Consider the following 72089-nt stretch of genomic DNA (forward strand, 5'->3'; position numbering starts at 1 on the left):
CCTCAGCTCTCGCACTCGCCTCCCACTCCCCTTTATACACCATACTAGGTGCTACAGCCTTCTTCTTCTTTTCTGTTTAGTTTTTTTCTCTCTCCTTTTCTTGTCAAAGGAAGCATCTCCTCTCGCTCTTTGTCAGCTCTCTCCCAGCCTCTGCTTGCTCCAATCACATTCCCCTGCCCATGGTTGAATGGAGACTGAGCCCCTTACCCCTAGGGGGCGTCCATCCAGCTCGGGTTAGAGGTACAGTGGTGGGGTGGGGTGACTGAGCTGGCACCGATACCCAGGCTGCTACCCGTTCTGTGGTGACAGAGGACTTCAGTCTCTAGGACTGTCAATCCAACAACATTCACAAGCACTAAATTCACTTCAGTTTCTAGGCTGGGATTTCCCTTTGCCCCTTACCAAAACATTCCCCCAACCAGCATGTTGACCCAGAAAAGGGAGAAGTGCTGGAGATCTATGAAGCAGGCTAGGGACTTTTCTGTTGCTATTGCTTTTGTGTGGAAGGCGCCCAGGTGCTGCGGTGATGGGCTGCAGTATAAAACCCTAAGGCCTGGGCTACACTTAACATTGACCCATAGAACTATTTTGATTAGGGGTGCAAAGTGATTTTTTTTAACCAGAAATAGTTATTCTGGTATAAGCTGTGAATGTAGCTATACAAGAATAAAGGTGACTATACAAGTATAGCTTAGACCACTTCCTGAACAAGAACAAACTATTTCAGAAGCAGCATTTTTAGAGATGAAAGATGCTCCAGTGGTTAGCAAGCTTTTCTAGGACTTGGGAGAATGGGGTGGAAATGTCTGGTCTGCCACACAGTTCCTGTGTGACTTTAGCTACACCGCTCTGTGCCTCAGTTTCCCATCTGTAAAATAGGACTAATAACACTGCCCTACCTCACAGGGGTGTTGTGAGGCCACAAGCTGTGAGACGCTTAGATGCTAATGATAATGGGGGCCATATAAGTCCCTCAGATAGATCTTGGTAACATTGCCTTCATACCAGGGATTTGTTGTCACTTTAAATTGGCAAAATTTCCTAGTGTGAGCAAGACTTCAGACAAAACTAAATGAGTTAGGTACCTGAATCACAGTATATTTTGAGTTGGGTGCCTAACTTTCCTCGGCACCTCTGAAAAATCTTGAATGTCTCACAGATTTGCTAGGCGAACGCTCTTCAGTCTTTCTATTTTAAATAGGGAAAAGAAAACGCACAGGCTCTTTACACCCCAATCTTTTAATAGATCTGTTTAAAGGGGCCTTGACCATTCCATGCTTTAACTATTATTCTGAGCTGGATTAACCCTAATTCATTTTCAGGTATCTTTCTGGATATCTTACAAAAACTGAGAACTTAAAGTAAACGGGACAGGCCTAGAGATCCATTTTTAATATTTCTTTAAATGCATTTAATCGTCACAACATCTTGCTCTCTGAATGCTCTGGCAGAGAAAAGTGACTCTCAGTCTGTTTAACTGGGCACAAAAAGGATGTTGTTGACAAAAAAAGAATAATGCTGACTGTCAAAAAACCTTCCAGTGGTGCCTGATACATTTAAAGGAAGTCAGTATTGCAGAAAGAGACGAAAGGATATTAGGACAAGCTGTCTCGCATGCATTTCTGACCAATGCTCAGATACTATAGTGAGCTGGGCTACGTAAGCGCCAAGGCACTCCTCTTAATATGAGTATCTGCCTACATTTTAGGCCCAGATCTACCATTGTCCCACACACAGGCTCCAATTCAGGAAAGCATCGGCATCTATGGCTGCTTATAAGTCAACAAGACGTAAATCAACATGTTTAAGTTCTTTCTTGAATGGCGCGGGGGATCCCGATTTATTCACTTTCTATATCTGTGTATTGGAAGTCAAGTTATGGGAAAATGCACTGATATTAAAGAAAACCCAGCATTCTTTCACAGTGTCACTCCTCTGCCCTTTGTGTAAAGCTTTATTGGGGGTGAGGGGCTTCATATCTAGGCCTTCGCAGCCTGAGAAGACTGATGCAGCTCAGTCACAGCCTCTTACAGCTGCTCCAATTATTGCTATCATCAGTCACTTGCAGACTTGGAAATTCCTTGAAGTTCCACTTGAAGGGAGAGAGAGTCTGTGTAAGAGGAACTCACTGCAAATCACCATGCTGGACAGGTATCTAATAACAATATAATACCTACTCTTATATAGCACGTTTCATCCATGGATATTAAAGAGATTTACGAAGGAGGTAAGTATCATTATCCATATTTTACATGCGGGAAAACTGAGGCACAGAGGGGTGAGGTAGCTTGCCCAAGCTATAATACTGTATACGATTAAACTGTGAATTCAGGGACATATTATAGATTTTTATATGTATTATGTACACACACACACACACATATATGCACTATATATGGGTGCATGTATGTCTAGCCACACACAGAGTAAATATAGATATCAAAAGCCAACAATCCCATTACGGCATATATTTGGCCTTGACATTTGCTTTCCGTGATGAAGCAAAAGTATTCAACAATCTTTACACTGAAATTCCTGGCTGGCTGAAGAGCCATTTAAGAAGAGAATTTTAAACATGTCTGGGAAAATGCAAATATGCCACAGAGGATGGGGAAAAAAGAAACCCAACTAGAGCGTAGGTTGCAATGTTATAATCTCAGGCTGTCGTCAGTTTAACATTATCAAACCATTTGTTAATGCAGCAGCCTTAATTATTCTTATACTACAGCTTACACTGGAGAGCTTTAAGTGTTTTCATTTTTTCTCCTCCGCAAATGCAGGGCTGTCTGCGCCGCTGCTTCCTAGCACCCACCAGCAGCAGACTGAACATCGATTAATCTCGCTTGCTAGAAAGAGCTGAAACAGTTTCAGATACATTTTTTCCCTTGATATTTCTGATACTAGATAAAGCCCAGGTACATGGTATGGCGCCTTGGAGACTAGCAATTTTCCGAGGATTTCAGCTGAGCAACCTAGGTGGCACTGGGCCAAGGAGAAGGGCTTCCTGGCATCTCTACTGGACTCATTAGAAGTGCTTAGCACCTGCCCTAGGTGTCAATGGGAACTGCTGGATACTGAGTGCTTCTGAAAACCTGGCCCTGCTTATGTGCTGAGCGCTTGAAAATCTGGCCCTAGGAGCAGAGTACGTAGGATTCTTGGGAGGAGTTGGCGGTAGATGGGGCAGTGGTTTTGGCTGAAGGTGGTAGAGGGGGCCTTTTTTATCTGGAGGCAGAGGAAGATGCACCAGGGACGAAAGTAGAGTTGTTAATGAGGGAATCAGAGGAAAGGAGATGGTTTAGAGGTAAGTTACCAACTCATACAAGGGAGAAATAGGACAGATTCTCTAAAAACAGACCATCTTTCAGGTTGATCAGAGGACAAAGTAAAACAACAGGAAATGACTTATTCAACAGATCTACCTGATCCTTGAGATAGCCCCAGAATTACCCGAGCCAGCCTGACCCAGTTTTACTTGCTTCATGTCTGTGTTGACACAAATGCGGGGGATTTTTTTTTTTGCATTTCTAATTGCAAAAATGTATTTACATGAATAAAGCATAACCCATGGGGGGATATGACCTACTTTTCCTGAAAAGATGAAAAAAGTGTTCCCATTTTTATTATTTTTTATTTTATTTTATTTCAACTATTTTGAGTAAGGCAGAGATATTGAACCACATCAGTGGGAAATCCATCCCTGTCTGTCTGCTGTGGGGGTTTTTTTGGTTTTGTTTTGTGTTGTTTTAAATAATCACATGCTCATTGATGTGATTTTCAAATTTTGCATTTCCATGCTGGAGCCTTTAACCTTCAAATGCTACAGAATGGCTTTGACAGTACATAATTTATATGGAAATAAATGACTTGATGAAGGTTTCTCTGTATTTGTTCTGCACTAGCTGAGATCCTTTTCTATTTATCTACATTTTGAATAATAATAAATAATATATAATGCTATTGTCCGGAATAAACACGAGGCCATTTTTAAAATTCACAACCCCTCCAAAAAGGAGCATGTAGAACACCCAACAAGCAGAGTAATAAACCATGTCATTCCCTTTTAAAGTGTAAGCAAAAATCAGATTTCACTCCAGCTTGAGCATGTCTAGCTTTAAAGTAGTACATTTTTAAAAAACTTGATTTACTTAAATCAAATGTTAATTGCAGCTGCATGACATTCCATACTATGTGCTCTCTAATTGTGCTGTGCTTGACATGATATAACAGCAGAACATTAACGCTAGTTATGTATATATGGGGCCAGAGTCTGCCACTCATACTACACCATTTGTACTACCCATAGGGGTAGTACCATCAGGATCTTGGCAGTAGACTTGTGCATGATGATTTCAGAAAACAAGTCCCTATCCCAGCTATGAGAGGGCCCCACTTTTGCACCTGTTGAAGTTTTGCTATTGACTTTGAGTTAAAGTCAATCACACTCTGCCTTGAGTAAAGGGGCAGTGTGTTGATGCACAGCCCTAGGAGCAGACCAGGGGAAGAATTCTGCTGCTTAAAGTCACAGTCTCTTCATTCCTCATGCCTGCCTCCAGGTCTGCCATCAATCTATATTAGCAGCAAATTATTTACACCACCAGGCTGGCTTAGGCCATATCTACACTACAAATACCACAGTGGCACAGTTGCAGCTCCACGGCTGTAGCTGCGTAGTGTAGACACATCCTACGCTGGTGGAAGGTTTTGGTTTTTTTTCCCCATCAGTGTAGTTAATCCACCTCTCCAAGAGGTGGTAGCTAGGTCAACATAAGAATCCTTCTGTCAACCTATCCCAGGGATTAGGTTGACCTAATTATGTTGTACAGGGCATGAAATTTTTCACAGCCCTGAACAACATAGCTAGATCAATCTAGTTTTTAAAGGAAGCCCTGGTCTCAGTTCAGTTGCATGAGATGTTAGGGAGCAGATCTAAGGGTTCACTCACCTGCTGCCACTGCCCACCCTCTCCATGCACAAAGACTGCTCTCCTTTCCATGCTGTGACCCATCATGCTGATAGCCTACACATGGGAATAATGAGACACCCGGCATCCCTTACACCACTATATTCTGTGTTGGGGCAGGTCACAATCTTGTCCTTTAACAGGAGCAGGGTCAGGCCCTATTTGAACAATGCCATGAACCCTCCACTTTCATTGTGACTGCCAGAGCATTCGGCAGCTCAAAAAATTGGGCTCTTGATAGAGATCGTTGAAAAGCCATCAAATGGGAACCACTCTCTCATCTACACAGATATAAGCAGAGTCAGAATGAGCTCTACCCTGACATCTGGTGAAGAGGTGTGGAAAAGGACTTCAGGGGCTGATCTTGTTTGCATGTTCACACCCACCCTGACTAGCATGAAGGGACTGCTTGCCCAAATGGTCACTTTGGCTGCTGTGGGACCCCAGTCTCTTTGTTATCAGGGCAGGAGTAATAAAGTGTTGTTATTGTGGTTATGGAATCAAGGACAGTAGAACTGTACATGGCATTTTATGACAGAGGGACTCACCCTCAACAAAGTAGCACTCGCTAGGCAATGGACATGGGTTCCAAAGCCTAGTGAACTGAGAGAGGGTTGTGTGTTTTGGAGTATGGGACCCAAAAACAACATCAGTGTGTTCCTCCGCCCCCGTCTAATAACAGAGCTAATTTTAACTCCATTAGTAGTCTTGTCACAGGCTGATTCCTAGATCTAAGCATCCTACCTACTTTGGGTGAGTGGTTCTGAATGTGCCAGCAGTGGGGTGCCCCTTACTAGCAGCTGAAGTTACTAAGAGCTGAAATCACTGAGAGCTGTGCTAAGTTGCAGGGGGGCCTGAAGACATATTGGTGAGTGGCCAGCAGGCTGGCGGTGAAGACTGCAGCAGAACCCTGCAGAGAGGCATGGTAATCAGTCCTCAACTCGAGTATGCAAGATGCCCCTCATACTTTCCCCCACTTCCACCCAGGCTCAGAGGTAAACTCTGCAGATGAACTTCTGAACTCAAGGGGCTGCACTGACCAAGGACAGAAACTGTGGGAGGGATGACTTTTGGGTTGCTGGACTTAAGACTCTGAGGGGAAAAGAACACTGTCAAACTTACTTGGGGGTGGGTCTTTTGCTCATGGTTGGTGTTATGAATCCTGTTTGTGATGTTTCCCCAACACAATGGTGCATTGTTTCCCTCCTTTATTAAAAGGCTTTTGCTACCCACAGATTCTGTGCTTGCGAGAGTGAAAGTATTTCCTCTTAGAGGCACCCAGGGGGATGGTATGTAATTCTCCCAGGTCACCAGGTGGGGGCTCGAGCTGGTTTTGCATTGTGTTACTGAAACAGAACCCCTAGATACTGAACCCAGCCCTTGTTGCTGCCAACTCTAACAGGCAGAAGGATTACACCATAGTTGGGGCTAGTGACCAGGAGGTGAACTTGGTGAGCTGGTTTCGTTTAGCCCATTCCACAAGATGGCTGGGAGGCTCTGTAAAATAGATCTTGTGAATTAGTATGGTGTGACGTTTAATTAATGCTTTTGCTATAGCTCTTCTGTGCTGTTGCTTCAAAGCCTCTGAAAGCAATAGCCGAGGATGAATTAAACTGTGTGTCTGATCTCTGGTCCCCAGTTGACTGGGTGAGTTTTGTGATCTGCTTGTAAACACCAAGCCGCTTGTCTTTTTTGGCATATCTTTTGAAGCTCTTACTGAGCTGTTGATTGTCTAACAGTCATTACGCTTAGTGTGACAGCGACACATTGGGGTTTGGGAAATGCATACAAAAGCACTCTGATTATCACTAAGGATTTCAGGTCAGCTCACCCTTGCCAATAACTTCAGCCAAGGGGTGGAAATGAGCGGAAAAACCCAAGCGATCTTAAATATCTTAGGAGGAAGGAACCCCCTGCCTGGGACCCTGCAGAAACCACTTTACATGGACTCTGCAGATTTTGGAGCAGTGAAGATCTATTTGGTGCAACTGCATCCTCTGGCCAATCTTCAGTAGAATCTTCCCAGGAATTAATATTTAATATTAAAATTAAAATTAAACCCCTGGGATCCAGATGAGGATGGAAAAGCCAGGGCCTCAGGACTTCAAGGAAAGCGGGCAATCCAGGGAGTATGAAGTTCCTGGGCCTCTCTAGACATCCTGTTTAGTGGTCAGAGCATGGGACTGGGAGTTGGGACTTCTGAATTGCAGTCTTACCTCTGACATTGACTTACTGAGTGACCTTGGGCAAATCACTTCACCTCTTTGTACCTCAATTTATCCATCTATAACAGTGAGATAATACCTTTTATCTCACAGGGGAGATGTAAAAGTTGTACAGATGTGTGGATAGGAAAATTTGCCACTCCAGCACACCCCTTGTAGCTAGATGTGGTGCTGCAACAACTTTGCCTCAGTTTCCACAGTATTTGGCCTACTTCAACTGCAGGAGTGACTAGGCCCTCCAGCCAAACTACTTTACTACTTCAGGGCCTTAAAGTTTGTTGTTTAACTAAAGTCCAATAGAAATATGAAAACAACCAAACTTTCAACCCAGCTAGGCTCAGCAGGCTGTCTCAGCTACTCTGGTCTCTCCCCACACCTTACGCAGCTCCCATGCCTCAAACAATACCACAGACCCTCTGCTCCCCTGACTCAGGGGTTCAGGCAGGCTGCAGCTCAGTGTTCTGTTCCCAGTCCTCCCCAGACAGCCTGTTTGCTTTACTTCCTCTGCCTCCAACTGCAGGCCTTCCCCCCTTGAAAACACTCCTGTCAAACTTAGCAACCAGTACAGATGCAGCAGGGTGTGACAGGCTGCTGGATAACCCTTTCTAGACAGGGGTTACGGGACCACGACAAGGGCAGTGCTTCCTATCTGTCTGCTTCTTATATTTCTTAAAGCAATTTCCTCAATTAAGCTACGAGAGGAAACGTGGTTTTTTTCCACTCTATCCCCTTCTCACCAGTGTTTAAGGATCAGTCTTTGATGATGCTTATTGGAGGAAGATTAAACCAGCATTAAGGTCCACATTCTGCCTCAGTTGCACTAGTGCCAAATACCGAAGTCAATAGATTTACAATCAATTTGTGTAAAGTAAATGAGCAGAATCTGGCCCACGAAATTGAGGTGACAACTCAGTGGCACCTCCGCCACTGATATCCTTGTTCGAGTGGGTTAATATCATTTTAGTCATATTTTAATTTCTCAGCTGTGAGAAACATACCTATCTTCCCTATAAAAGGAAAATCGACAAGCTCATCTCCAGATAAACTGAATTTGATTGCAGTACTTTTGCACAGTGGTTGCTATTACATAAATGACGTCCTTCTCCTGTCTCCATGGAACATTTTTTTCCTCTGAAACTGCTGGGGAAGTTGGCATTTGTTACTGTACAAACCAACCAGCAACACCTCCAGGTTAATTTTTCAAAAGACAGATGTCTCCTTATAAAGATGCATCAAAGCTGCAAAGAAACTCATGGTCATGGATTGGTACTGCACTTATTTTTTGTAATCTTCAGTTCAACTGTTACAGAGAGGCCCGAGCTGAACAAAGCATTGAAGCATGTTTTTAAGCCCATCCATATTCAGCAAAATATTTAAATGTGCTGAACTTTATACACTTGCTTAAGGGCTCATCTGGACTGAAAAGTTATATCTGCATAGCTATGCTTCTCGGGAGAGTGAAAAATGTACACCCTTGAGAGACGTAAGTAAGTCGACCTAACCCCGGTGTAGACAGCACTTCGTCGATGGAAGAATTCTTTCATCAACCTAGCTACTGTCTTTTGGGGAGGTACCTTTCAGGGAGGTATATTATCTGCAGTGATGGAAGAACTCCTTCTAGCGCTGTAGTGGGACTGGCTACACTGAAGCGCTACAACAGCGAAGTTTAGTCTAAGTCCCACTGAAGTCAATGGGACTGAAACACATGGTTAGGTTCTTTGCTGATTAGGACTGAAACACTGAATTAAGGGCCTTAGACTATGTCGACACACAAACTTGCACCAGTTTAAATAAATTTATTGTGCTTTTGAGCCATTTATTTCAGTTTAGTTTAAATCTGTTCTTAATTAACTTAAGATAAACTGAAATTAGTCTGGTTTAAACTGAAATGAGTGTCCATGCTGCTTTTTGCATTGGTTTTAACTAAATCCGTTTAAAACATTACACTGGTGCAACCCTGAATGCAGACAAGTCACAAAAGACCATTCCTCCCCTCCTACCCCATTCAAAGGATGGATTCCCTTTTTTAAAAATGCATGTGAGGTGCACTGCCCTGAATTAAAGATTCAAAGCAGTCGCCTATCAGCGCAGCTGCAAGATTTCTTAGCGGATGATGTTGGTACTGATGGATTATCAGGGAATAACCTGGAATGCTGCACTGTCTGTTTTCAAAACAATACTTATCATAGGTGAATTATTCATACATGTACGTTCTCTTGAACACAATAAAACAGAGAGGCTGGCAATGTGTAGGGATTTTTTAGATTATTTTGTTTCACATGCAGAATGGTGCCTAAACGTCAGTACAATACAAATCGCACAAAGTTTGAAAACTCCCCATTGGACCAAATGTATTATTTATTTAACATGTACCACCAGAAAATTACTCTGGCAACACTATCATCCTGCTTTTAATCTTTTAATTGAAATGCAGCTTCCATCTATTAAGAATAAAAAGTCTTCCCTGTCTTGGGAAGTTTAATAAAACAAAGAGAATTGGTCACAGACTTAGCAAGGCTGTAATAGCATGAAAAACAGAAACAGTGTTTGGCTGGAGCTTTGAATTAAACTGTTAGCAAGGATCCAGGGCTATATCCTGGCCTTAATTAAACTGATGTAAATCTGGAGTCACTCTGTTCCCATTAGTGAAATTACTGCAGATTTATGCCAGTTGAAATGAAAGCAGATTTGGGCTTTTTATGCCTTCTGTGAGTTTCACTGGATTCAAATGTCTGGCGCAAACCCATGTGAGTTACCCCCTTTAGCAATGCATACTCAGACGCTGAAATCATTGTGATTTAGACATGCATTTAAGTACTTTGCTGAATCAGGGCCTTTGCTAATACAAAGGTGACTGGAATCAACAGAAGGGCTCCTACTGACTTCAAGGAGGTTTGGATTGGGATCTCTCTCTGAAGTGGAATCCAGTACAACCGTTGGAGGCCCTAGCAGATAACTCCAGTGAGTTATCTGACGAACGCAGGGGTGGACTCATGGCATGTTCCTCTGGATGTTCTATTTTTATGGTTCATTGCGGGGTGTGTGTGGGAAGAGTAGATGCTGCAATTAGGAGTTAGTGCTGTATATAGCTCTGTGAGCTTTCCTAACTCTGCAGGGGGCTATGTGCCTGTGTGGCAGACATTACAAAAACAACACTGCTACATCTGAGTTCTGTAACCAAGAGAGAAGAGTGGCTGCACCTCACCATGGGGAATGTTGCTTTGTGATCTATTGGTACCGTACGCCTGAATCCGATTCTGCTGTCATTGAAGTCAAGTATTAAGGAAAGCCCAGATGAATAAAAAGAAACTACAAGTGTGCATAGGAAAAATGGCCCCAGAATTAAAATGTATTTAAGTCTGCTGCCGTCTGAATGGAGTATGTCCATTTACACACATTGCGGTACCCCAGAGGTGAACAATCAGCTTCCCTAATAAGAGTGGCACAAAGAGCTATTCTGTTTCATATGACTTCAGCATACACAGTCCAGATTCAGCTCAGCCAATTTGCAGAAAGACAAATTCAAGAAATACTCTTCAAAGAGCTTGTACTATTCACAGAGACATGAAACAACAGAAAAAATAAACCCCAGACGACAAATGATGCTGCAATACAATCTGAAAAAGGCCCAATATCCCTATTACAGGACCAGAGAGAGAGAAAAAAAGGGTGTCTCTTATTTATTGTACCTGTGAATTGTGAATCCTTCACAGACTGTGAATCTGAAACTTTCATCTCACATCTGTTATTGGGATAGAAAAAAACCCAGAGCAAGAACTTATTACCAGAAGGTTTTCTGAAAATGACACTTCTTGCTTGTTTAGGAAGAAACGTCACACCATGGAGATATGGCTTCTTCTAAATAGCTAATAAACTAGCAACAGAGGGAAGTAAGACATTTATATCCTTCTTAGTTTAAACTGAAACATCACAGAGCCCATCTGAGCCATGGACACTGTGCAAGATTAATACACAAGCTAGATAAACAGCCTTAATACAGTTAAAATATAGATGTACAAGAACTCAGCCATAACACTTTATAACATAGGTCATATAACAAAACATAACAGGATCTGATTCTCCATTCTGCTACATTGAACTTAGTCCTTAAAAAATGCAGGTGATGCTTGTTTGCTGGGAGGGTAGGGTGGGGGGTGGGAACAAGCAGAAGAAAAGGCAGAGGTTCCATCAGCCTCTTGATCAAAGGATCGTTTGGCCTTTTGTCACACAGGTCAGCAATTAGGGTCTTGTTAGATCCCCACCAGCTCCTGAATGCCCCAGGATCAGCAATGGCCAGGACTTGCATTGGCACCTCTCCTCTCAGATGTGGACCTGCCTACAATCATCTGTGACTAGGGTGACTCTCCATCCCGAATTGGGCAGGACAGCCCCGAAATGCAGAGTTCAAGTCCTGGTCCCGGGCTGAATGACTCCAGAGCAAATGCTGTCCTGGAGTCCCTGTGGCACTCGTCCATGGCTGCCTTAGGCTCAGGGAGGTGCCTTAGCTTAGCCTTAGCCCCCACCGTCCTGCCATGAGGCCCCACCTCCTGCTCCTTCTGTCCCCATGAGGCTCCGGCCCTTGGCCAGGCCAGAAGCTGGAGCTGAGCAGTAGCAAGAGGCTCCTGGGCTGCTGTGGGGAGCCCCAGATCCACCTGCCCTGGGTGGTGCACCCTGTGGAGTGGGGACTTGGGACGGGGGCTGCTCTCGTTCCCCCAGCCCTCCGCTCAGGGCAGGTGGAGGGTCTGGGATTCATCATCAGCCAACACAACCAGCACAGCTTCTGTACCTCATCCAGGCCTGAATCCAGACTGACTGGGGTCAAGGTAAATTGAGGTAACACCAGAGTTGCCTCACCACCTTTGCCATAATAGAGCAGTTAAAGATGTCCGAGTTCATGAAGGGGAGGGAGAAGGGTCCCAGTTTAGCCTGGATCTCAGGCAACTTTGCTTCAATCTCCAGCTCCCCCACTCACAGCCCTCCCCCCGCATGTGACCTGGGACAAGTCACTAAGTCTTTCTGTGCCTCGATTCTCCATCTGTAAAATGGGGCATTGGGAGGATAACTACATGAATGGTTGGGAGGTGCTCAGATACTGCAGTGATACAAGTATCAGAGCTAGAATGCAGCAGATCTTAGCAGAGCTGCCGCTGGTTCAGCTACTCTTGGGTTCCCCTGTATCTTATGTAGTAAAGGTAGGGCTAGTAAATCAGAATAGCTCCTAGCAGCCTGATCCAGCCAGGTGCTGAGGACTCTTAGCTCCCCTCAACCTCAATGGTAGCTGAGGAGGCCCAGCCAGATCGGCTCCTTCATGTACATTTTATGCTACTTATATCCGATAAATCAAGCTTAGCTGGCAGCATCTAATGAGCCTCTTCCGTTCAGAGCTGAATCTCATTATTTTATAAGGCTTCCAGGGTATTCCCAGCTAATTTACAAACAGAGAAATTAAACCATCCCCTATTCCTCTGTTTCCATGACATCTAAGTTTGATCTCCATGTAACCTGACAGCCTGGAAATAATTATGCAATAAGGCATGACCAGTGATGTATTTCTTTGGTGGGCTGGGGGAAGGCCTGGGGCGGATCACGAGATGAGAAGCTGAAAGGGCCTCATTTCTCCACTCACCTTGCAGTAATCTTACAGAAAGGTGCTGCCTGTCACTTCTGTGAGTATACAAATGGGATTATGATAAAGGGTGGGGAGAAGGAAACACCTCGTCTTCACCTGAGGGGTATTCTCGAATGACATCACTGTTGTTCAGTCCCAAAGGTCCATCTTGTGACCAGAGTCCAGGCTCACTCACCTCCCACATGCTATTTCTTCACTTATCATGTGTTCCTCATTAGCCGCCCAATGTCATGGACTCCACCTCTGTCTCCCAAACTGCTGAAATTTATTTGGGTGTGTTGAGTGGGAGGCTGGTGGCAAAAGAAAGAAAAAAACGCTATCGTCTGATGCAGGATTTAACAGCTCTGGAGAGCACAGGGAACTTTATGGAAATCAGGCACCAGTTAGATTTTTCACCCTTACTGCTAGTTTAGCTAGCAAGCCAAAGTGCCTGAATGTTTAGGAAAATGTTCATTTTATACACGTACACAGTGCATACACGCACAGACACATGGCTCCCATACAAAGTCTTCACAACCCTGGGTCTCATTATACAGGAGCTTGGTAATCTTGTCAGTACCATAATCCAGCATGACAAGGATGTCAAGCAAAAATACCATTGAATTGGTAAGCACCACCCTTTCCTGCAACACGCAAGGCAGCTAAAGATGCAATACTACCCAGACATAGTGACACTATTTTGTCAGTAACTGTATGTTTATACAGGCTTTCAGCCTTGTGTGCACGGAGCGGTAGAATAAGGCAGATCTCTCCAGCTCATCAGTGAATAAAAGTAATTATCTTTCTAATTTGCCTCCAGACTCTTGCTAAACACAATGGTCTGACTGGGGGGGCGGGGGGGGGGGCTTGTAAAAGGTGTGAGGCTCGGTATGTGATCTGCAAGGGCAGAGTAAAACACAATTCAGTGTTTAAACACTGCAAGGAAAGATCCATGCAGCTCCTCTTGAGCTCCACTATGTTAACTTTACTCTAGGCCAGCATAAAGGAACGCGTCCCATGTTGTTTTTAGTGGATTACACCTTCAGGACTCCAATGTATGTGAGATCAGGACCATGGACACAGCCCTCCTGAGTGGCCATCATTCTTCTGAGTAGCAAGGATGATTTCTGCATCATGCAAAACCCCAGGTTTCCTTTCCTCTCAAACTGATTGACCAGGAGTATACAATAACCACAGCAGTAGAGGATGCAAAGGTAACAGCTTTTCAGCCATCATCACCGAGACAGCACCATTATCAAATGGAGAATAACAATTATTCTAGACAGATTGAAAGCAACCAGATCTGTGTACCACATGTTGATGGGGGCTTGTGATAAATGAAGGTGTGGGGGGTGAGAGGCTCCCTTTTATGAACACCCAGCCAGCCAGTTAGCTGTAAAATCCCTCTTGGTGTCTGTTCTCTGCTTGCTTTACCTGTAAAGAGTTAACAAGCCCATAAGTATAAGGGAAGGAGTGGCATCTGACCAAAAGAACCCATGGGAAGGCTAGAACTTTTAAAATTGGGAAAGAAACTTTCCCTTTGTCTGTTGTTCTCCGGAGAAGGAGACAGAGCAGTAATGCTATGAGCAGGAATGCTGTGTAAAGTTTGAACCAGATATGAAAAGCACCAGATCATACCTATAACTACTTTTAACAACAAGTAAATTAGGAATGTTTAGGAAGACGCAATTAGGTTTATTCTGTTAATTTTTAAGGCTTATGGACTCCTCTGTGCTAACCCCAGATGCTTTTGTTTGCTTGTAACCTCTATTTTGAGTGCTTAATTTTTGGAATTGCTCTTTTAAAATCTAGCAAAAGCCAAGTTCCAGATGTATTTTCTTCCTTTTTGTTTTTAATAAAATTTACCTTTTTAAAGAACAGGCTTGGATTTTTGGTGTCCTAACAAGTTTGTGCATGTTGTTTGATTAGGTGGTAGCAACAGCTAATTTCCTTTGTTTTCTTTTTCAGCTCGTCTCTGGGGGTCGGGGCAAAAGGCTTGAGGGTACCCCACAGGGAGGAATTCCCAAGTGCTCCTTCCTGGGTCCAAGGGTTTTTTTTTGTTTGCATTTGGGTGGTGGCAGTATTTACCAGGCCAAGATCAGAAAAAAACTGTAACCTTGGGAGTTTGATTCAAGGCTGGAGTGGCCAGTATTAATTTTTAAAATCCTTGCGGGCCCTCACCTTCTGCACTCGGAGTAATAGAGAGGAGATTCAGCCTTGACAGGGCTGGCTGTTGTTGACATGATGGGACACTGGTTGAAAAGCTTTTTGCCTGGCACATTAAGGCTTGTTCTTGCATATGTTCCATGGGAGGCAGGGAGGTGTCTATCCCCATTCACAGATCTGACACACACATTCAAACACAAAGTTGGCCAAACTCAGCACACTTGCCCAACGTGCCTCTCTCTATTCATTCTTTTGTTAGTGGCCTCAGTTCAGCAAAGCACTTAAGCACGTGAGTAGTCCCAGTGAACTTCAGTAAGACTACCCGCATGCTTAAGTGACTTGCATACACAGCACCAATCCCCTCTTGAAAATGAGCAGCGCAGCGGACCACGAGAGTACGGAAATGGGGGCAAACAGATGCAGGAGACAGAAACAGCTCCCATTGAAGCCAACAGAAAGACTTCTGTAGGAGCTGGACTGGGCTATAGGGGAGGGATGAGTATAGGCCTTTGTCACTGGACATTCAGGAGAATCTGCTTTCGGACTCTCCAGTCATTTTTAAAATTGGGCCGGAAGAATTATGGCTGATGGGAAGCAATTTGCTCTTGAGGCTTCTGTAAATAAAATCTTTCTGCAAAGCCTCCTGAGATGCCCATGCACCTTGGAATTAAAGTTTTTAGGAACTGTACAGCAGAGTGGAAGCTAGACAGATTTTTTTTTTGGTCTCCCTAATCTAGCCCTTGAGGAGGAATTTTTGCACCTTCACTGAACTTAAACATTTGGAGGCAAAATGATCCACATAAGTTACTTTGACAATTTTCATCCTTGATTTATTCTGGGCTTTAAGCCACTTAGATGGAAGAGACTCCTTTTGTAATAATGATGGTTTCTTTCCTCTGCTCCTGCCCCATTATTCTTTACCAGGGTCAGGTAACAAAAAATCAACAGCTGCCAGGTTCCCACACAGAGGAGTTGGGGTGAATTAAAAGTAAATTGGAGAATCTACTGCATGGCAGATCACTTCTGAAACAGATAACCAATGGATTTCAAACAATTTTCATGTAGTATTGTTCAACTGGCACTTCTTCTGACAAACAGGGACACAGTTTTTTTTCAAGATTATTATTAAAATAAAAACACGTAAATTTCTTCCCCTCATGCACAGTTCTTGATTAACTGGAAAAAAGAATCTAAGCTGTAAATACCATCAAACTTATTTAATCAATTTATAAACATTGTATCGGTAAAAACAGTTCTATTCTAAATGCTCTCGGTATACTGAGAGTCTAACCAAACATGAACAAGATTGAAAATTAAAGTCTGAAAACTGAACAGTGGGCAAAATGGCAAAGGCGTGAACCATTACTGTACCTGATTTATAGCCTGGCTCCCTAACAGAGCCCCGGCCCTGCAAACACTTATACACATGGAAAACTTTATTACATGGGTAGTCCCATTGACTTCTATGAGATTACTCATGGCCTTGATTCACGATAGCACTTAAGCATGTGCTGAAGTCCATGCGTATTCAAGAGCACACTAAGCACATGAAGAAGACCCATCCAATGGGACTTTGATGGAATTTAAGAAGACGCTTAATAACTGTTCTGAAAAGGGATGTTTTCCTGACAACGAGCATATGTGTTTGCAGGCCTATATATATTTGCACATTGCAACACCACACATTAAAATATGCTCAGCTTTTAAAACCTTCATCTGGATTGAGCAGGTCATTTTCTATTTATAAGTAATGAATATCAAGCTCTAATGTAAGGGTTCTGTTATTGTTTTTTAATGCTTAAAGATGCCTAAAACCAAATCTATTACATAAATATATAAATTATTTTTAAAATGAGAAACAGATGCCTTAAGGGAGAGAATATAAAAACTTACAGATAAATAACCATATTTACAAATTCTGGAGTGTACAAAATGATGCCCTGATTTAAAACAAAGCAAATTATCCAGGAGTAAAGGCGACAGTATATACATTACATTTCTTATCTGGAATAGGTAGATAGAATTAGCCCTGATACTGCATCAGATCGGCAAGCACAGACCCATATATCTGTGCAGGGGCCCCACAGAACCCAGTGGGCACAGGATCCTGATACAGAACTGGGATCATATTTTGGAATATTTTGTAAATACCGTATATACTCTTTCATAAGCCGAATTTTTTTAGTAAAAAAGGGAAGCACCAGAGAAGCGGGTCGGCTTATGAACGGGTATAGAGGGGGAGAAGTGGGACACAGCCCCTCCCCCCTAACAGAGAGAGCAAGGAGAGGCAGCACAGCCAGCAGAGACAGAAGGGAAGAAGCGGGGCCAGCATCTCTCCAGTTCTGGCCACACTGCTCTCCCCCCAGCCTCCGAAGCAGCTGCAGCTCCGGAGCTGGTGGGCTGCAGCATGCTGCTCAGCCATGCCCCCCCCCGGCCAGGCTGTGGCTGCACTGCCCGGCCCGCCGGAGCACGGCCCAGCCTGCTGGAACATGGTGCAACTGCGCTGCCCAGTCTGGCCCACTGGAGCAGGCTGCGGCCGCGCTGCCCAGATGCTGGAGCAGCTCCAGCCAGGTCAGAGACATCCTCCCCTGGCCCTCTACAGATAAGATGGGAAGGGATGAGATGGGGAGAGTGTGGGGGTCCTGGGCTAGGGGTGGGGTTATGTGGGGGGTGGTCACAGGGCTTACTCCCCTGATCCCCAGCTTCTTCCCCGAAAAACATTTCCCCACCAGTTGCCATCGCGGCCCGTTAGGATAAGCAGCTGGTGCACTGGGACACTTTCTTTACTTAGGTTTACCATCGTGCCTGCAGACGCTCAAGGTAAACAAATTATCTTGGCCCACCAGCAGCTTATTCTGATGGCTCGGGAGCCAAAGTTTGCTGACCCCTGAGTTATAGGGTCAGCTTATGAACGGGTTATAACAAATTTCCATTTTTACTTATCCATCTTGCGGGGGTCGGCTTATAAACTAAGCAGCTTATGATCAAGTATATTCGGTAATGATAAAATAGTACAAGGGTCATTACAAATACATTGTAATGATGCTGAAAGTCAGTGCATTACATTTAGTACAACCAAACTTTAAATTAAAATATAATATACAAAAAACACCTGCAGGATTTTCTGATGCTGACATTTTCTGAGGCCGTTAAAACAACAAGAGTAGAAACCATACATTTTGACACCGTTCTTTCAATAATCTTCTGGTTTTTTACAACAGTACCGTATATAGATTTTCACCTTCAGTTCCCCAAACTAAATTTAGAAATGGACTGATATTCATCTCCTGGTAGCTCTCAGTCCTCCAAGACCGAAGTGTATAACAGTAATGTTTTCATGAATAACGAGGTCCCCAACGAAGGTCCGCTGCAAAAATTAATCAAGCTTGAAATAATATACTATTTTCTGTAAAATATAAAATTTGCCACCAGATCTTTAGCTGGGGGAAATTAGCAGAGTGCCACTGACTTCCACAGAGCTATGAGAGTTATATCAGCAGAGAATCTGACCACTTGTTTCAAGACTGCGCCTTTCTGATGTCAAAAGTTTTCAAAGCCATATTGGAGGGAGGTCTAACATGAACGGTTTTTGGACATGATTTGCTAAATGCCCTAAATGAATGTCTTGGCTCCTACAGAAAGTCAGTGGGAACCTAACATAATTATAGACCTCTGAAAATCCCCTGAGGTATAGTTGGGAGGGATAGCTACTGATTATTATGGCCCACTTAGAAATGATACACAGAAATGATGGTCCATCATTGTGAATGTCAAATCAAGATGCATTTTATACTCTCCTAATTAATACCATTACTTAGAAATGTACATGTATCGTTCATGCCAATAAATCTACAGCAAAATGATACAAACACACAAGCTTGTGCCACCTACCATGAAATGCATTTTTGCTACTGGTGGTTCTTTGATATCCAACCCTCTCTAAACCCAATCCTGGATCTATTCCACATCCAAAGCTACTACTTGTTGGGTGTGTGGAATGGCTGGGGTATCAGGACCTTAGATGTATTTCAGATATGCAGAGTAAGCATCATTTAAAAAAACCCAAAAACCTACCACACTCTCTAGGCAATGATTAACACCATCTATGATCATATAAACAGAGGATTGTCCTGAAAGAGTGGCCTAAAAATGACAAACTGAGTCAGGACACAGCAGCTGCTTGCTCTTAATCCCAAGTAGGCAATGGGGTTAATTGCCATTCAACATGGGGAGGAGGACATTTGATCATAATCAGGACATTTGAGCAGGGCAGGGTAGTTACTGTTCATCTGGAGAGATGCATCACTGGAAATATCAGAGGGGCTGCGTCCGCGCACCCAGGCATCAGGGTGCAAGAACTGCCCTGAGTAATCAGAGCAGTTGCTAAGACGGGGATGGTAGAAGCCGGGGTGAGGCCTGTAGATCTCCTCAGCCGTGTATCGTTTCATGAACAGGTAGACGGACATCACACCAGCACTCTGAAGGGGGAAAAAATGAAACAGATGCGACTCACAGGATAGGGACCTGGGTTGATTTAATTCTAAATGAATGAATGATACTCAGGAGCCATATTGGCATTGCCAAGGACAAACAAGACTGTGCAGTTACGAAAGCAGCATGGTCTAGTGGGCAGGGCATCAGACTGGGTGCCTGCAGACCTAATTTCATTCCCTTGCTCTGCAAATGACTTGTGGTGAGACGTTGGTTATAGGGTAGCCATTCCAGTAGTTTCAGGAACAGCGTGAAGCTGCTCCCACTGGCATGGCCTCTCTCATGCACAGCACGTGTGAGGTCACGCTGCACAGGAAGATACCATTTTGAGGAGCACAACACCTCACCCACACCGGCAGGGCTTTTCTCACGCACAGCACGTGTGAGGTCACGCTGCACAGGAAGATACCATTTTGAGGAGCACAACACCTCACCCCCACTGGCATGGCCTCTCATGCACAGTACATGCAGAGTCATGCCACACAAGGCGGTGCCATCTTTAAGAGTGTGCCACCCCACTCCCGCTGGCGTGACTTTGCTTTTAAAATAGAGTCCCCTGTCCAATACTGGACAAAACCACGTCCAGGTTTGCCAGGACCAAACAGGGAACAAAGCACCCAAAAAGAGGACAAACCATTTCAAAACTGGACAAATGGCCTCCCGACTTGGGTAAGTCACTTCTGCCTCTGCTTCCCCATCTGTAACATGGGGATAACAATATACCTGTCATCAAGGTGCTCCTGCTTCTCCTGATTCAACCTACTTTGACCACTGGCATTCAGGGTTTGCACTGGCTGGCAGGAGACAGGCTCAGCTGACAGCAGCAGGATCAGCTCATTTGTTTGTCATTCCCTATAGATGTCTACTCATGATTAGGGGCTCCTCAAGATTGTTGCCCTTTCAAACCCCATCACAATCCTCCTTTTCATAACAACCAATTCCTGATGGATTGGCCCAACAGTCAATATTTTAACTCCTGAGAACAGACCAGACTACGCTGCCCTACAGTATGGACTACACTGGTGTGAATAGCAGAGCGCACAAAAGTGCTGCACTAACTCCCCCGTGTGGACACTGCGGGCACGAATAAAAGTTTCCTACTTTGCATTAATGGAGTCCTGTTTGAAGAGGACTACGTTAATATGGACTAGGAACCTTTTAGTTAACATCCACCCTAGGGAGCCATAGGGCAGCCCTTTGGTGCATACTGATATTCATATCTCTGTAGTTCAAGTTGTGGGGCAATATAGATGTGTCCTTATAGGCACTCCAGAGAACTCATGACTGACAAGTACCTCTGTGAGAAGGAAAGAGATAGCAGAGAAAGCAAATGACCATCCATATTTATAACTGAAGTAAGTCTCTGAGTCCTTGGTCTGGTTCAGCATCTCGTCGTTAATGCTGGATATGTACAGCACCAGCCCCACAACCAGAGATAAACCTGGGAAGGGAGAATGACAGAAGGAAACGTTCTTCAGTAAAGACACAAAGCAGCTCACGGTGGTTCTTGCTTTCAGAGAAAATTTGTATCTAAAATTTAAAATATGTAGGCTGCATCTCAAAAAATTGGGGAAACAGGCTTCTCGCCCATTGAAAGGATCAACGTATTTATACCATTTTAATCAAACCATTATGTTCTTAAGCAACACTCTTCTGAACTACAAGTACGAAAATGCTTTAAAGCTCAGCTGTCACAGCTGCTTGTTTAACACTCCTCTAACGCTATGAATAAAACATTGACTTGTCTCATGTAGGAAGATCCCAGCTGACTATTTTAAAGTTTCAAACATCCCCTGAGACTGACTTACCATAAGAAATAAGGGGCCTTGGTTTTCGTTTTTTTTAAAGAGTCCAATCTTATGGAAGTAATAAATTGTGGATGCAAACTCCTCATTATACCACTGCAGTCCCAAAGTCAGCTATTAAAGAGCTACCATTTATATACTGCATGGAATAGACTTGGAGACCACGTTAAGAGCCCCCGAAATTACCGAAACAATAAGCTAAAAGATATTCTTGGAGAATGCTGAAAACTACAAAAAAAAAATCCTCTCACCACAGCTTTTTTCCACAGGTCTCAAGAAAGAGAAATAAAACAAGGAAAGGCAGATTTATCAGGACTATGGAAAATAGTTTTTGGGTCAAATATTTTTTTCATCGTTATTCATAAATGGACCTTATGAGATGTAAATTCTAATATTGATTTTCTCTGGCTCCATAGGTCTGGAATTCCTGAGGCTGAGGCTCATATATTGTGCCAGGCTAAGAGACTGCATGGTATCATATCACAGATCAAGTGAAGCAGTCATAATCAAAGCTGGTTGGGAATTTTTCTTTCCCTATGAAAATTTTCACATTAAGCTCTTGATGAAAGCCCAGGCATTTTTGATGGAAAAGGTAATTTTCCACAAAATTTCCATTTTGTTGAAAAGCCATTTTTCATCTTAAAAAAAGTTTGATGACTATTTTGACCGGGTCTAGCCATAATGTGCCACCTCACCACAGATTTCATTGAGGAGTTCTCCTTAAAAATACTATGGCTCAATATAGCCCAAAGTAAGGATTTAACAGAGTGTTATTGCAGCTTTACAAATTTGTGGGTTTATATGGCTATTATCCCTTCCCAAAGTACAAGGGCTTTTAGAGGAAAGCAAGGCAGATGAGACAGCAAGTGCAACGTTAAGATCATTCCAATGAAACTCACCAGACAGAATGAAGAAGATTCCAGATACAAAGGCCAGGATGGTTCTGTGAGGCCGAATGTGTCCAATATTGCTCAGTATAAATCCGATGAACATGAAAAAGAGGCTGACCAAAGGGAAAGGCGTAGCAGAACGAATCATCTCTGGTTGTAAAAGGGGGAGGAAAAATGAGAACAGGGTTAGCCCCTCCCTACCTAACACCAGAACTGGGCTAGATTGCATAGACCCGGTTCTTTACATCTCCAAGTTGTAGCTTTCTCTAGATCTCTTTTTTGCCTCTCCTGCTCTCTCATGTGCGTGCTGGCACCCACCCCCAAACCAACACACCAAATCTTCTTTGATAAGCAGTTGACTGAAGGTGCAATTATGCCCAGCTGAGAACACACCTGTTAATGTTTTATTACGAGTGGTTTCCACCTGAAGCCTTACAAATGCACATCTGATATTTTTTGTGGTAGCATTGTAAGTCTTTTCACTAAACACTTGTCATTATCATCTCAAAAATGTACCAAGCACGGTTAAGGTTCACACTTAGGCCACGTCTACACTACGCACGTAGTAATCAATCCCCGAATCGACATCCGTACTCCACCTCAGCAGGAGGAGTAAGCGGAGTCAACGGGGGAGCCGTGGCGGTCTACTTGCCGCCATGAGGACGGCCAGGTAAGTCGAACTAAGATACTTCAATTCCCCCCCCAGTGTGGACCAGCCCTTAGAAGTGACAAAAACAAAACATAGGACTTTACAGTGAGAGCTGTGACATTCCATCCTTAACTCATCCCACCCCACAGGGGATCTAAATCTGCACAATGCCCCAATCTGTATGTGCTGTACTCGTCACTAGCGGAGAGAGAATGTAAACTCATCTATCCCAAAAAAAGCCACTGGCCTTGACCACTCCAGTGACAGGATGCAGGGCCTGGCTTGTAGCTGCTGTGAGCACCCCAGCATAAGGGGGAGACATAATCAGACACTTTTGAGCATGTCTGGCATTTCACCAAGTAAAAAGTGTAGCTGTACATAAGCAACCAGTTGTACGTTACAACACAGCACCAACAGCCAATCAGAAGCCTCCCTTTGCATCTTGAGTTCTGAAGTAATTCCTAGTAACTCCTTAGAACTTTAACTAAAGAATAAATGATACAACTAAAAAAGTAAATAAACCACCTACTTAGAACATTGATTGTTGATTCAGACGTCAGCTGGACATTCATGGGCATGACGTATTCTATAGTAAAACACCGGCCACGCTCCTCACCTGCAGGGACAAGAGTCTGATTCATGCTTGTCATTTAATTAAAATGTTCTCTTTAATAGAAGGTTGGTTTTATTTTAAATGAATTTTAGTGCATGCAAAAAAACTTGCTTTTCTGCTGCTCTTTGAGTCATAACTGTTAGCGTGTGGTGAAGAAGAAAGATGCCTGCTAGCTACTGTATCCTTGAGGGACTGGCTTTTTAAAATGTCGCTGGCAAAAGAATAATAGCTAAGGGAGTACTGTGAGCTGGTCTCATGTATCTAACACGTTAGCTCAACAAATACAAAATTCACATTGTGCTGGTCATTCAGAACATTTATTGAAGGGCAGTGGAAATGGAAAACAACAAAGCTCAAGCTATGGGAAGTTCATTGTAACATGGAGTACTACTGTGCATTTTCAAACAAACTGCATGTAAACAGCTGTTCCTGAATAGGAGAAAGCTCTGAGAGCTAAGTGCTAATCTGCAGTGAGGGGTATTGTGACAGACCATGCAATTCTAAATTAGCTAGAGAGGGCTTGGCTTAGGATGACTTCTCATGAGGAAAACAAAGGTTTAACATTTGATACAAAACACATGATTAATCAAAATGGATGGTCTGGTGAGTAAAAAGCACAGAAATGTGAATTGGGACATCTGGGTGACTCCTAGCTCTGCCACTGGCTTGGTCCCCTTAGGAAAATTATTTGGGTTCCTCTAGCCTTGCACTGTTTTAAACCAGTGGTGCAAGACTTGCAACCCCCCTGAAGAACTGGCTGGGGGGGCGGGGGGAGAATTACACTGGTGATAATTATTCTTTGCCTTTCTAAAGCACCTGACACCACTGCACTGCAAACCATTTTATAAACAAAAAAAGCAGGACTGTGACCTCATCCCATCATGCAAGGGAAAACTCTCAACTTCCTTATGCAGAATACTTGCATCACAGGTCACTGCACTGGAGGGAAGGGGAAGCAATCTCCATAGAGCTGCTAATCCCCACTGCACTGGTGGCCAGGAAGTGGGTGTGCAGGAGCAAGGACCAATGGAGCCTCGATTTAGCCCCTCCCATTCCACATCCAGTAGCTGGTTATTTCCTGCTGGAGTATGGGGAGAACCAGGGAGAGAATTGTGATTCAGTAATTCCTTCCCTGCTGTGCTCCTGAGCAGCACAGCTCTGCGTCTCCATTCATTCTGGGCCAATTGTAAAGTTACAATTGATGCACAAGGAATCACACCACCCCAACCCCCCTGTGCAAGTGGAGAAACTGAAGCAAAGAAGTGGTTAAGTGGCTTGCCCAAGGTCTGTGCAGAACATCTGCAGCAAAAACAGGAAAGGTAACTAAAATCCCTGGCTCCCGACTCACTGCTTTACTGGGTAAAGCTTCTTCATTGAAGATGATGTGAAAATCACAAGAGTGAACAGTTCTTTGTACAAAACACCGTACCGGCCAAAAAGCAGACCCTCCAGAGACCAGAGTGCAATGACATTTTGATTTCGGTGGTCTGATTGTGGGGCAGGATGATTCCTTCCTCCAGGTAAAGCCAGTAGTCGGTGCTAACAGCAATTCCTAAGAGCCCCAAACCGCATACAGCAAACACGCTGCTGAGCAGAGTCAGAGCCTTCCTGCCACACACGCTCATTCCAAAAAGCATCAGGGTTCGAGACGGCAATAAGGAATAGCTGGAGGGAAGAAAAGATAGCGTGATTAGCAGGGCTGTAGCACAGCCAATCTATTTCCAACTTTGCTTTCTTTAAGGTCTGTAAGTGACAAAAAGCTTTGCCCTCCCCTTTCGTGCTTATTTAGGTCAAGCTAAAATAAACCATTAAAAAAATCACAAACTCCCTGGAGAGACAAAGCATTTGAACCAAATGCAACCCAACTGCCACACAGTTTTACTTCCCAAGTGTTTATGGACTTGATGAACACACTGCCTCTGGGATGTACACATCCAGCCCTAGGGATGTACACACACACACTGGAGTTGTTGTTATTTATCAGTGGTGTTACTGAGTTGCCTACATTCTACAATCAAAATTGGGGCCCCATCTAATTATCTATCTAGGTACTTCTGTGGCCGAATGCCTCCCAATCTTTATCCTCCTGACTCTCCAGTGAAGTAGGTCAGTGTTTCTAAGCTACAGATACATAGTGAGAGACATTCCCTGTCCCAGAGATCTTGCAATCTAAAGTCTGAATCCTGCAGAGCTTTACACGCATGCTCATATTTTGGAGTTGGAATTAATACCATAGAAGTCAATGGGACTACACACAATATGTAAAGTGAAGCATAGGTGTAAGTCTTCACAGATCAAGGCCTAAATAATACCTTTCATTTATCTAGAGCCTTTCATCTACAAGGATCCCAAACACATTACAAACCCATGCACACTTGAGAACCACAGTGATGTGCACTTAGCCACATACACCCGGAGCCATTCTTCCGTGTGAATAATTGTCTCTCCACTCCCGTGAGAAACAAATTGCCATCAGGGGGCTAGATTAAAGTCTCATATTATTAAGAGTTTGTAATTTTACTAAATGTACTGTGGCCCATACGCTAAATGGCATTCTCTAGATAGATGAATGAAGTATATTGTGCAATGCATTAGCCTCATTTTATTTACTTTTTGATTGTGTTTGTTCACTTACTTGCTAATTTGCAGAATTCAGTCGTTCTCAGTGAGCCTTTCAGATGACATTGCAAATTGACAAGATTTTACCAAAGGTCATTTTACTTATTAAAGTTTTACCAAAGGCTCTTAAACAAAATAAGCAGTTATGGGATAAGAGGGAAGGTCCTCTCATGGATCAATCACTGGTTAAAAGGCAGGAAACAAGGAGTAGGAATACATGGTCAGTTTTCACAGTGGAGAGGTAGTGGGGGGCCCCCAGAGAACTGTATTGGGACCAGTGCTGTTCAACATATTCGTAAATGATCTGGAAAAGGGGATAAATAATGAGTTGACAAAGTTTGCAGACGATAGAAAATTCCCCAAGTTAAGTTCAAAGCAGACTGCGAAGAATTACAAAGGGATATCACAGAAGTGGCTGACTGGGCAACAAAATGGCAAATGAAATTCAATGTTGATAAATGCAAAGTAATGCATATTGAAAAACATAATCCCAACTATACATACAAAATGATGGGGTCTAAATTAGTTGTTACCACTCAAAGAGATCTTGGAGTCGTGTATAATTAGAATCATAGAACATCAGAGTTGGAAGGGACCTCAGGAGGTCATCTAGTCCAACCCCCTGCTCAAAGCAGGACCAATCCCCTGATTTTTACCCCAGTTCCCTAAATGGCCCCCTCAAGGATTGAACTCACAACCCTGGGTTTAGCAGGCCAATGCTCAAACCACTGAGTTTTCTCTGAAAACATCTGCTCATGTTAAGTAGAAGTCTAAAAAAGCTAACAGAATGTTAGGAACCATTAGGAAAGGGATAGATAATGAGACAGAAACTATCATATTGCCTCTATATAAATCCGCAATATGCTCACACCTTCAATACAGCATGCAGTTCTGGTCGCCCCATCTCAAAAAAAGATATATTAGAACTGGAAAAGGTACAGAGAAGGGCAACAAAATTGATTAGGGGTATGGGACAACTTCCATATGAGGAGAGAGAAAAAAAAATGAGACTTATCTTGGAAAGGAGACGATTAGGAGGAATATGATAGAGGTCTATAAAATCATGAATGGTGTGGAGAAAGTGAATAAGGAAGTGTTATTTACCCCTTCACATAACACAAGAAACAGGGGGAACACCCAATGAAATTAATCGGCAGCAGGTTTAAAACAAACAAAAGCAATGCACAGGCAACCTGTGGAACTCATTGCCAGAGGATGAAGACCAAAAGTATAACTGAGTTCAAAAAAGAATTAGATGGAGGATAGGTCCATCAATGACTATTAGCCAAGATGGTCAGGGGCGCAATCCCATGCTCTGGGTGCCCCTAAGCCTCTGACTGCCAGATGTTGGGACTGGACAACAGGGGATGGAACACTCAATAAATTGCCCTTTTCTGTTTATTCCCTCTGAACCCCTGGGCATGGGCCACTGTTGGAAGACAGGTTTCAGAGTAGCAGCCGTGTTAGTCTGTATCCGCAAAAAGAACAGGAGTACTTGTAGCACCTTAGAGACAGGATGCTGGGCTAGATGGACCACTGGTCTGACCCAGTATGGTCATTCTTATGATCTCAAAAGTTCACTGCTCCCTGACAAGGCACTAAGGGCTCTGGGCCACAGTGCAAAAGCATAACTAAAACAGAAGAAAAATCACAGCAAATGACAGGTTAGAGAACTGAGAGGCAACAAAGAAGGTTTTGCTAAAGCCATTGTAGCTTGGTAGTGGGAATCAGGCAGCTAGATCTGTTTACTGATTTTACAAAGACACAAGATGAGCTACAGATAAGGGGACTATCATGCAGCCTTTCCCAAGTGTGTTTGGTTCTTACTGAGCACTACAGAAAACAAGAGAAATAAACAAACAAAATTCCCTCTTGACAACAAACCAACCAAATTTAACACAGGAGCAGAAGGCAACATCTTCCTTGTCCTACTTTTAAAATTGCACATGCACTGTTCAAGCTATGTAAAGCTTCAAACAATAAAACGATAGCTGATTGAATTCAAAGAGAACACACTGTTTAATTAAAGTGTACACTGCAAGGTGATAAGGAAGGCAGAAAACTCCTAAATAAACAGAAGAAACAATTTCGTATCAATTGTTGGAAGCATTTCCAAAACACTGAAGGGATAACTAATCAGAAATATAGGATAGCTTGGTCTTGTGCCTCTTAGGGCTGCTCTGCGCATTAGCTTGCACTGAAGTAACTGAATTGTTTTTCATTTCACACCCTTTGTTATTTTGGGCCACGTCAGTGTGTGAACACGCTCAGTTTGGAATAAGCACAACTGAAGGAGGATATTTTTAAGGTGTTTTTTTTTTTTTTTTGTAAACTTCCTTGTTGAAGTGAAGGAAGGACCAAGTGATAAAAGCAGGAAGCCTGGGAATCAGGAGTCCTAGGTTCCTTTCCCTGCTCTGAGAGTGGGGTTTAGTGGCGTCAGCAGAGGAATATGGGGGCATGGGAGTCAGGAAGACACCACCATTCTGTTTGTGCCCTGGCTTTTTAAGATGGATAAATTAATACGTATATACAGTAACTCACAAGGGGACCTGTAAGACTTCACAGTTTGCAAAGCACTTTGAGAACCTGCAAAGGAAGAATGCTATCGCCCTGGGAAGCAGGTGACGATAAGTACTTTCTGCCACTGAACAATGATACAGTCCTTGTATCTGCAGGACAGCCAACAAGTTAAGCTCCTTTAGGCAGAGTAAAATGTATTTTCCCTTTGATAACAATCAAATAAACACAAGCAATTAACCTCACCTACAAAAAGTTTTGCACTGCCTTTCCATTAGACCATACACAAAATATTAAAATAAAAGATGAAAGCAGTTTTCCTTAGTGTAAATGTTCTTTACACAACATTATGCTTCAAAAGAAATACATGGTGAAGAGGCTCAAAGTATTTAAAAGGACAGTACCCCATTCCTAAACACTAAAACTAAGTGCAAAGGAGTTAACTGAATCTTGGAAAGAAATATACTTCGACTCTTTCTACATTAACATTAGACAGACTGTGCACATAAGATGCTGACTTAAGCTACAAAAAGTGCTGTCACTTGAAGAATGTGGCCCAGCCAAGACCCTGCCACTACATGGTATTACCCTTGCCTATGGCTTTGATGAAGAGTCTGTTTTTTGTGGGGGTTTTTTTTTTACATGGTTTTCTCAGCTCCTGGGAAACCCTGATGTTCAATATTTGCCACTGGTGACTAAGGGGTTTTGTATGCGGTTAGCAACACCATAAAGATACAAAATAGAGATTGCTTCTTTCATTCAAACATCGAGCAGCGGGAACTCTCAAGCCTGAAATTGTGTGACCATCACTTGCCAGATACCCACACTATAGAGCAGCATATGCAATTACAGTCCCTACAGAGAACATCAGCAGCAAGATGCATGTTGTACGTGTGCAGAAACACCAAGACACTTTTTCTGATATATTGGTGGGGCAAAGCCAAATAGGGATGGGTGGTTATGGGGAAAAGAAGAGATTCTTGCTCCAAAGACATCTATAATCCTTTCATTTAATCACCTCTACTCTGCTCCTACTGACCAAACTCTCCTCTATGGCTCGAAAGCCAAAATCATTTAATAACTGAGAAAAAAAAAAAAGATCTTTGCCTCTTTGAGAATATTTCCCCATCCCCTAAGGAATTGTTGTGATCAGAAAAGTGGCTATGCAGATATGGCACCTTCCTGTTCGTCAGTTCTACTCCCTGGGTCCATATAGAGTCATATTTTTCTGACTACAGTGTCTACAAGAAAAAAGTTTACTGTGTTTTACTCCTGTTAATACTTCTGAGCCAAAACTACTAAGGGAGCTGGATTCTATTCCTGGCTCATGTATCATCAACAGGACTGCCAGCCAGGGCCTGATTGTGAGGGCTTGACTATACAGTGCGTTAGCACATGGCGAGCTGGGGTGTCAATCTGCATTGCTGTATCCTGCCGCACACTAACTGTCCATGTAGAACTTACTTCTGTGCTCCAACCTATTGCTGATTGAAACAGCAGCACGCAAATCACACCACAGAACTTTTAGGGTACAGAAGCACGGTTCCCAAGGATGGTTAGTGCATCGCACACTACAGCAATGTAGATTTACACCCAGCTTGCCGCACGCTAACTTGCCGTATCGACATGCCCCGAGAAGTGATGAGCACTTAAAGTCCATTGAGGCTAATCAGAAGTGAGTTTTTAATGTACTGCAGGGATTGTTCTTTCTGATCCCTTGTCCGGGACCAGTGCTTGCAAAAAATATACTGGTCTGGCAGAATTTGTACTGGTTTACTGGTGCATTTCTAGCACTAACTGGAAAGGTCAGACTTCAAAATCACGCCATTCTGATTGCTGCTAATCTTTCATCTCCCCCACTTCAATTCTCATGTGGTTTTAACAGCTGATCTCTGAGGACTTGTGTCATAAATGGATAGGTAAGGTAAGGGTTAAGTTTCTTTTACCTGAAAAGGGTAACCGAACACCTGACCAGAGGACCAATCAGAGAACTGGACTGTTTAAAGTCAGGGGCGGGAATTTGTATACTCGGGGTCTTTGTTGTTTTCTTAGCTATGAGGAAACAAGTCTTCTTCTAATTCTCTCCTAATACTTCTTCTAAACATCTGTAAGTACCCAGGAACCGCAAAGTAATTCAGCTATGATGGTCTTTGGGGTGTATTTACCTGTATGTTAATTTGTTGTGCTGGTTTAATTGGGCTATCTTTTAAATCAGACTGTTTCTTTATATTTTCTTATAAGCAAGAGCCTGTATTGAGTTTCTTAATGCAAGATGATTGTTTTATATTTTCTTTCTTTTTTTCTATAAAGTTTTCTTGTTAAACCTTGTGAAAGTTCTTTTCCTAGGGAGGCAAAGGGAAAAGCCAGGCTGTGGGCTATTTTCCTATTTGGGTCCAGGGAAAGAGCAGACTACGGGGAAAGAGACGAAGAATTCTCTCTGTTCTCTGGTGGTTACAGTTTTTCCCTCGTTCCTGGAGCAAGGGGGGTGGCAGAGCCCAGCTGTGGGTATTTTGCATCTCCATTGTCCTGAGGGAAGCAGAAAAGCTGGTTTCTTGGGTCACACAGGTTAGCCGCGAGGCAAGCCTGAGAAGGAGGGGGAAGGGGTTATTGCCCCTGCTTTTAGCATCCAAGGGATTGGGAATCTGGGTGTCCCACCAAGGGAGGGTTGGGGACACCAGAGGGAGGAAAGGGGGGATCAGGCCCCATAGATTAATTCCTGATCTGGTGGCAGCGAGAATATCCAAGCTGGTAGTGAGCTTGGGGGAGTTTCAGGTAAGCCCCCAAACTTTGGACGCAAAAGTCCAGATTTGGGACAGGACCAGACTGGTGGACCCTAAAGTCCAGGTCTGGGACTGGACGGCTAGATTACCACAACTTGTGAGAGACACTGAGGGAGAGAATGGACCGCAACCATGGCCATGTGTCTCCCCGGCACCTCCCTGGACCCAGAACTGTGCAAGAGAGTCCCCATCACACACTCTGGGGGCACTAGAGGAGACTCCAGCCATCAGGGGCAGAAGCTGCAGGCCCCTTGGAGAACCTTCTGCAGTTCTGACTGGACCCTCTCTGCGCTGTGCTGATCAGCTGTTTGCACCAACCCTCCCCTTCTGCCTCACCCACAGGCTCTTCACCTCTGCATCACCCCTCTTACCCACTTCTCTCCTCCCCCTTAGCCCAACTCCCCCAAACTCACAATAAATAAATAAATACATACATACATACAGTGAGGCAGTAACATGACATTTCCCACCATCACATTGCTCACTCTGCCCCTTTCCCCACCCTGTGTCCTTCTTTCTATTTAAGTTCTTTGGTTCAGGGACAGGGGTTTTTTTGGGCTCCGAGGTGCAACAGTAATACAATACTAATATGGCTGTTATGCCTTGCGAATGGCTCGTAAGAGGGGGATTTCTCAAAGGTACAAACAGGAGATAGGTTTGACTTTCAGTAGGAATTGGGCAGTTGTCCTTTATGCCTTTGAAAATCTCTCTCTAAATGAATCCATGGTGCCAGTGAAGAAAGGCGATTGTTGGGGTTCCAGTGAAATCATGTGAAGAATTAATTTTTTAATGCTGGTGATTTGCGAGATCCTGATCCTTAGAACTGTCCCTGCTCCTTCAGTCTCACTACACTCTTTTGGTACCAGTCCAGGGACAAATACAGAAAGTCTGGAATGTAATCTGCAGTTTTAATGCTTTCTCTCCTGGTTTATACATATAACACTCCAATGATAATTGTGCATGTACCTCTCCACGACGGACCCCTTCAGAAACCTTTGAAATGAACACTGGTGTCATTACAAATGCTGTTCATCAAAGCGCATGAGTGACTTACTTGACATTCTTACCCATTTCTCCAAGATCTCAAAAATAAATTATTATTCTGGACCTGATCTCTGAACCCAATTCTCTATGGCAGTAGGAGAGAGACCAAAGCAAGAGCAATCACCATCGGCTATGTAAGTGGGTTGTGAAAAATAAATCAATCTGTATTTCAACTGGCTGAACAACACTGACCACAGCAACAGATCCAAGCTTTAAAGCCCTCAAATGCCAATGGCAAACGACTCTCCTTTCAACCCCAGGTCCCGGTTGAAAGAGCAGAGCTAAATCAAGTGAAGATGGCAGTTATTAGTGCCGAAGCCACTTGCTAGAATGCAGTCTTCAATTTACTGCTGTTTGCGGCAAAGTGAAGCACTGAGAAAGTTCTCTCAGTTGACAAGAGAAAATGTTTCATTTATGGACACACACTGGGATACAGCAGGACAAATGGGGTGGCCTGGTTGTGTGATTTCAAAAGTGTAGTGCTAGGGCAAGGCACGGAGAGCAGGAGAGAATCGAGGCTATAAGGTAAACGCGCCCACACACACAAAGTTAGAACTAGGAGAGGAACTAAAGCAAAGGCAGAGATTAAGGAGAAAATAAAGAGAAACGAATACAGCACAGTGAAAAGAGGAAGGTGAAACCCACTGAGTGAGCTTTCAAGTTCATGAAGAACAGTAGGGAAGCAGGTAGCAGCCAGCAAGTTCAGAAAGAGAGCGCAAGGATGAGGTAAGAGAGACCAACTCCCCACTAAGTTGTAGCAAAGCTTTTTCATTGGACTAAAAATAAAGGGCTTTGAAGAACAAAGGTCTCCTCCTCAGGAAACAATGCAGCCCATACAAGAGGCCAAGGATAAATAGGCCAAGGGAGAATGGATCTTTCCAAACTTAACTTTGTAAAGTTGCAGAGAGTCCAGACTCGATGGAAGCACTGTCCCAGTTTGTCCCACTGCTTTAAGACAATTAGCAAGGATACCACTGGACACAGCACAATGCCAGACAGACTCATGGTCAGGCAAATCCTCCCCTTTCCGATGCAGAACCAAACAGGATGATGGTACAAGAGAGCAGACATCACCGTGGATTGCCTTGTATCACGTCTTACTCCAGATCTTAGCTTACAGCCCAGTGGAAATCACAAAGGTCAACTGACTTACATGAAGATGCTCTCAGCCCACTCCCCACTGAGAGAAGGGAGGCAGAACAGACCAGGAGGATGAGGCTCCACAGCTACCCAGACAGTTCTAGTCTCTGTTGGGCTAGGTTTTCAAGAGAGCTCAGCTCCGGTGAGACACCCAAATAAGAGTCAGGTTTTCGAAGGTACGCAGCACCCAGAAACTTGCTGTGACACCCAGCATGCTGGGTGCTTTTGAAGATCTGGCTCACTGTGTCCCATCAAGATGGCTTTTCAGCATTTTGGCCCTGTCTCAGCAAATAAAAAAGACTTACCTGTTAACAGGGAGATTTTCAAAGGCACAGATGGGAGTTAGGGACCCAGCTCCCATTGACATCCAGTGGGTGGGAGCACTTTACTGCCCTTTGCACCTTTGAAAATCTCCCCCTTCTGCTCTCCAGTTTCAAGCAGTGCTGACTGGTGGAAAAGTCACACTTGCCAGCACTCTGAACCGGCAATGTGACAAGACTGTCTACGTCTGCGTCAGTCTACAAACTCCATTCTGGTGTGTGAAAGTCCCCTTGTGATTGACAAACTGTGCTGTGCTTCATTTTGACAACTTAAAGGTGCAGGAAGGGTAAGCAACATTCCTAAGGTCACATAGGGTGACTATGGCAGAAGCAGGCACTGAACCCAGGTTTTCTGAATCCTAGTCCAGCAGTCTAACCAGAAGACTATTTTACCTCTTCAAGTGGTTCCCTACACTGTACACTACACCCTTCATGCAACTTCTGTAGTGAGGTGACTACAAGGCCCAGCCTCATTCACAACACACCGTACAATGGGTATGACTGGCTTTCAACGGCCCTAGCAATTTTTAAATAATGTGCGGGGGAGGGGGGCAGGACAATAGCTTGCATAGACGCCATTTTAGGTCACGTGCATATTTTCAAGACCTCATTTACACATTAGTTGCTAGATCAAAACATAACCTTGGAAAGCTCATATTCAACATACCCTGCCTGCTCTCAGTAAGCAGAACCACCACACCCTGAAGGTCAGCAAAACTCGGGTTCCGGGGGATCGGCCAAGGCGGCAAGCCTAGGACCCTCCACATCAAATGCCTTTGCGTCTGGCTCTCAAAAGTTCAAATCTGCAGAAGCAGTCAGCAGAAGTGCAGCTATTGGGACAGAGCACAGGGGGAAAAGTAGCCTCTTGGGTAGGAAGGTCCCAGACCATATGAGTCTCAGTTGCCTCCGTCAAAATGATTAAAATGAGAAACATAAAGGGCTGAGAAAACAGAGGAACTGAAAGGGAGGTGCAGGCTGTCTGTCCATGTTACAGTGAGACTCTGACCGAGTGGTTTGACAGAAAAGATTTGAACAAATTGATTCTTCAAAAGAAAAGCAGGATCTAAGTTCTCCCTGACCTCTGAATACTTCCTATTAATTCAAAGTTGAGTTACATAAACTCTTAATTACAAAGAAGGAATGTCACCTTTCTTTTGGTAGTCCTTTCACGCCATGCAGTCAGCACCCAGGCATTCAAAAGCCTGTATACAACGTTAATCTACCTGCTGTGCTACTCTGTGAATTCCCGAGTAACAGCACCATTCAAAAATTCAGACGCTAATACATAATCAGCTCTGGATGCAAGATTTATGAAGGAGGAATATTCATCACTGTAGAAGTCTGCAGATAAACCTGGAGGGAGAAGAATCAATTGTGAATTTCACTCTAGGTTGCAGAATTCTCATTGCTCTGTGTTACTGATTAGGATACGTGTCCACTGACCTCTGTTCATGGCACTGTATCATACTGTCAGCACTTTCCCTTTTATATTCTAAACGTTTACAGTCTAGTAATCCAACAAACTAGCAATCCTATTTTGCCTTCAGCATTTTGTGTTACCTCACACTTGCATATGTCTGCCTCAAATGGAGGCTTTAAATTTTAATACAGAGACACTGAAAGCAGCACACTCTAGCTGAATGTACAATAGTTCAGTGAAAAGTGGAGAGGAGCGGATGGTTTAGAGGATTGGTAATTGGACATGCCACCTTCACGTCAAGGCCAGTTCTGATTTAACCTGGTAGTGGATGAAATTACTATACCTGTACTGACTTCCAGGTGCAATTTAAGATGTTGCTGATCTACAGAGCACAGAATGGTTAGAGCCCTGACTAAGTGAGAGATCCCCAGTTTCCTTATGCACCAGACGGAGTCAGTTATCTACCTATGGTACTTACATGGCCTTTGTGATGATGTGGAATTGTTATATATTAATCTATGGCTATTGATGGGCAGTAAACGTGAGGTAAAGTTAATGTGTAACTATTGTGGGTTATTAGAATTTTCTGTAGGACTGTGGTGACCTAACTTAATGGGGGGCGGGGGAGGGGGGAAGCAAACAAGAAGACTACAGAGGTCTGGATAAGAACACCCAAGCACATGCCTGAAAGACGATGAGGCAACCTGTTAGTTTCAAGTATCCTGTCTCTGACAAAGTCGTAAACCTTGTTTTGCCAGAGCTGAAAGTTACTAGATCAAAGGCCTAACAAACAGTTACAATTGTCTTGATTTCTGCAAAGGGGGACACTAAGGATTATATTTTAAGGAAGTTTTAAGGAAAAAACTAACAGTAAAAAAATGGCAAAGGATAAGCAAGAACTAGCAAGAATTGACTAGGACTGACTGCAAATGTGAATCTGTAGCACAAGCATACACCTAAGGCCAGCTTCCATTTTCATGTAAGGCGATGCGAGTTTTGGAAGGGACTGCATTGGGAGAAGGGTTTAACTCTGAAGGATGTGTCACATATCCGGGCTTGACCTGCTTCCACTGAATTCAATGGCAAAATTACCATTTTTTTGAGTTGTTTTGTACAGAAGTAATACTGTTAATATAAGAAAAGAGGTACCAACATCCCAGAAAGATGAAGACAATAAAAATCCCACGAGACTAAATCAACATACATGGAAGCAGATTGCTCACTGGACTAGGTGCCAGGAGACCAGGGCTCTATACTCAGCTCTGCCACCAACTTGCTGTGTAACCTTTGCTAAGTCACTCACCTTTCTGTGCCTGCCCCCTCCTACCCTTTGACTTGTCTATTTAGACTGTAAGCACTTTGGGGAAGGGATTGTGTCTCACTGTGTGTCTATATAGCACCCATCTCAGAGGGTGCATTTAAGACAAACACTTGCCAGGCATTATTACTTTACTGGTGTCATCTTGAGGTTTAAGATGCGCAAATCATCATTCATTCCACTGGAGATCGAGATCCATCCTCAGCCTCACAAAGTTACTGACAAATTTAAGGCACTTCTTGCATTTAAAGAGAGAAACAAAATCTCCTCTCATAACTTTTCCAGCAGGATAGTAAAATGCATTGTGACAGATTAAAAACCTGGACATCTTTTCTGCATCCAGACACACAAGATATTTTTAAAGACATTTTAGTTTGAATTAGAAATGAAAAAAATCCCACATGCTCTTACAGTGCCAACCATCTTAGCCCTGTATGAACCATGAATTAGACATTAAGTCATGAAATTTCTCTGTGCTACAAAGTTTTACCAACATAGGCTAACAATAACTCATTGCTAAAGGTTGTTAGTTACAGAAGGCACAGAGAGAAGGATTCTCCATGCTCCTGGATTATTCTGATCTGTAGCACATGCATTGGCAGGTAAATGGAGGATTAGGCTCTTGACCAATATTTCCCCTATCGGTCCTTCTCTTTGAGTGCTTGATGCAGCTAGGGAGCAACAGACAGTGACATGAGAGCTGGAGTTAAGTTAAGCAGAAGTGGGGGTGGAGGGAACAACCCCAAGAGCCGAATTAGAAATTCCACCTCACTGCTCTCTTGGATTCTTACATTCCAGGCAGCACACACAAGTAAAAAGGTCTGTGTAGCAGAAGTTTTAAAACAGGGCAGCTTACGATTAATAGAAGGGGTTCTCCCTACACTTGAATGTTTCCATGCAGCTCCTGCTTGGGAACATTGTCACGGATTCCATTTTGCAAAGTGGGCTTCCCTTGCCTTGTGACAAGTGAAAGAAAGCAAGATGAGCCTGAAAAGAAATCCCCAGAGCACCATCCATCTCCGAGCAGTGAGCACCGCAGACTGTACATTGTAGAGCTTGTGAGTGTGCAGAGAGGGACTCAGAGACCTGCCTTATTAAAGACAATTGCTACCACGGAGCAGCAACCTGCAGATGCTGCTGTTAGTAGTCAGCCCAACAGCAGATTACATCCCCTTTCGCCACTTAGGCCATGGCTACACTTAGAGCTGTACAGTGCTGGGAGTTACAGCTGTCTTCGTACAGCTGTGTAGGGAAAGCGCTGCAGTGTGGCCACACTGACAGCTACCAGCGCTGCAGTGTGGCCACATTTGCAGCATTTGCAGTGCTGTTGGGAGTGGTGCAGTATAGGCAGCTATCCCAGCGTTCAAGTGGCTGCAATGTGCTGTGAAAGTAGAATGAATTATATTGTGAAAATAGAAAGGATTAAAGAAATGCTGTCTGTACCTTTAAGCAAAACTGTTGGAATGCTGCAATCCAGGTGTCAGGAATACAGACATTAACATAGAACAATTGCACCATTTAAGGGCAATTGGTGAAGTATTAGCCTTAGATCAATAAGAGTTAGTAAGGAAGTAGGATATGCATGCTGTGCCCCAGGTGAATTTTACTGTTTTGCTTTCTTTGTCCCTTTGTCTAATTCCCGCTCTTTTATCTGTATAAATAAGACTGTATGGGTCTTGCATGGCCACTCACATTATCTGGGTGTTATTGGCAGAGCGCTGCGCTAATAAAACAGAGCGGTCTGACAAACTGTGAGTCCTGATTCCAACTTTGACAGTGCTTTTCAAAACGGGGGTGGAGTGGAGTGTGACAGGGAGTGTGGAGAAGACACAGAGAGTGGATTTTTGGAGCTGACACTGTGACAGCTCCCTGCCTTGCAAGTTCTAAGGACTGGAAGACACACAGCACCAACTTTCAATCATTTTAAAAGTTTCGACCCCTTCCCCCACCCCTCTCTTATTCACTAAATGAAAATTATGCACTCCTACATAGCCTTCAGACCACATAAGCAGCTGCTCCAAAAGGACCCTCCCCTCCCCTGCGGTGTTGCTTCTCTCCTCAAGCGAACAGCTGTGAACATTCCAAAGCAATTCCCCTGCCTCCGCTCCAGCAAACAGGAGCTGTGTTTGTTTTTTAGATAAGCAGCTCCGGGAGCCCGGGAGTTCACAACAAACCGGAAGAGTGGCTGAACAGACATTCTGGGATACCTCCGAATACCTCGGAGGCCAATTACAGCGCTTTTGGTGGCCACACTTGCGGAGCAGCGCTGCATCACCAGCGCTGCGATCCTTATACCCGAGGCAGAGCAGGAGTACAACCAGCGCTGCAGCTAGGGAGATGTAGCGCTGTATGTGCCCTGCAAGTGTGGACGGTGAGTAAGTTGCAGTGCTGGTGGTGGGTTTACAGCGCTGCAACTCTCCAGTGTAGCCAAGCCCTTAGAAACCAGCCTTGCCACAAACTCACTGAGCATGGAAATGGTATCCGAATTAAACCAGCCCTAAAAACCCAGCCATAACATCATCCTGATTATGACAGGGGTCAAGACTAATCATTTGGTGAGGATTTCTCCCTCTCGCTTTGCTTCATGTCCCCAATTAACTTTCACTGGAACGCATCCTAACTGCCATCATCGGTTATCCAGTTTGAGTGCGATTCTGAAGCACAGATAGATGAATGTACCACGGCTCTTTTGATGTATTCAAACTCTGTGCTTCCTATGACTTCAGCAAGATTCATTACAACCTCCTGGGCTGAATTGCTAATGTCCCAGGAGACACCTGCGCCCCTGATGCAAATAATGATTAAAACAGGCAGTGGACTTTGGAAATGTTCATATCCCCCAAAATACACAGCATCATCTGCAATAGAGGGACAGAGCCTTTGTCCACCCTTCCCACCAGACCCAAAGGGACCTGCACGGGATAACAAGCCATGCCCCCCCACCCTTGAATCTTCCACAGCAGAATCCAAGAGGAATTTGCAGGGAACAGCCAGCACTGGATATAGATGAAGGTGCAGGGAGTGAGTTAAGGCCCTCCAGTCCCCTGCATTGGTGGCAGAGGGACCCAGGCCAAGCCCCAGTATCCCTCCCTCCAGATCAGGAGCAGCAGAAGAGCCTCTGCAGCCTCCTGACACCATCGTTCATTCAGCTCTAACACTTCAACATTGAGCATCTTTTCCTTATCTGCTCTATTGCCACTGGCTGTTCCCTCTTCATCCAGTCCCCTATTAATGCCCCCTTCAGCTTCCCAGCCTCACTCCCCTTCTACCCCCCTCTGTGCCTTCTATCCCCTTCTCCTTTCCCACGCCCCTTCCCACCATAATCCTTCCTCACGTCAATCCCAACAGGTGCCACTCCAAAGCAAACCAAAACCAAAGAAACCCTAACGTCAAGTTTTCATAACACAAATAAACCCAGTTTTGAAAAAGCATATCCTCGACGGCTAGCACTAGCATGGCGTGTGCCTGTCACCACCCAGACCTTTGCTCTTTGTGCTTGGAAAACACGTAGCACATTTTGGGCACAACCTGAATATAAATATTACAGAAGAATCTGCCCTTTCAGGGTAACTAATTTTCAGGCTCATGGCTGCAGGCAGAGGAGGGGACCCAAACTGATCAGAAACTGTGAGGCTGAACTAGCACGAACAAATCATTCCAGCACAGCAAGAAGCGAAGCAAAAACTGTTCCCATCCCTCTGCCTGTCTGTAGGTACACAAGGGCTGATCTCATTCACACACCTGGCAGATGCTTTGGCAGAAAGAGTGATGAGAACATTTGGCAAGCCTGACGTTTTCTTGCTCCTTTACTGCAGTGCCTGGTATGGACATGCTTTCTTTGGACATCACAGCAGGAAATCTTGCCCCTACCTCTCCTCTCTATTTTCCTTGGATAAACACACTTCCTCTGGCCAGTTAAATCCCACTTGTGCTGACAAATTTCCCTCCTCCTCCTCTGGCCTGTAAGTGCAAATCATTGATGGAAGGATACTTTCCCATCTTGTGCTTTTCTGGCTGATTGCTCCTCCCAGATCCCAGGGCTACAGCTACTAGACAGCAGGACCCTCTGTACAAGCACTTCCATGCCATGCAGGTGGATTGCAACATGGTTCACTGCTAGCCAACTGGCATACACAGTATGCGTGTCACCTCCCTTCCCCCTGCTTGCCAAAGCTGTGAGAATCCTGACCTGAGGTCACACTTCTCTCCCCTATGGCAACATATTATTCCATCAGCTGACTCACAATGCTGAACCCTCAGGAGATCAATGCATAACTAGTTTCTGGTGAATCCACTACGTAAAACTTCAGGCCAACCCAATATAACAAGAACACAATTTGGCACAAGTACTTTTGCCATCTATGTAACTGGGGAGAATCACTCGTTAAAGAAGATGTTTTTCATGCTGAGCTGAAGGCCACTGGAAGAAGAATGTTTAATATTGCACAATTAGCTTTTACTATGGATGTCATCTCCCGCTCTTTCTCTAACTAGCAGGTATGCAGGGGAAAACTAAGATTGCAACAGCTGGTTTTGGCTCTGTTTTGAGACAAATTGTTCTTCCTTTCATCATTGGTGATTACTTCCTAGCACCTGGGTTTTTAACTAATGGCTGTGTGAACTAATGAATTCTCATTTGCTTCTGTGAATGCCACATTATAGTTCAACCTCCTTATTGAATGTAACCTTGTGGCTTTGGACATGCATTTTTGCAGCAGGACCTTGACACCTAGTGGACAGACTGTACCTGGGAAGCTCTGACAAAGCAGTCAAGGGATCAACACTGCATGTACGCGGGGTGACCAGACAGCAAGCATGACAAACAGGGACGGGGGGAGTAACTGGGTCCTATATAAGACAAAGCCCCCAATATTGGGATGTCTGGTCACCCTAAACTTATGTCTTTACAACTTATTTGTGTGGGTTATGATAAGATTCTTAGTATTTATTCTATTTCGGTCAACTCTGTGGCAAAAAGTATTACAATGTACTGTACATGTATGTAGATAGTGGCCAAATTCTACGGTAGATCAATAAGTTATTTCCCTTCCTTATCTTATATTCCAAAGTTGACGCTGAAGCTGCAAGTTTCCTGGTATGGACTGTGCCAGATGGGGAATCATTCAGCTCAATGAATATATTCAACAGCTACAGTAGAGCTACAAGGAATTGGAGAAATAAACATAAAAACGTGTCTGACTCCTGGCCATCAAGCTGAACAGCTGCGCATCAAGCGCTGGCAGATAAAGGAAATGGCTTGGGAACCTGCTCATTCCTTATTCTGCATGTTTAACAATCCCAGAAAGCCCCCAGGGCCAAACCTTGCTCATGTAAATATTCTTACTCAAGTCAATGGAGAGATGTGCATGAGAAAGATGGGTGGGATTTCTTCCTGAGAGCATTTACACTGCTGGTGCAAAGCATCCCTAAAGCACCTCTAACTGGCTATGAAAGGACCGGCAGTGGTGCCACCCCAGGATATGTCTACATTTAAAAGGATGCAGCAGCACAGCTGCTGCACTTCAGTATAGACACTCACTACAGCAAAGGGACAGGTTCTCCCATCACCACAGCTAATTCATTTCCCTGAGAGGCCATAGCAGTCTCCCCTGGGGGTTAGAGGTTGGCTTAGCTACGTCTCTCAGGAGCGTGGATTTTTCACACCCATGAGAGATGTAGCTATGTCGATGTCAATTTCCAGGGCAGACCAGCCCCCAGTGCAGTGGTCCCTATGCCATGCCCCACTATTTGTGTAAGGAATGTGGCTGGAAGGAAGGGAATGCAACCAGGGCTCTTTAGTGGGGTGGTTACCCGCCCCTGCCCTGCGGGGCTAAAAACAGCCCAGGTGAGGGCTGTGGCTGGGGCAAGAAGCCTGGGCTGATTGGGGGAAAGTAGGCTCAGCCGGGGCCATGCCCCAATCAGGCCCAGCTGGCCCCTATAAAAAGTTGTGAGCCAGAGGTCCAGGCAGACTCCTCCTGCCTGTAGAGGGAGAAGGGCCTGGCTGCAGGGAGCGAAAGACAGGATACCTGAGTGGAGCAGGACTGGGGAAAGGCAGAGGAGCTGGGGAGCTCCAGCCTGGAAAGCTCCAGGCTGCGGCCTCGCATAAGGCCAACAGGTACTGGGGGTTGCAGAGAGCAGCCCAGGAGTAGGCAAAGGCAGCATATCCAAACCCAGCCTTGCTAGTGATGAGTAGGCTGATACTGCAGTCTGCCCCAGAGCGTAGGGGCTAGACAATGACTGGCAGTAGCCTGATACTGAGGCGAGGTGGGGATAGTGGGTGGGGGTTTCCTGGGGAGGGGAGACCCTGAGAGAAAGGAGTTACTGCCAGGGGGCAACACCTCAGCTAACAGGGCACCAGAGTCCAGGGAGGGACACGGGGGCCAAGCGGCAGTGGATCATTGGCCTGCAGAGGGCGCTCTGGAGGCTGGAGAGCTAATTCCTGGAAAAAACCAGCAGGAGGCGCTGCAGGGGTGATTCCACTCTCTTATAGGCTCCCTTCTGCCCAGCAGATCCTTCACTACCATATCAGCTCCTTGGGGGAACTGGCAGTGGATCATTATTATTACTTATTATTTGTATTCTCGTTGTTCCTAGGAGTCCCGGACATGTATTAGGACACTGTGCTAGGCACTGCCCAAATACAAAACAGAAAAGACAGTTCCTGCCCCGAAGGATGAAAGTAAGAACAGTCATTAGTAAAAAGCAACTCTCTCATCCTCTTCAGCTACAGTCTGTACCCTTTGCCTGCTATGGGCCTCGGAACTATTCCATTATTCTTCCGACCTAGTTAGAGCACAGTTGATGTAGAAAGTGATTGCAGTGGACTTGAGTTCAACCTACATCATGGTGCAACAGCATGAAGCAGCCCACTAGTTGTTGAACAGCAGCACATTAGTTAAAATTAAACCAAAATATGTTCTTTGTGAATTCAAAAGGAAGACATGGAAACAAAAGGCACTTCACCCAAAGAGGGCTAATATGTTAATATTCCTTCAGCAGGGCTTTCTTCAGAGTGTCAGATAATTCTTTCCCATTGTTAGCCCTTACAAAGGCATATAGCAACTAAAAGAAAAAATAGCTTTTAACACACCTGCGAAAACTGGGGGTACTTTTAGTTTCCTCACTGTGCTTTTTGATTGAGAGAACCACTAAACCTCTCTCAGCAAGGCATGGGAATGGATGTTAACCATTAATGAGGGCAGTGTCGTGGCAAACCAGACAAGAGCTCCATGTAAAGCAAACAAGTTCCCCGTTGCTGCTCACCGGAGAACGGTTCGATTGTATTTAGGTTAGAAAAAGGGGTCTCCACTGGGTCTGAAAAAAGTGGCTGCAAAAGATGCTAAAAATGTCAACCTTAAGGGGTGGATAGTTTTCAAAATGTTGAACAACTAGTCAGCAGTCCCCTGTATGCAAAATCCCCCTCTAGCTAACTCACAGGATGGCTAAAATATCAGCTTTTATAGCTCACCATACTTTCCGTGGATTTTAATAACCACGGTTTGCAGAAGAGAAGACAGATTCCATGTCTCAGTTCACTTGTTCATATGGCAATACGTGGTCTAATATTTTTGTTTATACTTCATTTAACAAGCAGGTCAGGTGTTTTCCATGTTGCCTCACTTGAATTCACATTATCTTCTCCAGCTGCAGTGCATGTTGTCTGTTACCCTCTCACTTTCCTGGGTACCGTAGGTTTTTATTATCTACTGCACCTCACTTTTTCATACCAAGACTTCATTACTGCTGTGAATCAGTGTTAGCACTGAGACAAGATAGGTGACGTAATATCTTTTTTTGGATCAACTTCTGTTGGTGGAAGGTACAAGCTTTGATTGTTAGCATTGCTGCGTCTACAGGGATTAAACGAATCTGGAAGCTCTTTTTTTCTTCCCAGCGGGCAATGTCTCATGAAAACAACCGAACACACGTATACCCTTCCCATGTAGGCTTGGGAAGCACAGGCTGACTTTATTGAAGTGATAGAACTGAGATTCTAAAGCCAAGGGGCCCAATCCCCAGCTGGCATAGATTGTTGTAGCTCCATTGACTTCAGCGAAGTGCAACAATTTATCTACGTTCAAGCTGAGAATCTGGCTCAAAGTTCTTAGTCAAGGAAACCCAGTATAAACTGCAAATTGTTTTGCTAGCAGAGTTCGCCAAATCAATCACTTGACCAACTCCTATTTTCTTGTAACGACTTTATAAGTTTAACAAGTTGAAGCCAACAAGACTGGGATATAGAAAACAAAAGTACAAATGAATGTCCTTACTGACAGAGAAAGAATGAGAAAAACAAAAGCAGAGAGCTAATAAATTCATTAACAGATTTAAAATTTAGTGGGGGAGTTTATTAACTGGCACATTCCAATAATTGATCCACCAACGCCAGTTGAATAAGTGAGGGAAGAGTTGTACAGTCCCAGGGATTTAACACTGCACTTGTCCTGCAGGAAGGAGCACACAGTTCTTTTTAAGCAGAAACTCAGTGTTATTCAATGGCATTCATCCTGCAGGATCGATGTAATTCCTCGGCTACAGGAGTTAAAGCTCCTAACCAGTCTAAATCACAAACAATCTCTCTTTTGGGACTAATCCTGCAGTCAAATTCTCACTGAAGACTGTAACTGTTTAGTGTGATAAAAGACTGCACAATCCAGGCGCTGGAACATCTGTTTGATAGTGTTAAAACTAAAGGGAAGAAAGAAGTTACCAAGAAGTAATTACAGCTGGATGGAAAAAACCAACATAAAAACAAGAAAGCGGCCTCAGAAGCCGTACATGTTATTTCATCACAAATCACCTCTTCTTTAACTAGGACCCAGCATCTCATTTTGTTAAGAATTAAAAGAGGGAAGACGGCTCTGAGGATTGGAAGGCACTTCAGTATTCTGGCCTTATCTAGACTAGATTAAAAGGTATGTTGTTAGAATGCATTCGCTAACACATTCTGACACATTTGATAATTCATTATAGCTAAGACCCCACACTGCTGGTTACGCAAGTTAAACTGGTTGAGATAAAGTGTGGGGGAGAGCCTAACCTTTAACTTGTGTTAAAGTCTACACTGTCTTGTTGGCATAGGATTTTTCAGACATGGTCTTGTACACACACACACACGTCGTACCACTTTAACTATAATGGCATAGCTAAAGTGGTACAACCCCTTAGTGCAGATGCAATTATACCAGTACAAAAGTGTGGATACTGGTGATTATTCTTCATATGGGAAGGGGATAAAACATAGCAATGTAAAGCATTTTATACACATTGTCCACACGAGGGGTTGTATCAGTAGGAGTTAACCCCCCCCCCCCCACACACACACAGTTATACCAATACAAACACCGTGCATACACCAGTTAGAACAAGCTACACCTTCAGTCTTTATACTTTAGGCCTGCTGAAAACTATCAGCTAATAAGATAAGACTTCAATAGCCTTTATCCAATCATCACACCCCTTTCTCTCAGCATCACACACAGAATTTCCTCAAAATGAATTAATTCACTATATCATTTTTTCTCCAAAAACATTAGGAAATAAACAATTAGGTCACGTAACGGTTTGACTTTCATGGGCAGGTATAGGAGGCCCTATGCTCACTTAAGATCAGCTTTGATATGCAGCCCAATGCTGCACCTCCTGGACAGCCCAGTAAATTACCTTAGATGGATGTCTAAGCTTTCTGGCTTTCACATCAAAGTACATAACATAAATCACATACCATTGTGATCGCTCCTCCCCCCACCTATTCCTCTGTCCTTCCTTGTTGTAGCCTGGCCCTATTCGATGCACTATTTTACAGCTGGGTATTTTAAATATGAGCTCGCGTCTGAGAATGAGAAGAAATGGCAATGCATTTAGCAGTTACTAGACAATGGTTGGCCAACCAGTGGCTAACATGGCAATTAGCATCTCATCTGCAGGAGTAGTTAATGGCTATCAAAGCCACAGAAGAAACCTAATCTCAAACGAGTGTTTTCCTGGAGGGGCCCTGTACACTCTTGATATGTTCCAGCCGCCCATGTTCTATAACGCTGCCTTTGTTACCATCACACTGAAGCTGCCTGTCGTTCCTTGGTTCCACTGCTGTTGTCTTGCCCACAGTGTTACATTTATACTGCTTCTTACAGCTTCTTAACACCCTTCCCCCATTGCTCTGTCCCTGATGCTGTGTCACATGGTAACACCTTCCCACTCACCAAACTGGCAGGGCTGAAACAGAGGGGACAAAAGCCACCTGTTATAACACAGCGATCCAGAGTTATTCCCAGGCGGATTTGTTTTTCACAGTTAGCTATGGTTCAAATGAAGTCTTATGTCAGATGGGCACATGGAGAGGTGAGGCAAAAAGGTGGCCTGCACACCTCTGCATACTGGAGTAGTAGATACTGCAGGTTTTGCCTCAACCTCCTTCACATGCTTCAGTTTTCCATGCCATCACCATTCCTATCTCTATCCCCCCAGCTGTCAGCTCCCCCTGCCACACACACTTGTCCTGATTCAGCTGCTCTCTGGGCACTGGACAAAGGGCAGAGAAAGGGAAGTGGCTTTAGTGAGGCTTCCCCCAGTGTCCATTAAGAGTTTGTGCTTTCTCAGGAAAAGAACAAGCATATTGTGCAGGGGCAGCAGAATCTGCTTTCAGCCTGGACTCTGCTCACACCACAGAGCACAGAGATGCTGCCCGGACCATCAAGCCAAAAGAAATATTTCCAACGCCAAGTCCCAAAATAACTGAACCTCAAGGATGGACTCAACGTTCCCTCTTTGTTAGTGACAAAGTGCCATTCTCCGCAATGCTGAGAGCAAGAAGGCGAGGTCTCTGCTCTCCTCATTCGCTAGCTCCCTCCAAAGTCCCTGTGCAGAAGAGCCCAGGGGATGCGTGAAGTATTTTCTTCCCAGGGCAGACCAGGGAGCTCTCCCCAAAGCACAGCTCCCAAGTGCTGATCTCCAAATACCATGAGGCAGAGGGTTCCTATGCTTGGATTTTCTGCATGGGTCGGTGTGTGCATTTCAAACACCCCTCCTGCCGAAACCCTCTGCCTCCAGACAATGAAATCTGTGCGTGCACGGGCGTTTGCACACGGGCGTTTGCACAATGGCCTTTTCTCCATCCCCTGCACGCGCAGACACACACACACACACACACACACACACACAGAGCCACCCCCTCCCCCGCCCCTCGCGATTAAGAGAAGAAAAGCGGCTCTTACCTTTGGACTGCAGCAGGCGACCCCCACGATCCCACCACCCCTTTGTGATCTGAGCTCCGCGGAACTTAACACGACTCCGGGCCCCTGGCAGCTTCCAGGCTCCGCACAAGGGGCGAGAAGGACGCGCTCAGACGCAGCAGCGCTGGGGAGCGGGGCCGGATTGGGCTGGGGGGATCGACCACTGGAAAGAGGCGGCGTGTGTGAGCTCTCTGCGGCTCCAGCGCTGGGTTTTATCCTCCTTCCTCCACCGCTGCAGGGGAGGGAGAGCCCCAGCGAGGCTTGGAAGGGAGGAGAGAGGAATCACATGGTGTTAGGGGCATGTACTTGCGGGAGGAGGGGGGGCAATCCCTGACCCCCACTGGTCATCCTCCCCCGCCCCCTCCGCTGGGGCCAGCAGCTGACAACTCCCCAAGATCAACCGACTGCAGAAAAGTCGCTGAGGAGGCATTTATGGAGGCTGCATGGAGCCATACAGCCCTTCCCTGGCTGGTGAGCTGAGTGCTTGGTTCGGCCCTTCCCTCTGCTCCCCTGAACACACAGCACAGAGCAGGGAACTCACACGGGGACGTTATCCCTTCTACGGATCCCAAGGGAATTTAGGTGCTGAAGTCCTGTGGGCTCCTTGGAAATTCCAGCCTGTACACGCTAGCACCTTCCATCCCGAAAGACTTTCCCAACTATCCATACAGGGACCACTTCTCACATCACAGATGCAGCTACTTCTGGGGCGGAACCCTGCAGCGGTTGAACCGCTCATGAACACTGCCCTGCAGTTGGTGGCAGGAAATTGTTTAGGCCAGCAAGAGATTCTCCCTTTGTAACCTAGTTAGTGGGTATTTTTACCATGCAGGTTTCAGAGCTATTCACGATGTTGTGTAGAAGGCCAAGTCTACACTTAAAAATCAGATCAATCGAGCTGTGTCACTCAAGACTGTGAAAAAGTTTCCACCCCGTGTAATGTAGTTAGGCCAACTTAACCCCCTGCATAGATGCAGCTAGACTGGTAGAAGAATTCTTTCATCAACCCAGCTACTGCCTCTCGGGGAGATGGATTAACTACACATCAACACAAAACCCCCTTCCAAGGATGTAGGAAGCATCTACACTACAAGCAGCACAGCTGCAGCACTGTCCTGCTGTAGTATAGATATACCCTAAGACACCTGGAAAAAGGTGGGGTGAAACTCACCTCTGACTTGATGCAGCCAGACACAGCACAACTTTCCTGGTAAAGCATCTTTCACCCACAGCATGCCTCAAAAATGCATAATAGGGTTAAAGCAGCAGAGAGTCCTGTGGCACCTTATAGACTAACAGACGTTTTGGAGCATGAGTTTTTGTGGGTGAATACCCGTGAAACTTCCACTACATGCATCCGATGAAGTGGGTATTCACCCACGAAAGCTCATGCTCCAAAAATCTGTTAGTCTATAAGGTGCCACAGAACTCTTTGCTGTTTTTACAGATCCAAACTAACACGGCTACCCCTCTGATACATAATAGGGTTAAACATACACAGTTACAAATGCAAAGGAAAACCACCACAGATAACGGGGGGAGGAAGGAGGGGAGTGGAACAGAGAGGCATAAAGCTTCCAGGAGAAAAAAGAAGCTTCCAGTTGAGATTTAAAATGAGATGGAGAATCACAGGCAAGCTATTTCAGGGGCTGCAGAGGAGAAGGTGCTTGCACTAAGATTGGTAAGAGTGCAAGGGCAGGACACAGAAGGGAGACAGAGAGCGAGCAAAGGGGACACATTCAGACTAACTCCTCTGAAAACCACTGAGGCACAGAGTTGCTAAGTGACTCCCCAAAGTCACAGAAAGGGTCCATAGCAGAGCCAGGAATAGAATCCAGTCAACTGGGCCATGTGCTTGGGATATGACTAAAAACATGTGGTATTGGTATCAGAGATTCTTAGGCTACAATCCAATCTCTAAGCAAGTTGGATAAATTACAGTAATTGTGCAGCAGGTCCTTTCAGCTTGGCTACAGCAAATATCAGGATATGGATGAAGTCTCTAGTGGATTAAACTTTTGATTTGTTTGATATTTCTAAATGCAGAAATGACTCTCTGAAAGGACTCTCAGCATCTAAATACTGTGACTTTAAATGTTTCTGTTTCAGCAGCATTGGCAGCAGAATGCCAGGCATAGGCAAGAGCCCTTATTAAATAGTAATGGAGTCAATGCACTGAAGATACATTCAGTTTGGCAGCTTTAAATACCAGGCACTAGAGAGGAGATTTCCCAGTACAAAAATAACAGCAGCAACTAATTAATTAATTATTGTGTGATCACCTTGGCTCCATCTTTCAAATAAATATTGGATCACCATTTCCCTCCTACATTATTCACACATGCCTCAAAGTATTTCATGGATTTCTGGTGATTTGGTTCAGAGTCCAGGCTTGCAGCCTGAAAAGATAATGATCCATTAGCAATCTCTTAGTAATTTTACAAGAGATCATCCAAAATATGTTAGGCATATGATGCTCAGCTGGTGTTGACTGGCTGAAGTCAATGGATCTATGCTGATTTGCATCTGCTGAGGATCTGGCTAATTTACTCCTGGGGGAATTCTGCATCACTGTGAGTGTGCAGAATTCATGTCCCCCACAGATATCTTTGCTTCCCCACAGAAAAATGACTTCTGATCGGAAAGCAAAGGGAAGCCACAAGAGTGGTGTCACACACACACACACACACACACACACGTACATACGTTCCTGGCAGCTCAAGCAAGTTGGTTCAGGCACCTGGACCAACCAGTAGAGAGATAAATCACCATCAGGGGAGGGAGCAGTGTAGTCGTGTGTCCCTTTTGCTCACTACTGCAGCACACTTAGCATGAAGGGGCAGGGCTTTGGGGTGTTTCTGAGGTGGGTGTGGGGCAGGCTCTGTCCCGTCAGGCAGAGCAGAATGTAGCAGCCTGCCTGCTTAGTGAACTGTTCCCATTGTCTTTGTTAATTCCCCCAGGAGTATAAAACAAGTGTAAAAGTTTTAAGGCTCCTTTACATTGCCAGAGTGGTGTAAAGAACAGTATAGCCTTATAAATGCTCATGGTGCTTTCAGGGCCGGCTCTAGGTTTTTGCCACCCCAAACAAAAAAAAAATTTGGCTGCCCCTACACTCCACCAGTGCCCTCCCCCACCTGCACTCCCTGCCGCTCCAGCCCTGGGCTCCCCTCCAACAGTGCTGACTCCGCCCACTCCCCCCTCACCTCCAGCTGATCCAGCGCTGGCAAGGTCAGGATAAGCAGCGGGGCTTCCGGGCTGTGCCTCAGTCCAGGGTCCCTCCAGCCGGGGCTCCCACTTCCAGGACCAGCCAGGACCCAGGAGGCCAGAGTCAGGAGGGCAGAGCCAGGGGGACTGCTCTGGCAGGGGCCTGAGGAGCCAGGGTAGGGCAGCCCCAGAGGAAGTGGAGCCCCGGAGAGCGGGACACGGCCTGGGCCCTGCACGGCAGCTCCCCACCCTCTATGGCCCCGCTGCTGCTGCAGCCCCTGGGTGGCTCAGGCGGCTTTGCCCAGCCCCGGACGCGGCATAATAAATTACTGAAATAATTGAAACCAGAGTGATTATATTGTGTTATTCTGATGCAGAATTTTATAATATTGTGCACAGAGTTTTAATTTTTTTGGCACAGAATTCCCCCAGGCGTACTAATTGTGTTTTACTTTGGGGCATATGTCTAATATAAGGCTGAGAGTTGAGTGTTAGCCCTGAGTTGTTCATGCAGTCATATGGCACTGGTTTACATGCTACAGCCCTGCAATCAGATCCACGCAGACAGAAACCTGAACCCGTATGGGCTCCCAACTGACAATATATGTGCATCAAGTTACTCATGTCTGCAAGTTTTTGCAGGATTGGACCTGAAATTTGTTCTTTCATATAATATTATGGTGATACAATAATAGGTTCAGTCTGTTTTTCTCTGCTATAGTCCAGACCTTTAAGGATAAACCATTCACAGCCTTAGCTCTCTTAGTTTATCCCTGCATCATTTCACAAAACAAAACCAAAACATAACAAAACAAAACAGGGCTGGAGCACCTACAGGAAAAAAAAATAGCAGGTGCTCAGCACCCACCGGTGGGCCCCCAGCAATCAGCTCCTTCCCCTCCCCCCAAGGATCAGCTGTTCAGTGGCGGGCAGGAGGCACTGGGGCTGGGGGAGGAGCAGGGGCAGGAAGAGGTGGAGTGGGGGGGTGCACTCGGGGAGGGGTTAGAATGGGTTGGGAAGAGGTGGGATGTGGCAGAGTCGGGGTAGGGCCTAGGGTGGAGCGGGGAGGTGAGCGCCCCCCCCAGGAAATCAGAAAGTCAGTGCCTCTGAATGGGCGTGTTACCACTGACTTCAGTGGGAGCAGGGTCGGGCTATGTGTTCTTCAAAACAGCACCCTAACTTCTTTGCACATGGCCACATTTTGAAATGGACATGAGTCTGGAGGCAGCTAATCTACAGTAAATCACATTAAATCCAAAAAGGGTACGGGGGCAGGCCACAGATAGGCTTCATCTTGTTTCAATCAAACCTGAATTATTTTAATATGGTAATTGGCTTAGCTTTTATTTTTTTTTAAAATACAAGTGTCCAATTTTCTAATAAAAAGTAAACTACTGGAATAGTTGCCCGGATACTGTGCAGGATTATTCATATACAACATGAATATGGGTGTGGAGTATTTTGACAGTGACATAATTAACCATTATGGCATAAGAGGTCTCTAGCAGCCATGTGATCAATTAGAAATACCCCTTTGGGGCCTTATTCTGATGTTTTGGATATCAAGGTAAATAATTTTGGATTAACACCACGCTGGGCACGAATCTCCCTCACACTGCACCATGTGTCACTATTTAAACCAGAGCCAAGCAGAGGTAAAATGTCACCCCTCGGATTTCGTAGCATTTTACACCTTGCTAGCACTCAGTTTGCACAGGGACAAATGGCGACACAAATGCAGCCCAGTGGAAAATCAAGCCCACTGTGTAGAGCTGCTTACAAGCAATGATCACATGGTAACAAGTATTTAGTCATCTTGGGTGAAATCCTGATCCCACTGAAATCAATGGCCAAACTCCCTCTGATTATAAAGAAACACTGAGTTTGCTAGAGAAAGGCCCAAGGCCCAAATTCTGACCCATATTTGGACCCAGAAATGCATATCCGGGAAGTCCAGGGTTCCAGGCTGGGTCACTCATTACTCTACTGCCCTTGGTACTCGAGCTGCAAATACTCCTGGCTGATTTTTTCTCATATTCTGGGCCCTAAAATGGGATGCTCTGGTTAAGAAATTGAAAACTAGAGGGCCATTTGATGGTAATCTTCTTTTCCCTGGTAATACAATATGCCCATAGGACAGCTTGCTGCTGATAACAGATGCTTTGACATTTGATGCTGTGAATCTGACAGGTCTGGACAGCAGTGACACACATGGGGTCTATTCAGAGCATGGATTTTACATGATTGTAATTCAATTGGCTGAAGTGGAATTACTCTTGTTTTACTCCGGTGGAAGTGAAATCAGAATCAGGTTTTATAATAGTCTAATTCATAAAAACAGGACAAGATCAAAAAGCAAACAAAATATTTGTTAATTTCTGTGCCATATTTCTATGTCAGGACTGTGACATTGGTAGACCAGGTGCCAGTTATGTCAAGGTCCCAGGCCTCACTGAACACTTAGCTGGAAACCAGTCTTGCTTACCTGTGTGTCAACATCTAACATCTATTTTGATAATGCTAAGTTGATAAGAGTGTGTTCAGTCTTTATAAAATGCCTGTAGGATACTATATGTATTGATCTCACTTATAACCTCTATAACCCATGGTTCAAAGTCACACTGAGTGTTCGCACTGTTTATACCTATGTAATTGTGTAACTCACCAAACACGAAAAGAAGCATTGCTGAAGGTAAAGGGCTCCTCCATGGGCCACTGAAGGCAAATAAAATGTTGCGTAGCATCAGGCAGAGACTCTGTTGATCGCATTCCTAGCTCCCCACCCCCGGGAAGAAGAGACCTACACAAGGCCAGCTCTAGCAATTTCGCCGCCCCAAGCACAGCGGCACGCCGCGGGGGGGGGGGGGGGGGCGCTCTGCTGCTCGCTGGTCCCGCGGCTCTGGTGGACCTCCCGCAGGCTTCCCTGCGGGGGATCCAGTGGTCCTGCGGCTCCAGTGGACCTCCCACAGGCGTGCCTGCAGATGCTCCACCAGAGCCAAGGGACCAGTGGACCCTCCGCAGGCATGCCTGCAGGAGGTCCACCGGAGCCGCCTGCCGCCCTCCCAGCAACCGGCAGAGTGCCCCCCACAGCGTGCTGCCCCAAGCACGTGCTTGGCGCGCTGTGGCCTGGACCCGGCCCTGGACCTATACATAAACTCATCCCATCAATTTGGACTCTGGAATGAAGAGGGGAAATCCCTGAAAAGGAGAAATTGAATCTCTTCTATGCGGTCTAGATTCTGATGGGCAAAGAGTCCTAAACATAAGCAGAGAGATCCCCATGCTGTTCGGCACAGGTTCGCCTTGAAAGACACTTTGAACTGACAGATTACTACAACTCTGTCACCTTTTGAATTGCCAACTGTAACTCACTTGTGTAGGCACACTTACTTGCTTTAACTTTAAATAACTCATTTGGTTTTCCTAGTTGATAAACTTTTAGTTAGTTTATGATAGGATTGGCTACAGGAGTTGTCTTTAGTGTGAGATCTAAAGTACAAATTGATCAGAGGAAGTGACTGGTCTCTTGGGACTGGAAGCAACTTGAATATTTTCCCAATACACACCCAGCCTTCCAGCACCCGCCAAATACCACCTCCCACTACACACAGACCCCTCCAGCATCCCCCAAACTTCCCCTCCCAGTACACACACATCCCTCAAGTACTCCCCAAATACCATCTCCAAGTACACACACATCCCTCCCAGCACCCCCCCAATACCACCTCCCAATACACACACATACCTCTCCAGCACCCCGCAAACATTCCCTTCCAGTAGACACACACAAACCTCCAGCTCTCCCCGAATACCCCCTCCAGCACCCTCCAACTGTTCCCCCCTCTTCCTCTATTTGGGAACTTGAAATACGGTAACCCTGCGGCTGTTCCCACTCCGAGCTGCGCACCCCATGACTGTCGGTGCCCAGGGATCATGGCTCAGCAGTGCTGCTCTGTTTCTGCCTGCAAAGGTGGAGGGCATTGGCAGGGGCTGGCTGTGGCATCTGTCTGGCCCCTTCACCCTCTCACTGATCTTAGTCCCTGCTGAGGTGAGGTGCCGTGAACGCCCCACGGGGCCCCTCTCCCCGATGGATGTGTGTTAATAGTTAGCCACAGTGCCTGTTACGGCTGCACAGGTGGGCCTCAGGGAAAAAGGTCTGGCAATTCCTGAATGAACTGAAAACCAAAGGAATCCAAAGGTTGGTGAGGCGTCAGAAGGCCTGTCTTCTCAGCAGGGAGGGGGAGTCCGCATTGTTATTTTGCTACCTCCAAGTGAGTCTTTAATGGATAAAGCAGTGGATCAAGAATCAGCAGTCCTAGGTTCTATTCCTGGCTCTGCCACTTACCACGTGACCTCAGGCAAATCCCTTTATCACTCTGTGCCTTAGTTTCCTCATTTGTAATCTGGGGATAACACCTACCTCAGAGAGGCCTGTGAGGCTAAATTCAAGCACGTTTGTAAAGCAAGTTGATTGCCTTGGAGGGATGGTGCCAGGTCTTCATTCTCACCAACCTTGTGGATCCAGGATCCAAGTTTCAAACGCTGGCATTTCTGCCGAGCTGTAATAAATCTTTTCTTCATTTATGCAGAACAGCTGTGCTACCCAGGCAGCGTCCAAATTAACAGCCGAGTGCAATTCCAGCTTTCCCACTTTCTTATCAGCCTTTCATAATACATTTCTTATAGCAAAAATCTTGCTGTTAATAAAAAAAAATTGTGAAGAAGAAGAAACATGAGGAGACTTTTTCTGCAGGACGATGCTGGGCAGAAATTAGTCAGAGCAGCTTCACAGTTATTTCTACAGGAAGAGAGAGGTTAATTAGCACTTTGCATCTTCTGAGGGCTCCTCAGGGGTTTGGAGCCTGTCTTTATTTATCAGCTCCTGTATCATACATTACTTTATCACTTACCAGTACGGTCTCATACCCAGATGTCAGCATCTTCAAGTCAATCACTCTCTTTTTGACCTCTATGCATTTTCCTATATGTTGCTTTAACATTTTTTTCTACCAGGGTATGGGGGGAATCTGGCACTGTATGGGCTAGTCTAATTTCTAACATCCCAATCCTGCAAAGAACTAGGCACGCGTTTAACTTTCCATTTTGGAGTAGTCCCATTGAAGTCAATATGACTATTATTCCCATTGTTAAGCACATGCTTCGGTCTTTGCAGGACTGGGTTTAAATCAATTGGAGCCATCCTGGTAATATTATTGCTAACTGGAACTGGCCTTACTGCCATATTCAGAACCCATTTAAGTGGGGGCAACTCCATTGATTTCAACAGAGGTGGTTCTGTTTACATCAGATCAGAAGTTGGACCATTATATGTTAGTGAGCACTCACTTAAATAGAGATTGACCCAAACTACAGCCCAGAGCAGCAAAGACATATATGACGTACCTGGAGGTCCCTACCCTGGGTCCTTTTAAAGTCTGCATGAAAAGAAAACACGCCCCACCCAAGGAATATGTGAATCAAAAGGCACCAGCCCAGGCACAATCCCACATGCAGCAATAAATGCAGAAGCAGAGAGAAGAACTTCAGTCTGAGAAGCCCTGTCTGTCTGAGTGACTTCAGATCGTAAACTCTTCAGGGCTTGGCAGGTGCCTGGTTTCTGACTGGAAAGCACCTAATACCATCCTGGGAACTACCAGAAACAAACAATAATAATAATAAAATCCCTTCAGGAGAATGTGCCACAAAAATCCATTTTAATATAAACATACCAGGCATTGACAGACATTGAAAATAAGCCACTGACTGTACTGCCAACCCTGTGGTAAAAATTAAATCCCATTATTCATCCCTCCTTGCAATAGCTGTATTTTTTTTTAAAAAAAGGAAACAAGAAAGATGAATTTTCAAGTATAATTCTGAACAATGAGTCTAATGTCCTCTAGCCTTTCATGTCCCTGGGTTCAACCTCTTTTCCTCCTTCATGTTATTTCCCTTCATGTTGTTTCTCATTGTAGAGGACAAGTACCCCCAGGGGAGAAGGGCTCTACTCATCTGCAGTGTAAATAACATTTTCATCAGTTTGAATATACTAGATATCAGCATAATGTCATCCCTGGGCCAGTGTGGTATCATGCTGGGGCCTTGCGGTTTGGCTGGCAGTTAGAGGAGAAATCAGCAACGTGTAGTGTGGGTATATTATTTTATTTTTACATGCACTCCAGTTTGGAAAAATTGACAATCACAAACTAGACACAGACCTCTCCCCACTTCCGGGGATATCAGCCCAAACCCCAGCGCCCAGTTACCAGGGGACAATTCTGCCTCAAGTATTTATTCTAGTCAGAAAGACATGAAGGCAGAAAGCAAACTTCCTTTCTGTCAGCCACTGCTCCCCCAAAGAAACTGCAACAGAGAACTGACATTGCACCATTTCTTCCAAAACTAAACACTTGCTCACATGCTAGTAAAACTGCGTAACAGCACTATCTGGTGAGCCCTGCCACGACAACAGCATTTCACTCACCGGAGTTGGCTGCAGGGATGGCTATAGACACACTGTCATCTTTAAGGTCACTTCCCACCATGAACACTGGCTCTTCCCTGTAACTCCAGATCAGGGGTAGACTGTCCCACAGTCTGCCCTGTACCCATCTGCTGGGACCTGACGAAATGTCCATAGCAAAAAACCCCTTATTTAGAGCTGGTTGTAAAATAACATTACTTGGTAGTAGATGCTAGGATGACAGGCTGCTGTGATTTGATAGAGGTAGGTCTGAGTTTTGTGTAACAAACCTGGTCTTTTTGCTTTTCTCTTATACTTTTGTACTTATTTGATATGGTGGCACCTAGAATTTGTTTGGTGTGTTATGAAAGAAGATTGAAGCAGCTTAGTAGCACCAGCCTCATTACAAGCTGCAAGTTGCTGAGGCTGCTGTTCAAACATGCTCCATTCCTCCTGGTGGTTTGCTAGGGAAACTTGCCACCTGCATAATTTAGCAGGTGTCAGATAAGGGGGACCGAGAAGGGGTGAGGGAGGTAGAACTGTAGTAGACTCTGTAGTTAAATTGTGTGCCCCATTAATATGTTAGTCAGGTTGATATTGGCAGACAGGTTCATCCTGCAATGTGTATTGTGGGTATGAAAGCCTTCAAGCTTACCTCTGCTGAAATAAAGGGGGGACCATGAAGCAGGGGGTGCTCTTGCAGTGTCAGAAGTATGAAAGAGGCACCTGCAATGCAAAAGAGAGGTGGTACATTCTGCAGCATGAGAAATGAGGACTACAACTGGAATGCGATGGTTTTAAAATATTAACTTATGTCCATTTAAATTCACCATCTTCTTCTCCTCCTGTCTCATGCAATAGAGTGGTCTAATGATAGCTGAAGGCAGACTTTTTAAATGGCTACTTTTAAACATTTTGATAGCACTTAATATGTTCCTTGATTTCAAATATCCATAGAAATTACTCAGAACCTACAGTCAGGGATTGTCTACACGGAGCAGCAATGCATACTACAGTGGTGTGATTTCTAATGTGCACTAATGTACTATTTATTAATTGGTCCAGGTAGCCCCTGCAGATGTGTGTTAAAAGTTCCCTAGTGTACTGTAATGAGATGCTGTTTGAATCAGCACTACTGTTAGCAGAATCTGAGTGAGCTTTCCCCTGACATCTAGTGATGAGCTGTGGGAGAGGACTTCAGGAGCTGATCTCCTTTGCATGGACACACCCACCCTGCCTATATGCTCAGCATGATGGGATTTCTTGCCCAAATGATCACTTTTCGCTAGTGTTGGATCTCCAGTCACCTTGTTATTGGGGCAGGAGTAATAAAGTGTTGTTATCCTTGTTGTATGAATCAAGGGCAGCAGAACTGTACCTGGCATACCCCAATGGAGGGTCTCACCCTCATCTAAATGCCACTTGCTAGGCAGGGAACATGGGTTCCAAAGCCCAGTGAGCTGAAAAAGGGCAGGGATAGGTACATGTATCTGATGGCGTAGGCCCTGTTTAAGGGTCCTAGACACCATTTGACCCTCCCTCTCTCCACTGTGTAAGAGCTATTTTAGACTAAATTGAGAGTCTTGTTATATGCTGCAGAGCTGACATCACTGATACCTAGGTCTAAGTATTAGATCTACTTTAGCAGAGTGTCTCTGATGCATGAGACTGCCCAGTGTGCACTAGCAGTGAGGTTCTCCCACTAACAGAAATCACTCAGAGCTGTGTTAAGTGGTGTTATTGAAGACATCTTGATGAGCAGCCAGCAGGGCTGCTGGTGGAGAGGTGCAGGCCACCAGGATGGCTGATGGAGAGGTGCAGCCAGCGAGGCAGCTGATGGAGAGACATGACTAGCAGGATGGCTGGTGGAAAGGTGCAGGGAAAGGCACAGTAAGCAGTCAGTAGGGCGACTGGGGGAGAGGGCCAGAGCAGAGCCCCGCAAAGAGGCACGGGGGTGAGCAAGTGCCCTAGCTGCGGAGCGTTTAAGGTGTCTCCTTACCCCCTTTCCACCCAGGGTGGGAGGTGAACTCTGCAGATGAACCTCTGGAGCTGCACTGACCAAGGACAGCAAGTGTGAGTAGGGTGCAGAGAAGGGACGGGCACGTTAAAGTTACTTTTGGATTGCTGGACTTAAGAACCTGATGGGGAAAAGGACACTGCCCAACTTACTTGGGGGGTGGGTTTTTTGCTCATGGTTTATGAACCATATTTGCAGCGTTTTCCCAAATTAATGCTGAATTACTCCCCTCCTTTTATTAAAAGCTTTTTGCTGCACTCAGACTCTGTGCTTGCAACAGGGAAAGTATTGCCTCTTAGAGGCACCCAGGGGTGGTGTGTAATTATCCCAGGTCACTGGGTGGGGGCTCGAGCCAGTTTTGTGTTGCATCGTTGAAAAGGAACCCCTACATACTGAACCTGGCCCTTGTTGCTGCCAACTCTGACTGGCAGAAGGGTTAAATTACATTGAAGCACACTAGGGCACTTTAAAGCACACCAGCAGAGTCTACAAAGACTAATTAATGAGCAACATGTTAGTGCACTTTAGAATTCGCACCCCCATAGGGCACATTGCTGCCAAGTGTAGACAAGCCCTCAGCCAAACTCCACCATGAGGCTACTAAATGCCATACATTCCATAAAAGGCTTTGCCATTCTTTGTACTCGGGTTAAAATTAAATTAAACCCCTTACATTATTGATAAAGCCAGCAACTTGGATTAATAAATGACAGAGTCTTCATGAAAATATTAGAAAATAAGCTATCCCAAACCATTCTTCATATGATTTATATATATTTCTTATACTTTCTGTAATTCTTCCCCACTAATACTTGATAATACCCTTACTATACTGAGGTAAATGGGACTACTCATAAAATAAAGTACTAAGCATCATGAGTAAGTGTATCAGAATTTGGCCCGTTGAAATATATAGATACAAAGATGCAACATACATATTCCTATGCTAGCACTAGGGCTGAGAGAAAATTTTCCATTTAAATTGCTTTTCAAGGAAACACAGAGTTTTTAAAGATTTTATTTTATTTTGCAAAATGTGTCTGCTTTCTGTAGAAAATTTTGACATTTTCCTCAAGAACCTGAATGCCTGAAAATCCAGATGTTTAAAAGGAAAACCTGAAAAATTTAAATTCAGAAATGTTGTTAGTGCCTCATGAGAGTTGTAGTTTGGGTGACTCATGCACTCATACCCTTCTATGGGACATGTACCCAGCTAGACTACATCTCCCATGATGCACCACGGGTAGGGAATCCCATGATGCATCAACAGTGGCTCAGCAAGAGGGTATACCATAGTGAATTATGGGAGATGTAGTCTGGCCAAAGAGCCTGACCTAGAGAATAATGGGGGCATGAGGCACCTGAAATATTAACTCCATAAAGCATTGCAGCAGCATTTCTGAACTGAATTTTTTTCAGTTTTCACCTGACAATTTTGGTTGTGGCTTTCGTTTTTCCGCCAAAATAATTTTTTTTCCAACAATTCCCCCCTCCCCCCATAATTGTTAACATTCTCAATGGGAAAAATATCCATTTTCCAATCAGCTCTATCTAGCAGTGACTTCAACCACCAAAACGATTATTTTTTTCTGTTTCTTGCTAATATGTTTTCAATGTTATTACCTCATTTCCTTTCTAACATTAGGGAAACAATAGTTTCCTATACAACACAGCAACTCTTGGTCAATGCTGACTTTTTAACATCTACCACTATATTTTAACCTTGGGATAAGTAGAAACATTTGGTGCCAAGATTTTCATTTAAATTCACCTAGGACTACTGAAACTCATGAAAATCTTCTGTTCCCTCCAATTTGCTATACCAATACCTCACATTTGTGTAACATGTATTTATGCTGTAGCATGATTATTTGTCTATTACTTTTCTTAACATCTCATGTTCTCAAATAAGTGATTGTGTTGACCCTATGTTAACACGTATTGAAGAGAGGTTTAAAAAGTCACAATTATTTGTTGCATCTTACATGAAAATTACAGGAGACACTCAATTTATGACTGCTTACAACAAACTGTAATCAACTAACGCTCTCTGTTTGTCTATGATTCAGAGGTATTAACGGGCCAATCTACTTAGAATGGTCCGTTAGAATATAGGCTAACTACTTATGTAAAGCAATCCATTCCACCTTGCATTTATCTGAGACACTCGGAGTACATTTCCAAGACCTGAAGAAGAGCTCTGTGGAGGGGATGGTATGATGGGATAGCCTAATTTTGGCAATTAATTGATCTTTGACTATTAGCAGTAAATATGCCCAATGGCCTGTGATGGGATGTTAGATGGGGTGGGATCTGAGTTACCAGAGAGAATTCTTTCCTGGGTATCTGGCTGGTGAGTCTTGCCCACAGGCTCAGGGTTTAGCTGATCACCGTATTTGGGGTTGGGAAGGAATTTTCCTCCAGGGCAGACTGGCAGAGGCCTTGGGGTTTTTCACTTTCCTTTGCAGCATGAGGCACAGGTCACTTGCTGGTGATTCTCTGCACCTTGAAGTCTTCAAACCATGATTTGAGGACTTCAATAGCTCAGACATAGGTTAGGGGTTTGATACAGGAGTGGTTGGGTGAGATTCTGTGGCCTGCGCTGTGCAGGGGGTCAGACTCGATGATCATAATGGTCCCTTCTGACCTTAAAGTCTATGATTCTGTGATTCTCAAAAGCTTCTCTCTCACCAACAGAAGTTGGTCCAGTAAAAGATATTATCTCATCCACTTTGTCTCTCTAATTATCACTTTTAACAGTTGCACTATTGTTGCACTATGGATCAGAGATTTTTTTCTATAAGAAACTGAACTTTTATACTTGAGTAAATAACAACCTCACAGGTATAAAGCATGAGGCACTTTAAACTGAAAAAAACAATCCAACACCTTTCAATACGTATTGAAGACAAAGGAAGCTTTAGTAGCTATTGCTGCTATGTTGTATGAATCAATGTTCAAGGCGATCTTCGAGTTCCCCTGCAAAACGCACATTTACATTAGGTTGTTGCAGAATGGAAAATCATTTTTAGCATCAAAGTACTAAAAGTAGGAATATAGGGCCAGCTCATGGTGTCCCCAAGGTGTTCAAAGGGAACCTAGCCTACCCTATACTCCAGGGAGGCTTCTTACCAAGTAATTAAATGAACACATCTTCTTTACTGGCTTGGCTCTGCAGTTCAGCCTCATTTATTATTTCTCACTCGTTCCCTTCATGTTGGTCCATTACTCAGGTACAGGTTACTGTCATAGCTGTTCATTATATTTCTCTCTCCACCCAGGCAGCACACGAAAGCTAAAACTACCACTGCTAATAATAACAAAACACAGTCCCCTTTTCACACGCAGTCTCAGCGAAAGGCTCTGACTCATAGGAATAACAAAGCAGAACGTGTGACAGGAAGGTATACTACATTCATTTAAAATAAAATACACTCAGCTATCATATGCAATCTCAACTCACCTAAAAGCCAAACAATTCTAAATTAAGGCTTGTTGCCTTGACGTTGCAGCACATCACATCACACCATTAGCTGACATTAGGCACTAAAGTGCATTTGGGTTGGCACTGCGACCTGATCTTGGAAAATTCTCACTTTTTTTGATGTTAAGGCAGGGATCTTTCAAAGGGCACTAAGGAAATTAAGTGCCCAAGTCTCATCAAACTTCCATGGGAGCTGGGCACTAACTCTCTGCTAATGCCAACCTCAAGGACTAACTTTTTAATTGGCTTTTTCCATTTGCTCTGGTCATTTTTACTAATATTAAAATGATCTCAGATGGGAGGCTTAGAGTTTGCTGATTTTTTCAAATGTTATCACGTTTTAAATGGATTAAGGGCCTGATCCAAAGCCCTCAGTCTCAATGGAAAAATGTTCCCACTGATGTCAGTGGTCTTTGGATCAGTCTCTTATTGTGTTCATAAAAGAGGGCATATTGATCACTCTGAAAATGAAATTCCATGATTTATCCACCCAACAAGCGTAGCACAGGTAATGGTTTATTCAATCTCTGGGCTCTGCTGAGTGTTCCAGTTAGTGCCAGGTGGGGAATTTATTGTTCTCATCACTAGACTATGCCTCTTCCCTCAGTCTTCCCGTCTATTTACCATACATAGTTTCTATAAATGTTTCTAACAGGCTTTTACTGGTTTTCCTTTCCTAAAGCCACAGACAATCAGGATCAGTGTTGCAGAGAAACTGTTACACTCACATGAGAAGCAAATGAATCCTGTTAAAAGCAGAGTGTTTGTGGGGGCGGGAAGGGGGAGGGAAAACTCTAGTATCACTGTAAAGACTTTCTTTCACGAGGTTGCCTATAAAGCCCTCTTACATTGGATTATTAGATCTGTAATGGGCACAGAGTTTCATTAAGTGCTGTGTACAAAGGGACACATCATGCAGCAAAGTAAGGGGAAATACTCAATGACTCCATAAAGACAAAGTATGCAGGCACATTCCAAAAGCTGGTTTATGAGCTCATTGACAAACACATGTTAATACCAAGGCCCAGATGACTGCCTGCTCTTCCAGTAGCTGGAATGGTATAAACAGATCACCAATAGGGGATGATGTCTGGAAAATAAAACCTTCTGTACAACCCACTGAGTAACTAAAGTCATATTTTAAACATTAATATATTTTGAGTACATCCAGAGGTTCAAGTGAATTCAAAGTGATAATCAGGGTAGGAAGGTAGCTTCATTTCCTGTGCTGCCTTGTTAATTGTCTAGATCTTTTTATAGATTTATAACATGAAGCTGGTAAGAAAACAGGGGAGCCTTCCATGGAAAATTTCAACAGAACAAAATGATAGAAATTCTGACTTTCTGGTGAAAAATCAAAAACTGAAATATTTCCCTTTGGAAATGCTCCTGCAGTGCCTCATGGGAGCTGTAATTAGGGTGCCTCATGCTCCCCTAGGGGTCAGGCTCCCTGGTCAGACTATACCTCCCTCGCTGTAACAGCCTCTTCCTGATGAGGGGAAGCTGTGGATCATGGGGGTTCCAGGCTGTGGTGCACCAAGAGACTGGCTGAGGAACCTGGCCCCTAACTGGACATGAGGGAATTCAGCTACACTCCCCTAATGCCCAGCAGCTGCATATCCAAATCAAAACATTATGGGGTTTGGGTCTTCCGTTTTGAATGAAAAATCAGCATTTTCTGTAGAAAGCAAACATGGTGTGAAAAACTTCATTTACTCAAAGACCCAATTTTCTGTCTAAAACAGTTGTGACAGAATATTTTCAAGCAGCCCTACGTATATATTCACAAATTAGTGATCTACTTTCAGCATGTGGTCCTTTCTGTCCCCCTTACCAGCTACAGACAACTCCTCCATGGGACAAATTGCAACACAGACGCTCTGTTCAGGGGCACTTAAAAAAAAAAATCGATCATACTTACTTGTTCTGGCAGCTGAATTTCTCTCGTCAGCCTTTGTGCAGTGAGACGGACTCAGCTTCCTCAGCAGAAGGCTACATTCATACCAAGCCCGTTGATCACACACTCAGCTCCACTTAGTTTTGCAGTTTGCGTCAAGACAAGAGACAGGTGAATATTTGCCGGCCTTGCTAAAAAAAGGTAAGATTTGGATGTTAACGCCCCTATGAGCCATTTCCATTTTGTTTTGGTTTATTCCTCACTCCAATATCGCACTTAGAAATTCAGCCTTCTGCTTCAGCCCTGAAGGACTGTGCAGCAAGATGCGATGTTAGAAGTGGATTCCATGACCGGCAATGAACACCTGAAGTGGCAGCTAGAGCTTGACACTATCGTACTGTCAAAGAATCTAGCAAACCTCCTGAGAGGGAGATGCATTTGACTCATTTCTCTATGAAATCTGCCTTATTTCAGCTCTCCCTACTTTGAAAGAAAGTCTTCAGTGCTTTTTTCTTCAAGGCTTCTTTAGATCAATTGCTCTTGGGCCTGTACTTGTCAGTAGAGCTGAGCAACATTTGGTAGACTTGCCAAAAAATGCATTTTTCAGGGCATCAAAATTATGTGAATTCAGGTTGAATTTGGAGAATTGTTCTGACGGGGGGAAAAAAAACCCTGAAAACAAAAATTTCAGAAGTATTGAATAGTAACTATATGATTCAAGTACGTTCCTGAGTTGGGACCATATGGTTTATTTTTATTTTGCTGCACATTGCTCATAGCATGTGGGTGGAGAGTGGGGGCAGTGCAGGTTACTAAAACGATCATGATTTTGTATCTCTTTTTCCAGTGATTTTCAGGCCAACTTCTCAGTGCCACAGGGATTCCATTGATAATATAGGCTGGTCTATCATTGCTCTTGGGCAATCTCCTCCAGTGATTATTTTATACATTCAACTGGGTGCTTGTTAAAATTTATTTTTGCTTATGTGGTGTGGATGGCTCATGAAAATGTTGTATACCTGTTTAAAAAACAGTGTGTGTGGGGGAGTGGGGGTGGGTGAATATTATGTCAGCTGACATTGGAAGAAAGCAAGTCTGATTGTTTTGTTATGTATTGCTTGGTTACTTATTGAGCACACTTGGCGTTGTACACAATAGAGAGGAACTTACGTACTGAAGGAGGCAAACAGGAAATTTCAGCCCTCACTTGGAAGTTTCTGTTCCTGACATTTCGTTTCAAAAGCCATAGAGGACAATCAGCCTAACCCTTAGACTAACTTAGTGGTTAGTATTCCCTGCAGGTCAAATTCACCCCCGTACAGGGGGTCAGCACAAGTCCAAAGCATCTTGAGTCCACTATTTTGAGGGCTTAAGCAGTGCCTGGATCTTTTGCTGGCTCTCAGCACAGTGAATTTCAGCTTAACCGCACTACCATGCTGGGAAAATAGGTTTAATCCCTGAGCTCCATTTCTGCTCCATGGATCAGGCGAGGATTGAAATGCATCATGGTGCTCTAGGGTGACCTTCCTGTATGATTTAGGAGTGATGAAATGGTGGCACCCAAGCCCTCTCAGCTGTAAGGTGGGGGCCATATTATGGACATTTCCTGGAGATTATTGAGATGTAGGGGTGGGGAGAGAAGAGCTCCTCAGAAATTAATGAAGGATGCTGAAGATAGTTTTCTGATTCTCACCATATAGCATTTCTAGATGCGCTCTTATCTGCTGCTACCAGCCAGAGTGCAGTCTCCAAACCCAAGCAGCCAGAGTTCTGTTGATCCTCCTGTCAAAGAGCTGCACTTTACAGTAATTTAAACAGTGATGGGTGGCAAGAATCAACATCTTACATGATCTGTGATAAGCTCTGTATTCCTTTTCATGCAGGGCAGATGGTTTCAGGCAAGTGCACGCCATTCTGGAAGACTATTCAGGCAAAAGAGGGAATGTAATTATCAATGATCGTATATCATGCCTTACTATGCAGCCAGTAAATCTAACCAATGTTACTTTCTATATGGCCACCTGGAATGGGGCATACAAATTAGCTATGAAGAGAAACATGACCCAGCTATCCAAGTTGTTTATCAAGGCTTCCAAGGCATCATTAATGTTCCTCAAAGGAGATGTGACTCATTTGAAAGTGGCAATTTAGTCTTCCTTTGAAGCAAGTCTTAGAGCACTAGGATACATTCTAATCAGTCTATGGCCTTCTGACATGCATTTTAAGTGAGTCCCAAGTGGAGGTATGCTTTGCCCTTTTATAGCTTTGCAGGCAGTACAAGTATTTTATAGATCCAATATCCCATGACTCTAAGAGAACTGAAAGATCATTCTGGGTGCTCTGGAACATTTTCTCAGTCAGCTCCTGGAAGCGTATGTACATATGCAGCCTACTTAGGCCTATGGGAGTTTTATGCACGTGTCCTTTGAACAACTTTGAAAATGTATCTGGCATTCCTCCCCACCACCAATTTAGACTCGTGAAAGGCATCCTCACTGTAGAGCTCAGTCACGTAAGGCTGCAATACCTCACATAGATGGGTATTGCAATTTATCTCCTAAATAGCTGAAGTCCAGAATAACTCTGTGCCCACCCATGCCTCTCATTCTGACATTCTAACCTTTCCTGAGAGAAGAATCGAATCTGCAGGGTATTCAGAGACTGGCTTCTAATGAGCTCCATCTGACCTGAAAAATCTAGCAACCCTGTGAATGCTGCCAAGCTTGAAGAATGTGACATGTGCTTGCATGATAGTTGGTCATTTCAATTCATTTCCTACAATCTGCTGACAAGTGGAGTAGAGAAGAGCTGAAAACATTTCCGTTTTGACCCGGTTTGGTACTCAGACTGCAAAGACCTGGTCAGGTGCCAGGTCAATATTGCATTTGCATTAGTTCTGAGGCTGTTTCTGTGCTATAAGCTAGGGCTGTGATTCCCCTGCTGGCGTACACATACTCAGACTAGCTCTTACAGAGCTGGTTTCAGGTGGGTTTGTACTTGGCTTGGCTCAGCCATGCCTCTGCAGCTGCTATCAGTGTTTCTGCTGCTTCACTGCTCTTTCAAGTCATGCTAGCTCTCATCAAGCTAATGTGAGCATGTGCACAAGAGCAGAGGAATCACACCCCTAGCTGGTAATATAGACATAGCCTGAGAGGCATAACTCAGCTTTGCAAGGGTAGGAGACTGCTGACTTTATTACCCATACTGAATTATACAGCACCGTCATTGCAAGGATTTCCACAGACCTCACAAACATTAAGAAATTAAGCCCTGCAACATCCCCAGTGAGGTAGTAGATGTGAGTCCCTTCATGGGGAAGCTGAAGCAAAGAGATATTAGATACCTGATCTTGAAAGGGCCAAGCATTCTCAAATCACATTACTGTCACAGCTGCTGAATGGAGTAGAACACAGTTCTAATCTAAACAGTGAAGTTGATGATGAATGTATATATCCTGTCTTTGATCTTTGTATGGTTTCTCTCCTTCTGATCCCATCACAATAGAAACAGAGCCACATCCTTAGCAGGGGTAACTTGGCATAGCTCCTGTGGAGTGTTCATGCCATATAGGAATGGAAGAGATTGACGGAGGCCTCAGGGGGCCTGCCACACCCTGTCCCAGAAAGCAGTAGTGGAGGCGAGTCCTCCAAGCAGCCTAGCAAGGCTATGCAGAAAGCAGCCAATTGGAGGGAGACTGCATGAAGTAGCCAATCAGAGCCCAGCCAGCTAGTACAATAAGGAGCTGCAGGGCAGAGCAGTGTCAGTTGCTGTGGAGAGCCCAAGGAGTGAGGACAGTGTTCCTAGCAGGCTGCAGCAAGGGTACCACCTTGGACAGAGCAGTTGCTGGCAGGGACCAGGCCAGTAAGAGAGAGCTCCTGGCTGGCTGCTGAGAGTTGCTGGTTGAATGCCCTGAGAATAGGGCAAAGAAGGTGCTGGGAATTGAAGCAGCATTGAAGAAAGTTAAGGAGACTCAGCAGGAAGCTGCTATCTACAGGGTCGCTGGGTTGGGACCAGAGTAGCAGGTGGGCTTGACTGATATGTTACCTAACTCCAAAATGGGGAAACACAGATGGTGACATGACCTGAGGGCTGAGTGATGAAGAGGACGCTGTGGTACTTGGACTGAGGTGGGTCTGCAGGAGGAGAGGGTGCACTAATCCCCATGATAACCAGCAGGAGGTGCCACTGTAGTAAGTGGACCCCGTCACATCACCATTGACTTCCAATTTATACTAGCTGAGAATTCACAAATCAGCTTCCCTAATTCATTATTTTACTGGGCAAAAGGTTCCATGGAAAGCAGGCTGAAGTGTATTTTTCAATTAAAATATTGCCTTCATTAGAAGTTGCACGCACTCATATCAAGGCTGAAGAGAGGACAACAGCCTCGGATTCTGTGTGTGGGAAAGGGAACAGAGTCAGCCATACCTATTGCTATATAATAAGCACCCAAGTAAGTAACTGAGTGTGAGGTTCAACAAATATCTAAGAGTGGTGCAGGCAGGATCTGGTCTTTTGAGATGTCATTAATCATAATGTAATCAAAATTGCTTTTTGGTATTTGAGGCTAAAACTATGCAGGCCAAGCCGTGGAAGATTAAGCTTGACTAGCAGGCATGGATGGACAGGCAAGGGTTAGAGGCAGAATAGAAGGATTACACTGGAGGGAGAAAAACTGCGTCCTCCATTATGGATGTGGTAAAACAAATTCACATCCCAGGCAGGCTGAGGATGAGAGTGAAAATGGATTACAGACTTCATTACTGAGAACTGAAAGCAAAAGAGAGATGCGATCCCCATTAGTGGGCTGGCTGAAAATTAAATGGAAAGTGTTTGAAATGCACCTGCTCTGATACCACAGAAAGCACAATGGGGTTCTAAATTACACTCAGAGCTCCACAGGTGAAAGCAGACAGGTTTGGTAGGGCATCATTATACATCACAGCAGAATTCACTTAAAAAAATTAATCATAGCGAGCATTCATGGGCATTCAAACTTAAAATGAGCCGCACTTTTTGTTTGCTTTTATTCCAAAGTAAAAAAACTCAGGGTCACAGTTGGATCAGCTCTTTACAGATTAGAAAAGTATCCTGTCTTATCTTAGCTGCAACTGGAAGTGAACAAGAAACTGACCATATGGGTGAAAGAGGAAGAATTCCTCTTGCTTTGCTGCATCAGTTTAACAGCATCTCATTCTTTGTCACTGACAGCAAGCATCAATGAAATCAGCACCTTCACGTGCCCCAGAGATGGAATAGCTTTACATGATGATTTTTAGAAAAATGACAAAAAAAATCACATGCTCCAGAAATTTATACGCATCCCTTTAGCACAGGCTACCCTATGGGTTTGGGATAGAACTAAATTCTTTTCCCAATGCAAATAATCCAGCTCTTAACCCAAATAATGAACCAGAGTTTTAAAGATTGGGAGAGATATGGAATACATACAGTTGGCCAACTATTCCATAAAGAAACACTTCTAACTTATTTAGAGACCCAAACTAACGTTACCTGGCCCATTCTCCCATGATATCACTATTTTCAAGTTAGGCATTATGTTTCTCAACCTTCTAGAATAACTGTTTTATACAGAAAGCAAGGGATTTAACTCCTTTACAAACATTGCTTGTACACCCTGATTTACAGAACCAGCTATATACAGCAAAACAGGAAGGGTGCAGTCTCATGGTTACTGCGCATCGTAATGCCAATGAAATTAAATGTATTTGCAAGAACTGGCCAGGACCTGTTGCACCACCAGTGGGAAGTGTTATTGGGATGGTCCCCCACTGGCACAGGCATCCTGAATTTGGCCCTACACCCCATGACAGGGTCTGGTCAATTAGGAAACAAAAACAAATAACTAATTTATATAAATCTTTGCAGATGTCCTTCCAAAAAAAAAAAAAAAGAGTCCATATATAACATGCTGGAAGAAGGACAAATCACCCCAGAGGAATGGGTTGATCTGAAAAGAAGAGGACCAACAACCTTAGACTGTTGCATAATAAAATTTCTTTAAGGTACCGTTTCATGGTACCTCACACCAGTCAGGTTAAGAGAGCAAGTATGTGTACTTATATTGAACGCAGCTCAGTGATGAAGAAATTGTGGTGAAAGTGGAGTATATCTATCTATCTGGTGGACATGTCCAGTCATTAGAGAACTGGGATGCAATCTGTAAGTAAATATCACAAATTGTTGGACATTTATTACCAAGTGATCCTTTGGAAATCCTCTTAGAGCTTCCACACAGGAGGAAACGAAGAATTCATCTCTCATCTGCTATTAGCTGCTTGGCTATTTATTGGTAGCCTCTCACTGGAAAAAGAAAAACAGTCCAACTGTATAAGAATGATTAAAAAAACATTAGAGGTCATTGCCATGGAAATATTAACACGCCAATTAAGTACTCAGCAAAATAGATAGACTGATACTTAGCTATTGTCTTAACTTTTATTCAGTACTCAGGCAATACTGGAAAAAAGCACATCTGTGCAATTTAAAAAAAAATATTGACATTTGATAGATATGCCTGGTCTACGTAATGAGATTTCACTCAATTTAAGAAAATCATTAGAAACAACATGTCCTGGGTGTTGTAACAATGCTCATTCTGTAATATGGTAATACCCAGTTAAATAGAGAGATCTGATGACTATAATCCTGTATAATATCTCTTTAAACAAAAGCTCCTTGTTTTGTTTCTAATATGTACATGGCAAGAATTTGTAAACCTGTTTATACTTCTAAATAAATAATATATTTACGTATAAAAATAACCTGCTCTCTAGAATAGGAAATAGCCAAAATGATTGCCCTTTGGGAGCACACCCAGAGCCTATGTACATTTTGAGAGTTCATCTCCTTAACAATCTGCGATTACTTGCATTTGATGCTTTTCCCATCACTCTTTCACATGCACTTACAAAACTGGGATGCCGTTTGCACCACATACTAATTCTTCACTGGCTTTCTCAAACAGAACAGTTCAAATGAACCCTTGGCTTCCTTTAGGAAGACCTACTAAAGGCTCTTCAATTCTTAGCAATAACTTCGGAGTGTTTCCCTCGCTCTGGTGATAACACCTCGAATGCGAGGAAGCCTGTTAATGGAATCACTGAAGCATCCTTTCAGCTCCACTCTTCAATGGAAATAATTAAATACCTTAGATTAGAGACGCTTCAAAACAAAGAAATCACAAAACCCAGTGTTTAGTTGAACG

General features: G+C 44.3%; 1 protein-coding gene across 1 annotated transcript; it reads right to left on the minus strand.

Moving 5' to 3' along the window:
• Positions 1–17674: 17674 nt before the first annotated feature.
• Positions 17675–47981, minus strand: CACNG5 (calcium voltage-gated channel auxiliary subunit gamma 5). Its single transcript, XM_032776271.2, has 6 exons — positions 47779–47981; positions 24837–25072; positions 23324–23410; positions 22155–22295; positions 20746–20891; positions 17675–19437 (listed from the first exon to the last, which is right to left on the minus strand). Exons 2-6 carry the CDS (start codon positions 25042–25044, stop codon positions 19180–19182), a joined length of 840 nt encoding a protein of 279 aa, XP_032632162.1. The 5' UTR covers positions 25045–25072; positions 47779–47981; the 3' UTR covers positions 17675–19179.
• Between the last annotated feature and the right edge of the window lie 24108 nt (positions 47982–72089).

This window comes from Chelonoidis abingdonii, chromosome 13 (genome assembly GCF_003597395.2).
Source record: "Chelonoidis abingdonii isolate Lonesome George chromosome 13, CheloAbing_2.0, whole genome shotgun sequence".
NCBI lineage: Eukaryota > Metazoa > Chordata > Testudines > Testudinidae > Chelonoidis > Chelonoidis abingdonii.

What these genes read in the sequence shown, in the direction of transcription:
- CACNG5 (XM_032776271.2), bottom strand. Translation starts at nt 25,044, where the DNA reads ATGCTTTTTGGAATGAGCGTGTGTGGCAGGAAGGCTCTGACTCTGCTC. An exon ending in AATCTTCTTCATTCTGTCTG is followed by an intron (nt 20,892 to 22,154) that starts GTGAGTTTCATT and finishes CTCCCTTCCCAG; the next exon opens with GTTTATCTCTGGTTGTGGGG. An exon ending in TCTCTTTCCTTCTCACAGAG is followed by an intron (nt 19,438 to 20,745) that starts GTACTTGTCAGT and finishes TTCCCCCTTCAG; the next exon opens with AGTGCTGGTGTGATGTCCGT.